This window comes from Musca autumnalis, unplaced genomic scaffold, assembly GCF_047663935.1.
Source record: "Musca autumnalis isolate F117 unplaced genomic scaffold, ASM4766393v1 scaffold_4, whole genome shotgun sequence".
Lineage (NCBI taxonomy): Eukaryota > Metazoa > Arthropoda > Insecta > Diptera > Muscidae > Musca > Musca autumnalis.
Genome location: NW_027411977.1, coordinates 46,573,265 through 46,645,353, shown reverse-complemented (window position 1 = coordinate 46,645,353; position 72,089 = coordinate 46,573,265). Strand labels below are relative to the sequence as shown.

The window sequence follows — 72,089 nt, the reverse complement described above, 5'->3', positions numbered from 1 at the left end:
AGGTGTGAACCACCTTGGAACTGGATCTAATTTTGTATGTCAGTCACTTTAATAGTTATGGAGTCAATCAGCCATTTTCGTTGGTCACCGTAGGAAAAAATTTATCGTTATAATCAGAATTACATTAAGGCGTATAATTCATATTACATAGAAAAATTATAATATGAATTATAAGCCTTGATGTTCGAACGTTAAAAAAATACAAAACAAGTAACAAGGGCATTAAGTTGTGCTGGGCCGAAATTTTATATCCTCCACCACGAAGTGTATAAAAGTACATAGGAACAATTAGTTTCCTTTAGTTTATAGAAGTACTGAGCTCTAATTCCACGTTTAGGCTTAAGGAGCAGAATATATTAAGTGATCGCTATATATGGATAGTTTTCTGCTTGGAGGTTTTCTACCCATTCAGAGTAAACAAGAAAGAAAAGCGTTAAGTTCGGCCCGGCCGAACTTTTTATACCCTCCACCACGAACTGTATTGAAGTGAATAGGAACAATTAATTTTATTTCGTTTATGAAAGTACTAAACTCTTCCTTTTATTGCAGGAGTAGGATATATATCTCAACTGATAATATACCCTTCAAAAATTGGGCAAAACCGACTAGACCTAAACCTGGATATTCTGGATTTGGATCGTTAACAACATCGAGAGCACCGTTCTACGGAGGCTGTATAAAACGTTAACCTGTATCTGATCTTTCTAAGGGGGTATATAAAAACATGGAACAATGCCGGAAAATTTCAGGTGGGAAGTTTTATAGCACCAACGGAGATTTAATATTAAATTTCATCCGTTTCGATGGGATATTGATGACACAACCTCAAAATCCCGAATATAGAGAAGTACGCTTCTATGGGGGTTATTTGAAGAAAAGGGCTGATAATTCTCTTCTGCAATATTTTATACACCCATGGCAATTTAAATACTAAATTTCAGTCATATTGGTGGTATATTGAGGCCACAACTTTCAAAATACCGTAAATCGGAAGGTACGATCCTATAGGGGTATTTGAGGACGTCGACCTATACTGGCCCATTTCGGCTGGAATGTTTCATACCTCTATCAAAAACTTAATACCAAATATCAGCTATTTTGGTGAAGAACGAGCTATATGTAGAAAATCGGGAGGTACCGTTTTATGGGGGCTATGTGAAGACATAAACCTATACCGAAAAATTTTAGGTGGAAAGTTGTATACCCTTAACGAAGACTATGTACCACCTTGCAGCATTTTCCGTGTTATAATGAGGCTAAAACCTTCAATATACCGAAATTTGGGATATACCGTTTTATGGGAGTACTCCTAAACCATGCACGTATACCGACAAATTTCTGAGGGAAATTTTTGTAGCCCAGAAAAAGACTAAATACCAAATTACAGCTACTTCGGTGAACTAATGAGGCTACAAAACTCAAAATACCGATAATTGGGAGGTACCGAGAAGAAATCTTTGTAGTCCGGAAAAAGACTAAATACCAAATTTCAGCCACTTCGGTGGAATAATAAGGGTAAAACCTTCAAAATACCGTAAATCGGGCGGTGCCGTTCTATGGGAGCTATATGAAGACGTTGACCTATACCGACTAATTTCAGGTGGAAAGTTTTATACCCACAACGAAGACTATTTACCAGCCATTTCGGTGTTATAATGAGGCTAAACCCTTCAAAAAACCGAAAATTGGGATATACCGTTCCATGGGGTGTACACTAAAGCGTTGACCGATACAGATAAATTTCTGGGAGAAAGTTTTGCATCCCAAAGGAGGACAAAATATCAAATTTCAGGCACTTTGGTAGTATAGTATAGCTAAAACCTTAAAAAATACCGAAAATTGGGAGATATCGTCCTATGGGGACTATATGAGGGCGTGTGACCCATACCGACAAATTTTATATGGAATGTTTTATACCCCAAATGAAGACTAACCACCAAATTTTAGCCATTTCGGTGGAATATTAAGGCCACAACCTTCAAAATATCGAAAATCGGGAGGTACCGTTCCATGGGGGCTATATGAAGGCGTATACCTATACCGACATATTTCATATGGACTGTTTTATACCCCAAATGAAGAATAACCACTGAATTTCAACCATTTCGGTGGAATATTGCGGCCACAGCCTTCAAAATACCGAAAATCGGGAGGTACCGTCCTATGGGGGCTATATCAAAGTGTGGACCTATACCTACAAATTTTCGGGGGAAAGTTTTATACCCCCAACGAAGACTAAATACCCTAATTTCGGGCATTTCGCTGCGATAATGAGGCTAAAACCTTCAAAATACCGAAAATCGGGAGCTATAGTCATATGAGGTCTATATCAAAACCTAGACCTATATAAACATTTTATGGTAGAAATATTTCTTAGCATGTAGAATTGCACGCTGATCAAGAATGTATATAGTTTATGGGGTCCACAATGATTATTTCGAGTAGTTACAAACGGATTGACAAACTTAATATACCCCCCCCCCCCCATCCTTTGGTGGAGGGTATAAAAATGGGAATTTTTGAATTGTGCATTAAAAATGATGCTCTTTATGTCATTATACCCTCAGCATATAAGCTAACGAGGGTATATACACTTTCATACGGGCAAAATGTGCCTAATCGAAATAATGGTGTTAGACCCCAAGTATGTTTGAACGAAATGTGTTTCAGACAATTTGGAGTTGATTTAGCCATGTCCGTCCGCCTGTCTGTTTGTCTGGCTGGCTGGTGCGCACGATAACTCTCGAGCGGATCAACTGATTCGGTCCAAAATTTGGCTTTAGTAATATTGTGCCCAAACTTAGTTTAAGTTCGAAGATGGGTCATATCGGTCCACTCCTTCCGGTACCTCCCCCACAAAAGTTCGGAAAATTTGTGCGCACGAAAACTCTTGAATGGAGTAACCGATTTGGCCCATACTTTGTACATCGTGAAATTTCTACCAGACTTAGATGAGGTTCCAATATGTACTCAATCGGTCCACTCCTTCGGGTACCTCCCACACATAATTTTGGCAAAAGTTCAGTTTAGGACCTGTTCTCGAATCGCTTTGATTTTTATTATAATAACTTGTAATCACTGTCCCCCATATGACGGTACAAGTTTCATCAGGGGCACGTCCATACCTCCTGAGCAAATAGCCTGAAAGTTGCAAAAAACCCCTATGACACCGTGTATAGTGGTTGGAGCGCAAGATAAATCTGCAAATACGGTCCAAAATTTGGTCTTCGTAATATTTTGTCCAAACATAGTTTAAGTTAGAAGATAAACCGTATCGGTCCGCTCCTTCAGGTACCTCCCTCACTAAAGTTCAAAAATGTTCGGAAAAATTGTGCACACGATAACTCTTGAAGGGAGTGGCCGTAATCCATAATCTGCACATACTAATATATCTACCAGATATAGATCAGGTTCGAATATGGACTAAATTTGTCTACTCCTTCTGGTACCTCTCACACAAAATTTCGGATAAGTTCACTTTAAGACCTGCTATCGAATCACTTGGATTTTTGTTGATGCGATTTGCATTCGCTACCTCCATTACGACGGTAAAAGTTTTTTCAGGGGCAAGTCCATATTTCTTGGAGAAACAGCCCGAAAGGTGTAAAAAACCCCTATGTCACCATATGTGGCGGCCACGATAACTCTCGAACTGTTCAACCGGTTTGGTCTTCGTTATATTTTATCCAAACTTAGTTTCATGGGGCAATACCGCTCCACAACTTCCGGTACTTCTCCCCTATATTTTAAAAATGTCACTAAAATGCTAGGACGATATCACTTGAATGGGGCAACCAATTTGGTCCAAACTTTAGTTCTCCTAATATTTTGTCAAAATGTGGTTTAACTTCTAAAATGGCCCACATCGGCGTCCCTGAAAAGTTCAACATTTGTGTCTTAGTGCAGTTAATTCCTAATCCACATTTTTATCGGCAAGTTCAAATGTTCAAAAAGGGCCACAAAATTCTGAAAAGACCCTAAATACATTCGATCCTACCGTAGATGAAAGTTTCACTTCACATTGGCTAAGATCCACTTCCGTAATGGACTATGTCGGTCCATTCTCTAATCCTAATCCACATTTTTGTCGGCACGTTCAAAAGTCCAAAAAGGGCCACAAAATTCTATGAACATAAAAGTTTCAATTCGCATAGGCTGAGGGTATATCTCTGTCGGCAAAGACAGAGATATTTTTTTACTTGTTTTATAATAAAATGGTATGAATGTTATTTTAGGCATTAATAGGTAAACGTTCATTCATCTTCACTACAGGAAATCATTTTTGAGAAAAAATTCCAAAAATCTATTCTGATTGGAATTTGTCTTTCGTGACGATCAGTCCATAAATACTGTCAATTTATAATGGATGGATGGACATTGTGGTGTGGGGTAAAGAAATATTTTATGTAGAATACATACAAATAAAAAACACTTTTGGTTGTCCTTCATTTGTGTTGTAATTGGGTGTGAATTTTCAAACTACCAAAGGTAAAAAGCTGACGCATGCTTATTATTTCACATTCCATTTTTGAATTGGCGCGTATTATAGTTGTGGGTGCAGCAAGTAATTGTGCCAATTACACCCTGCTGTCATCTGGATTAGTTTTTTATATGCCGATGAATTATTGTTCTGTTGTACAACAATGTCGAATATAATTAGGTGCATTTATTTACAGTAATAACTAAAAATGAACGTTGTCATGCTTTTGCTCAAGAACAATGGAAAATGTCTTTGGTATCTACAGGAACTGAGAACAATATACAATATGTTGCTGCAGTGCTAAATTTGGGCTTATACTCCTCATGTAAAAACCATTGGGATGTTATTCCTCCTCTTATTTAAAGTATATCAAATCTGGTTTTATTTTCATTACTTTAAAATAATGGAAGCAAATGATTTGTAAGGCATTGTTATTCATAATTGGTTTGTATGAACAAAAAAACCTTTTTTAAATTACATAATAAATAAGCAGAAATGTGCTTAATTACTTCCCCATCAGATGTTCATTTGTTTCTTCTTAAAATACAATATTTATTAAACAAGTTTTATTTTTTTATTATATTTTTTGTTCGCAATTTTTGTAAACATTTTTCTCATTCCAGCCATTTAAACTTTGATTTTTTTGCAATAAACAACTGATTGCATTTGTCCAATGGCTGTGATGGAAGAAAATGTCACATTCCGTGACATTCCGAGACTAGTTCTTGATGTTTCTTATCACAAGAATTTTACAATTATTTCTCGACCTCCTAGCAGTAAATATTTTCTCTATCCTAGGAAAAGAATGGTGATTTTCTTAGAAGAAAAAAAGGAAAAAGAAAATATTAAAGACTGAAGGCATTGAAAATAGGTAGTAAAGTAAGAAAAGTGATAGTGTTGTACATTATTACAGTACTTTGTATAAGAAAGAGAATAGATGTGATCATGGTGCAATAAGAAGGTGTTACATCAGTTGCTCAAATTTAGATGACACGTCAACATTTGTTTGCATTTATTTTGCTATTGTTTACATTTTGTATGTGATTTAATTCACAATAATGCATTTGACAGCTAGTATAATGATCACCGGTTTTTAATGTAACACCCTCTTATTGCACCATACTATTTGACTTACTACTTTCAGTAAGAAAAATAATAATTACTCGGAGGCGTATGGGAAAGATGCAATGCCTATTATAGTCATGAGTCATTAAAATAATATGCGATAATAATTTTGGAGTTTTTATTTATTAGCATCATGGTTTTATTTTCCAAGGAAAATAAAGAATTAAAATTTTCCGGAATATGTTTTACAAGTTATATGCGGATCAAATTTAGTTGGTTATTTAATGAGAGTGAATGAAGTTTGGCTACAAAATCTGCTCTTGACATGTTCAATGTTTAATTTTTCGTTGGCGTTGAAAAATACAAAAAAGGTCCTAAACGGCTTTGGGTACATTGACTTAAAAATAGAGATAAAATACACGTTAAATAATTCATACTTTGTAATGTGTTTGCTTAGTTATTTACATTGTAATGTAAATATGACTCTGTTCCATATCACCTTCCTTGGGATGCATGCAAAATATTTTTTCTCCACAAAAGAAGAAAGTACAATTTATTTACTTTCATATATTATTTGTTTATTTTAAGATTGTTGCATTTTTTGTTATTGTTATTTTTTAAATCAACATAAAATGTATTATTCATGTGTTAATAATTTATCCATACGGGAATGCACACAACAAAAACAAATAAATATACATATTTATATATGTATGTATATTTATATTGCGATAAAGATACGCCAAGGAATCCCAGAACAAATAATATGCAAAAAAAGTACAAAAAACACACACAAATCGAGAAACATGCATTTTGTGTCAGGCGGTTGACAGTAGGAAACGTGCCCAGCAGTTATAATTACTTGTTAATATTATTAATATTTATTAATTTCACCCACCCTGCATTATTAACAACATGAAAAATATAGTCGATTTTTTAGTTACGATCGCAACATTGGAATGCAATGCAAAAGTACAAACTATGTATGCCACACACAAACATCCATATACATATATTTTTTTCTTGCTTAACAATTTTCCAATTTGTTTCCAAGATTTTTAAGCCAACAAAATTTATTGCATTGACCCTTCAGTCAGTCAGTCTTAAATAAAAAGCGATATTAGTAAGTCATGTGGATATTGGGGTGTATAGGAATAATTTGCATTTTTAGGAAAATATAAATAAAATAAAGTAGTACCACTCATCTAGAGAAGCACCCTTTCTTTCAGAAAGGGACTATAGAAGCACCCTTTCTTTTAGAAAGGGACTATAGAAGCACCCTTTCTTTTAGAAAGGGACTATAGAAGCACCCTTTCTTTTAGAAAGGGACTATAGGAGCACCCTTTCTTTTAGAAAGGGATTATAGGAGCACCCTTTCTTTTAGAAAGGGATTCTAGGAGCACCCTTTCTTTTAGAAAGGGATTATAGGAGCACCCTTTCTTTTAGAAAGGGATTATAGGAGCACCCTTTCTTTTAGAAAGGGATTATAGGAGCACCCTTTCTTTTAGAAAGGGATTATAGGAGCACCCTTTCTTTTAGAAAGGGATTATAGGAGCACCCTTTCTTTTAGAAAGGGATTATAGGAGCACCCTTTCTTTTAGAAAGGGATTATAGGAGCACCCTTTCTTTTAGAAAGGGATTATAGGAGCACCCTTTCTTTTAGAAAGAGATTATAGGAGCACCCTTTCTTTTAGAAAGGGATTATAGGAGCACCCTTTCTTTTAGAAAGGGATTATAGGAGCACCCTTTCTTTTAGAAAGGGATTATAGGAGCACCCTTTCTTTTAGAAAGGGATTATAGGAGCACCCTTTCTTTTAGAAAGGGATTATAGGAGCACCCTTTCTTTTAGAAAGGGATTATAGGAGCACCCTTTCTTTTAGAAAGGGATTATAGGAGCACCCTTTCTTTTAGAAAGGGATTATAGGAGCACCCTTTCTTTTAGAAAGGGATTATAGGAGCACCCTTTCTTTTAGAAAGGGATTATAGGAGCACCCTTTCTTTTAGAAAGTGATTATAGGAGCACCCTTTCTTTTAGAAAGGGATTATAGGAGCACCCTTTCTTTTAGAAAGGGATTATAGGAGCACCCTTTCTTTTAGAAAGGGATTATAGGAGCACCCTTTCTTTTAGAAAGGGATTATAGGAGCACCCTTTCTTTTAGAAAGGGATTATAGGAGCACCCTTTCTTTTAGAAAGGGATTATAGGAGCACCCTTTCTTTTAGAAAGGGATTATAGGAGCACCCTTTCTTTTAGAAAGGGATTATAGGAGCACCCTTTCTTTTAGAAAGGGATTATAGGAGCACCCTTTCTTTTAGAAAGGGATTATAGGATCACCCTTTCTTTTAGAAAGGGATTATAGGAGCACCCTTTCTTTTAGAAAGGGATTATAGGAGCACCCTTTCTTTTAGAAAGGGATTATAGGAGCACCCTTTCTTTTAGAAAGGGATTATAGGAGCACCCTTTCTTTTAGAAAGGGATTATAGGAGCACCCTTTCTTTTAGAAAGGGATTATAGGAGCACCCTTTCTTTTAGAAAGGGATTATAGGAGCACCCTTTCTTTTAGAAAGGGATTATAGGAGCACCCTTTCTTTTAGAAAGGGATTATAGGAGCACCCTTTCTTTTAGAAAGGGATTATAGGAGCACCCTTTCTTTTAGAAAGGGATTATAGGAGCACCCTTTCTTTTAGAAAGGGATTATAGGAGCACCCTTTCTTTTAGAAAGGGATTATAGGAGCACCCTTTCTTTTAGAAAGGGATTATAGGAGCACCCTTTCTTTTAGAAAGGGATTATAGGAGCACCCTTTCTTTTAGAAAGGGATTATAGGAGCACCCTTTCTTTTAGAAAGGGATTATAGGAGCACCCTTTCTTTTAGAAAGGGATTATAGGAGCACCCTTTCTTTTAGAAAGGGATTATAGGAGCACCCTTTCTTTTAGAAAGGGATTATAGGAGCACCCTTTCTTTTAGAAAGGGATTATAGGAGCACCCTTTCTTTTAGAAAGGGATTATAGGAGCACCCTTTCTTTTAGAAAGGGATTATAGGAGCACCCTTTCTTTTAGAAAGGGATTACAGGAGCACCCTTTCTTTTAGAAAGGGATTATAGGAGCACCCTTTCTTTTAGAAAGGGATTATAGGAGCACCCTTTCTTTTAGAAAGGGATTATAGGAGCACCCTTTCTTTTAGAAAGGGATTATAGGAGCACCCTTTCTTTTAGAAAGGGATTATAGGAGCACCCTTTCTTTTAGAAAGGGATTATAGGAGCACCCTTTCTTTTAGAAAGGGATTATAGGAGCACCCTTTCTTTTAGAAAGGGATTATAGGAGCACCCTTTCTTTTAGAAAGGGATTATAGGAGCACCCTTTCTTTTAGAAAGGGATTATAGGAGCACCCTTTCTTTTAGAAAGGGATTATAGGAGCACCCTTTCTTTTAGAAAGGGATTATAGGAGCATCCTTTCTTTTAGAAAGGGATTATAGGAGCACCCTTTCTTTTAGAAAGGGATTATAGGAGCACCCTTTCCTTTAGAAAGGGATTATAGGAGCACCCTTTCTTTTAGAAAGGGATTATAGGAGCACCCTTTCTTTTAGAAAGGGATTATAGGAGCACCCTTTCTTTTAGAAAGGGATTATAGGAGCACCCTTTCTTTTAGAAAGGGATTATAGGAGCACCCTTTCTTTTAGAAAGGGATTATAGGAGCACCCTTTCTTTTAGAAAGGGATTATAGGAGCACCCTTTCTTTTAGAAAGGGATTATAGGAGCACCCTTTCTTTTAGAAAGGGATTATAGGAGCACCCTTTCTTTTAGAAAGGGATTATAGGAGCACCCTTTCTTTTAGAAAGGGATTATAGGAGCACCCTTTCATTTAGAAAGGGATTATAGGAGCACCCTTTCTTTTAGAAAGGGATTATAGGAGCACCCTTTCTTTTAGAAAGGGATTATAGGAGCACCCTTTCTTTTAGAAAGGGATTATAGGAGCACCCTTTCTTTTAGAAAGGGATTATAGGAGCACCCTTTCTTTTAGAAAGGGATTATAGGAGCACCCTTTCTTTTAGAAAGGGATTATAGGAGCACCCTTTCTTTTAGAAAGGGATTATAGGAGCACCCTTTCTTTTAGAAAGGGATTATAGGAGCACCCTTTCTTTTAGAAAGGGATTATAGGAGCACCCTTTCTTTTAGAAAGGGATTATAGGAGCACCCTTTCTTTTAGAAAGGGATTATAGGAGCACCCTTTCTTTTAGAAAGGGATTATAGGAGCACCCTTTCTTTTAGAAAGGGATTATAGGAGCACCCTTTCTTTTAGAAAGGGATTATAGGAGCACCCTTTCTTTTAGAAAGGGATTATAGGAGCACCCTTTCTTTTAGAAAGGGATTATAGGAGCACCCTTTCTTTTAGAAAGGGATTATAGGAGCACCCTTTCTTTTAGAAAGGGATTATAGGAGCACCCTTTCTTTTAGAAAGGGATTATAGGAGCACCCTTTCTTTTAGAAAGGGATTATAGGAGCACCCTTTCTTTTAGAAAGGGATTATAGGAGCACCCTTTCTTTTAGAAAGGGATTATAGGAGCACCCTTTCTTTTAGAAAGGGATTATAGGAGCACCCTTTCTTTTAGAAAGGGATTATAGGAGCACCCTTTCTTTTAGAAAGGGATTATAGGAGCACCCTTTCTTTTAGAAAGGGATTATAGGAGCACCCTTTCTTTTAGAAAGGGATTATAGGAGCACCCTTTCTTTTAGAAAGGGATTATAGGAGCACCCTTTCTTTTAGAAAGGGATTATAGGAGCACCCTTTCTTTTAGAAAGGGATTATAGGAGCACCCCTTCTTTTAGAAAGGGATTATAGGAGCACCCTTTCTTTTAGAAAGGGATTATAGGAGCACCCCTTCTTTTAGAAAGGGATTATAGGAGCACCCTTTCTGTTAGAAAGGGATTATAGGAGCACCCTTTCTGTTAGAAAGGGATTATAGGAGCACCCTTTCTGTTAGAAAGGGATTATAGGAGCACCCTTTCTTTTTGAAAGGGATTATAGGAGCACCCTTTCTTTTTGAATAGGATTATAGGAGCACCCTTTCTTTTAGAAAGGGATTATAGGAGCACCCTTTCCTTTAGAAAGGGATTATAGGAGCACCCTTTCTTTTAGAAAGGGATTATAGGAGCACCCTTTCTTTTAGAAAGGGATTATAGGAGCACCCTTTCTTTTAGAAAGGGATTATAGGAGCACCCTTTCTTTTAGAAAGGGATTATAGGAGCACCCTTTCTTTTAGAAAGGGATTATAGGAGCACCCTTTCTTTTAGAAAGGGATTATAGGAGCACTCTTTCTTTAGAAAGGGATTATAGGAGCACCCTTTCTTTTAGAAAGGGATTATAGGAGCACCCTTTCTTTTAGAAAGGGATTATAGGAGCACCCTTTCTTTTAGAAAGGGATTATAGGAGCACCCTTTCTTTAAGAAAGGGATTATAGGAGCACCCTTTCTTTTAGAAAGGGATTATAGGAGCACCCTTTCTTTTAGAAAGGGATTATAGGAGCACCCTTTCTTTTAGAAAGGGATTATAGGAGCACCCTTTCTTTTAGAAAGGGATTATAGGAGCACCCTTTCTTTTAGAAAGGGATTATAGGAGCACCCCTTCTTTTAGAAAGGGATTATAGGAGCACCCCTTCTTTTAGAAAGGGATTATAGGAGCACCCTTTCTTTTAGAAAGGGATTATAGGAGCACCCTTTCTGTTAGAAAGGGATTATAGGAGCACCCTTTCTGTTAGAAAGGGATTATAGGAGCACCCTTTCTGTTAGAAAGGGATTATAGGAGCACCCTTTCTTTTAGAAAGGGATTATAGGAGCACCCTTTCTTTTAGAAAGGGATTATAGGAGCACCCTTTCTGTTAGAAAGGGATTATAGGAGGACCCTTTCTTTTATAAAGGGATTATAGGAGCACCCCTTCTGTTAGAAAGGGATTATAGGAGGACCCTTTCTTTTACAAAGGGATTATAGGAGCACCCCATCTGTTAGAAAGGAATTATAGGAGGACCCTTTCTTTTAGAAAGGGATTATAGGAGCACCCTTTCTTTTAGAAAGGTATTATAGGAGCACCCTTTCTGTTAGAAAGGGATTACAGTAGCACCCTTTCTTTTAGAAAGGGATTATAGGAGCACCCTTTCTGTTAGAAAGGGATTATAGGAACACCCTTTCTTTTCAGAAAAGGGTCTACAGAAGCACTCTTTTTTTCAGAAAGGGATTATAGGAGCACCCTTTCTTTTTAGAAAGGGTCTACAGAAGCACTCTTTCTTCAGAAAGGGACTATAGAAGCACATTTTCTTTCAAAAAGAGTCTACAGAAGCACATTTTCTTTCAAAACGAGTCTATAGAAGCACATTTTCTTTCAAAACGAGTCTATAGAAGCACATTTTCTTTCAAAAAGAGTCTATAGAAATACCCTTTCTTTTAGAAAGGGTCTAAAGAAGCACCCTTTCTTTTAGAAAGAGTCTAAAGAAGCACCCTTTCTTTTAGAAAGGGTCTAAAGAAGCACCCTTTCTTTCAGAAAGGGTCTAAAGAAGCACCCTTTCTTTCAGAAGGGATCTATAGAAGCACAATTTCATTCAGAAAGGGATTATAGGAGTACCCTTTCTTTCAGAAAGGGACTATAGAAGCACCCTTTCTTTCAGAAAGGGACTATAGAAGTCGTCTTTATAGAGGATCGTTAAGTCGTCTTTACAGACGATTAAAATCGTCTTTTAGGCAACCTTAAAGTCGTATTTATACACGATCTTTAAGTCTTCTGTAGAGACGATCTTAAAATCGTCTTTATAGACAACCTTAAAGTCATTTTTATATACAATCTTAAAGTCGTATTTATAAACGGTCTTAAAGTCGTCCATATAGACGTTCTTAAAGTCGTCGTTGTAGACGTTCTTAAAGTCGTCGTTATAGACGATCTTAAAATCGTTCTATAGACTATCTTAAAGATGTCTTTATAGACGATCTTAAAGTCGTTCTATAACCTATCTTAATGATATCTTTATAGACGATATTAAAGCCGTCTTTATTGACTATATTAAAGTAGTCTTTATAGACGATCTTAAAGTTGTCTTTATAGATGATAGTAAATTCGTCTTTATAGACAATCTTAAAGTCGTCTTTATAGAGGATCGTAAAGTCGTCTTAATAGACAATCTTAAAATATTTATACACGATCTTAAATTCGTCTTTGTAGACGATCTTAAAGTCGTTTTTATACACAATCTTAAAGTCGTCTGTATAGACGATCTTAGAGTCGTCTTTATAGAGGATTGTAAAGTCGCCTTTATAGACGATTTTATAGTCGTCTTTATAGACAATCTTAAAGTCGTCTTTATAGACGATTTTATAGTTGTCTTTGTAGGCAATCTTAAAATATTTATACACGATCTTAAAATCGTCTTTATAGACGATCTTTAAGAGGTCCTTATAGACTGTCTTAAAGATATCTTTATAGACGATCTTAAAGTCGTTTTTATAGACGATTTTAAAGTCGTCTTTATAGACGATCTTAAAGTCGCATTTATAGACGATCCTAAAGTCGTTTTTATAGACGATCTTAAAGTCATATTTATAGACGATCTTAAAGTCGTCTTTATAGACGGTCTTAAAGTCGTCCTTGTAGACGATCTTAAAGTCGTTTTATAGACGGTCTTAAACTCGTCTTTATTGACGATCTTAAAGTCGTCTTTATATACGATCTTAAAGTCGTCCTTATAGACTATCTTAAAAATGTCTTTGTTGCCTTTATTTGATGACTTTAAAATCGTCTTCATATATGACCATAAAGTCGTCTTCACATATATATTATATATTCTAATAAAATATACACATGCCTCCAACATTTGGGGATGATCTTCAATACCAACAAAGTAGATTTTTGTTATCACATATCTCTTTTCGTTATTTTTGTAAGAGAAATTGCTGTGGCTTTCGAAGAGTTTGTACACTCCATTGACCCTGAGTATTGGCGGCTTCAATACTCACAATAGCGTATACAAAACGGTGGGGCTACACAATGTGTTGGGGCTAAGAGTATTTTTCATTTCAACAATGAATTTAGTTTCTGTTCCAATGCGAAACGATGTGGTAGCAACTAAAATGTGATCGCACAATGAAAGCATACGAAACGTAACATGTGAAGAAGAAGTAACGTGTGTGCCGGCGTAAATAATGCGGAAAATGCATCACTCTTGACGCGATCGTGAATGTGATATTAGATACCCCATGCATTGGGAAAATACTATATAACTGAAAATCAAGCGAAAAAAAAAACGAAAACAGAATACTCAAAATACGGAATATAATATTACTCTAGTTAATCATCAATAAAGAAAAAATAAGTACCTACGTACATATTTGAACTAACTTAGGTGTTCATTGTGCTTCCGTGATCTGTGGTATTAGGTATGTGTACGAGGTTTCAAATTCCAAGTTACGGTTATAATAGTTATTGTAATCGGTATTTTAAGCGTACAGCGTACAACTGCACATAAATAATTGCAATAATTAAATGCTCTGTTCCAGATTCTCTGTTTAAGATTCTAAAAATTTTGCCATTTTGACCATTCTTTTCAGTGTGAATTTTAAAAGTGTTACAATTTTTTTTTTGTGGATTTGATATTTTTGGAAATAGAAATTATTTGTTGTTATCTGATGAGAAAACCAAAACAAGAAGATAATAAATAAATCTAAAATGTTGTCATGACACCTCAAAAGATAAACGATATAACTAACAGTTCTGACGTAAAAAATGTATTCGCTGCTTATTTTTATAAAATGACTAAGGAAAGAGTGTGTTTTTTTAACTCCATTCATGGCTTCTTTATCGTGCAATTGATAAAGCAATCAAAGATAATAATAATTTTAACGCTTAACAACTTAACAAAATGTACACTCGGCAAAATATCGCGTACATATTGTACCTCATAGCTAATAATGTTCAGCTCATATTAATAATGTTATCAGCTTTAATATTTTAAATTTCCATATAAGTGAAAATACCCCCAAAAATCTATTATTATGATTTATTGTTAAAAATATAGTCAGAATAAAAATAATTTGAAAATACAGCGCAACATAAAGACCTTTTGTGATATTTTAAATCGAAGTGAAGATAAATATAAACAAGTAATACCCGTATTTTCTAGCCCTAGGTAACCGGGTAGGTAGCTACCTATTAGTTATCTTTACCTACGCGTTTGGTAATTTCTACGTGTCATTTACCGAGGCGGTGATTTTCATTCATGATTTCGTAAAAAACATTGCCACATATAAGTGTTTTACAGGCAAAATCCTTGGTGTAAGCAACACGGCCGTTTTCGACCCGGTAACGTTACCTATGGATTTAATTTATGAAATTTTGCTTACACGGGGGATATCTATGAACTCATGGATAACTACGCGTAGAAATTATGGGCATAAGGACGGCGTTAAGTTCACAAAGTCCACAAAGTAGCTAAAATCGTGTGGGTTTATAACAATTATACCAATTTTTCGTAGAGACATTTTCTGGCCTCTTGGAACTTTAAATCTCGTATTACAGCTATTGTTGCAAAAAAAATTCCTAAAATACTCAAAATCCTTGCTAACTTAAAAGCCGTATTTCTCGAAACATGATTTTTTGAGATGTGTCACTCTTTGAGTAAATGAGCGATACATTTCGTGGAGTTTAGTGATCACTGGGAACCTTAAATGTGAAATTATGTACATATAGTTTCTGGTCAGGAATTCCCGACCAGGGATTTCCCGGGAATTCTCGATTTTTTTCGGACGGGATTTCCCGGGTATTTGTATTTTTCATATATAAGTCTTATCTTATTTGTCTTATAGTTATTTAATGTTGAAAATATAGTGGAATAGCGATTATTCATTCCCCAATAATTCGTAATTCCCGATCATTTGTAACAAACTTAGGGTCCATAGTAAAAATTTCGTGTAAACTACATACATTTTGGTCCTCACAATAATTATTGTTTTTCTCTGGAAGTCGAACTCTGTATAAACTTACTTAAATCTAAACTTTTTGTTCTAGTCCATATTTTTATTAATGGCACCGTGGTAGAATTGTGAAGCTTTGTACACAAAAGGTCAACCTTGTAAAAATTCTTTATCAACGGATTTATTCTATGCCCTACGCCCTTCGAAATATAAAAAGAACGCCCCGTTTCATTGACCTAAAAAATAGAGTCGCACAGCAATCTTTGGTATGAAGGAAGCCTTTGCGAGGATGGTCGTGGGAAACAGCAATTTATATAATCTCCGCAAATTAGTCAGGAAGAATTGGTTGGCTTCACCAGCTGCCATATAAAATGTATTGGTATTTTCAAGATTTTGGCGCATCGTGGTTAACATTGTTCCAAAGAGATAACTAATGATACAACTAAAAATATAAGGAGTATTTATTTCCTTTATGTTTGCTCCCTGTCACGTCTATGCCCCACGAACTCGATTTCTCATAGTCCCGGGAATTCCCGGGTTCCCGTGAATGAGAATTTTTTATTCCCGATTTCCCGGGAATGGAAAAAAGTCGGGAATTTCCAAACTATATACAAAAGGTTTTTTATAATATCTTTCTATCACTAGTTCAGATTTCTACATGGACTCCAACTGCAATCCATTAAGAATTTCTTTTTCTTGAATTACTTTCAGTTTGTAAGTTTGTTATTTTATAATAAAATCTTTGGGAAGAAATAATGTAGGGATCTACAAACCGACTGCTTTTAGGGACCAACATTCAAAACTGACAGTCAACGTACTTTTACGACAATTTTCTGGCTAAAAATGTTTTGAATCCAATATGCAAGGTATTATTTACAGCTTAGGAAAAAACCTTGATATTAATGAAATAGACTTCGATGACTGTCAGTATTTTTGGTCAGTGTGTACTATGCTTAACATCCTAAAACAGGTAATGAAACTTTTATAATATCAAAGAGTGGAGTCCGATTATATTTTTAGCTCGACGTTTGAGGACTTCCTAGCCTATTATATATAATAAATAAAGGAAAATGGATAAGGTAGTGGCAGCGATATATTTGAATATACATTTCAAAAATGTTCTTTATGTTGTTGGGGGAAATTACAACAATAAAATCCCAGCAAAATTTTCGATGCCAAAGATGCCATTCAATCATGGGTGAACGTGATCTGGCATGTCATCTTTTTAGCATCTTCATCGATGAATTTTATATGAGCGTGGACCCCAAAAGATGCTATTCATTTTTGGATCCATAGCATGTCATTTACACCAATGCTTTGACATGTCATTTTCCCCAATGCTTTGGCATGTTATTTCCACCAATGCTTTGGCATATCATTTTCACCAACCCTTTGCAATGACATTGTCATTACGAAGAGAGTTTTAACAACGTTGGTTGTGATTTCTAGTCTCCGACAAATCAAGCCCGTTGTAAATAATTAATCGTATATATTTAGAAAAATCTGTATAAATAAAAACACAAAATTCATCTCTAGTGGATCGATGGAATGGGTTCAAATGCTAATGAAAAGATCGGATCTTTCACGACTTCCTTTGCATGGGTTCAAATGCTGATGAAAAGGTCGGATCTTTCACGACTTCATTTGCATTTGTTCAAATGCTAATGAAAAGATCGGATCTTCATTTGAACCAATGCAAAAGATCCAGTGAAATCATGGCATCTCAAGGAACCGATTCCATACAATTTTGCTGGGATAGCGATGTTGGGTAGAAAATGGCAAGAAAGAAAAAAATATTTGACCGAGGTCTGGAATTAGATTTTTTCAGGGAATACTTATTTTCTCAAAATACTTATTTGCATACAGTGAACATATTATACACATATTTATGTACATACATACGTATGTCTTTGGAGTTAGTTTGTCTAACCACAATTCCGTCACACTTTGTAACCACATTACAATATTAGATATCCATTAAGTCAGAGTACTTTAGATGTTTACCGACAAATACAATTCCTATACACGAATGAATGAATGGTTAATTGAAATTAGTCATTTCCTTGCAAAAAAAAAAAAAACATCGTATTGTCTAAATAGTATTTTTCCAATTATCGATTAAAGTGGAAGAAAACATCAAATGGAACGGATGTATAAATTTTACAAAATGTAATAATAACAAACACAACACACACCCGTTGACATAAGTGAGATGAACAAAAATAAACATCTGTTCTATATAATGTAATGTCTTTTCAGTATTTACATACATACATACATATGTGTAACTGGAAATTACTTTTTGTGGTATCGTAATTTATGGAAAAATTATATAAAGATTTACATAATTTTAAATATGATTATCGGTTGGTAACGCCTTTGTACCACAAAACTATGCTAATGAAAGTCAAACATAATACAGTATAATCTCGATAATCCGGACATCACATGTTAAAGCGGTGCACAGTGCGAAATTTGGGAAGTTTAGTGGAACTTTAAGGGATTTTCAAAGTATATGAAATCAATTAAACTGTTATTGAATTCGTTAGCTAAGTAATCCACTGCAAATGGTCCATATTCAGTTTGCCGATTTACTCCACGAAACGACTAAAAAATGCACTTAAAGTTACACTTTTGTTTAATAATTTTTTTTTTGTAAGAAATGTATTTTTGATTCATTAAAAAAATGGAGTGGCGCGGACAAAAGGCAAGTCAGTATGCCACGATTTATTTTTCTTAATATTTTACAAAACAATTATGATATTTTACACTTTAAAACAATGCAAAAAACCCTTATAGTTTTCGTGCAATTTTAGTCGGAAAGAAGTAATTTTTTTAAGGTTTTCAAAATTATAATTTTTTATTTTCCGTGGACATTTCAAAAGTGAGTTCCGTACATTCACGTGTTAAGATATATATAATCTGAAAGATTGGATTCTCCTCTGTTCGCAAAGCTATAAAACTGCTGCGGTATCGCGCGGTCTTTGGAGATATTCAAGATTTTCTAAAAAGACTTTGGGAATTTCATTCAGTTGCATTTTCCAAAAGTGGAAGGTAAACGCGACAATGAACGCCATTGTTGACTGTGTTTTGAAGAAATGGACTCACTAATTCTAAAAATGATAATTTCTGTAAAATTAAGAAACCTCTCGCAATTTTTCATAGTTTTGACCTCTAAATGTTGGTGATTTACATATGGTGCAACATTTTTAGATGCTGCGGTGCAAATACCAAAATACGTTAAAAATTTTAATGCAGTGCAGACCTGAACTTGATCTGAAAGACATTATTAACATAATTAATGGTACAGACCTGCTGAATTGACCAATAAACATTATAGATACAAATGAAAACAAAAAATATTGACATTTTAATAGATGTGTAGGGTTGTGGGGCTTCACCCAGAAGTGGACCTATGTTGACAGCTTATGTGTGAGGAGGTTTTTTTATTCGCTAACATCTTAAAATTTACATTTCCAACAAAATCGGCTGCAATTTTTGTCTTTAACCTTTAAAATACCCAATATGAGGGAACCCGGCATGTGGGGGCTATTTCAAAACGCGACCCTATATTGAAAATATTTTGTACATAAGTTTTCAATGCGCTGAAAACTCAATATACCAATTTGCATCAAAATCGATTGAAAAATGAATGTAAAACGTAAAAACGGCAGCCACCGTTACATGAGCGCTACAGGAAACCGCGAGTCTATGTGGCCCAATTTGAGCCCCACACTGTCCACTAATATAAGAAACATTTGTGCAAAATTTTAGGAATCTACACCTTTTCCTTTAAAAGTTATTAGTAAAGTTCCGCTAAAGTGCTCATATTTTGCACTGTGCGGTGCCCGAATTATCGAATTGTCAGGAATACCGGTTACGAAATACACAAATATCGAGAGTTAACATGATAACATGATATATGACTATACCAAAATGTGGACATATATTGATGAATTTTGGCAAAAATGTTTGATACAGATTATAAACTCGAAATGTCAAACTGCAGCACATTCAGTTTGAAAATATGGCCAAAATCGAGAAATTATAAAAAAAAACAAGTAAAAAAGTTTTAAGTTTGACCTGGTCGAACTTTTTATACCCTCCACCATCATATACATATGTATATAAAATCAAAATGGAGCAGTTTATTGATCAATGGGAAATGTATGGGTATGAAATGTAGCTAAAAACGTCAAAATAGCTGAAACCGGGCGGTACCGTTATATGGGGGATATACCAAAACGTGGACCTGTGTCCATAATTTTTGTTTGAAAAGTTTGTTGACCAATGGGAACCCTAAATGTCAAATTTTAGCTAATTCGGTCTGAAAATGTAGCTAAAAGCGTCAAAATAACTGAAATCGGGCAGTACCGTTATATGGGGGCTATACCAAAACGTGGACCTGTGTCCGTAATTTTTAGTGGAGAAGTTTTCTGATCAATGAGAACCCTTAATGTGAAATTATAGCTAATTCGGTCAGAAAATGTAGCTTACTTGATCTAAATTTAGACCCTAAACCTATGTGTACAAATTTTCAGCTCTCTATCCCAACTCATTCTGAAGATAGCGTGGTTACAACAGACGGACGGACGGACATGGCTAAATCGACTTAGAATTTTACACTGATCAAGAATATATATATTAATTATTACTTCGATGAGTTACAAACGGAATGACAAACTTAATATACCCTCCATATTATGATGGAGGGTATAAAAACAAGAGGTACGTCTATATGAGGGATATACCAAACCATGGAGCTCTATCAACCATGGACCTACGCAAGATGTTTAATACCACAAAAGAACACAAAATGTCAAATTACAGCAAATTCACTTTGAAAATATAGACAAAATCTTGAAATTAATAAAAAATGGAAGTACCGTTATCGGGGACTATACCTAAAGTGGACCAACCCTGGCGATTGTTGGGGAAAATTATCTACTAGTCACTACGAGTTTACGGTAAAATTTTCAGATCGATATCTTGATTAGAAATATTTATACCCCCAGCATCTATGCTAACGAGGGTATATACACTTTCAAAATGTGCCACATCGAAATAATGGTTTTAGACCCCATGTACCCTAGCGGTCATCTGAATAGGTTTGATTTTTTTTCTTTTTATATGTTAAGGTATCTTCTGATGTGTTCGTATTACAGATCCATACTATTTAGTTTTTGAGAGTCCTATACTATGCCTACATTCCCAAGAAAAAACTTGACGGTGTTGCCATATTTTCGGAAAATATCCCAATTATAATAAAAAATGTACAAAAAAGTGCCCAATTTTTGCGATCATCAGAATAGGTTTGAATAAAAAAAAAATTGAAAAATTGTACTTCCCAAGCAAATATTGCGCAGTTTTTTTGGTTTAGTTTAGTAAAATGGAACATTCTGATAAATCCTACAACAAATTTGACCCTCTTTATTTGGAACGTGGGTTCAATTCTCAACATGGAAAAGTTACCAAGAACATTCAGATAAAATCAAGAAATATTCAAACAAAAAGGTTTTATAAACTTGCTTTAAATGACTTTTTGATTTCGTTAGATCTCTTCTGAGCTTTGAAAATTGTCTGAAAGCAAATACCAAGTGTAGCCATATTATTAGGATCGATAAAGTAGAAAGTTCATTGAAAATAGTTGGTATTTTAGTTCAAGTTTCATTTTTTTAACTATCCTTGCAGTACAAATTTAAGTATTATCATGCTCAAAAATCCACCATAGTTGACGACATGTATCATAAATGTTCGGAAATTGGTCTGGAAGAATGTTTCATCGATATCACCGACTTTTATAGTGCTGTATAACCTCAGTAGTCCATTCTTTTGTACTTATTCGTGTTTGTTTTATGACTTGTGAACAGCACTATAAAAGTCGGTGATATCATGCCGCTTTGACTTAAATTTGAATTACAATTTTCTACTTTATTGTCTCGATGAAACATTCTTCCAGACCAATTTATGATACATGTCGTTAACTATGGTGGATTTTTGAGCATGATAATACCTAAATTTGTACTGCAAGGATAGTTAAAAAATGAAACTTGAACTAAAATACAAACTATTTTCAATGACCTTTCTAATTTATCGATCCTAATAATATGGCTACACTTTGTATTTGCTTTCAGACAATTTTCGAAGCTCAGAAGAGATCTAACGAAATCAAAAAGTCATTTAAAGCAAGTTTATAAAACCTTTTTGTTTGAATATTTCTTGATTTTATCTGAATGTTCTTGGTAACTTTTCCATGTTGAGAATTGAACCCACGTTCCAAATAAGGCGGGTCAAATTTGTTGTAGGATTTATCAGAATGTTCCATTTTACTAAACTAAACCAAAAAACTGCGCAATATTTGCTTGGGTAGTACAATTTTTCAATTTTTATTGATTCAAACCTATTCAGATGATCGCAAAAATTGGACACTTTTTTGTACAGTTTTTATTATAATTGGGATATTTTCCGAAAATATGGCAACACCGTCAAGTTTTTTCTTGGGAATGTTGGCATAGTATAGGACTCTCAAAAACTAAATAGTATGGATCTGTAATACGAACACATCAGAAGATACCTAAACATATAAAAAGAAAAAAAAATCAAACCTATTCTGATGACCGCTAGTGTATGTTTGGACGAAATGTGTTTCAAACAATTTGCAGTTGATTTAGCCATGTCCGTCCGTCTGGCTGGCTGGAGCGCACGAAGGGATAAACCGATTCGGTCCAAAATTTGGATTTCGTAATATTTGTCCAAACTTAGTTTAAGTCCGAAGAGTACCTCACCCACAAAAGTTCGGAAATGTTCGGAAAATGTGTGCGCACGATAACTCTTGAAGGAAGTAACCGATTAGGTCCATACTGTGCACATCATGAAATTTCTACCTGACTTAGATGAGGTTCCAATATGGACTCAAACGGTCCACTCCTTCGGATACCACCCACACAAAATTTCGGAAAAGTTCAGTTTAAGACCTCTCGAATCGCTTTGATTTTGTTGTAGCAACTTGTATTCACTGCACCTCATACGACGGTATAACTTCCAACAGGGCAAGTCCATACTTCCTGAGAAAATAGCCTGAAAGGTACAAAAAAACCCCTATGACACCGTGTGTAGTAGTTGGAGCGCAAGATAACTCTCAGACGGATTTGCCGATTCGGTCCAAAATGTAATATAATAATTGTTCCACAAACATCCCATAAGGGACAAGGGACACTTCTCTCATATCAATGAGTGCACCCCGATTCATATTAACTCAATGATATGGGACGTACAATTTATCGCCAAGTCCGAACGGCGTGTCTAAGACACCACTTTTGTAGAGAAGTTTTTCATGGCTAAAATACTCAGGAAATGTCGCCAACATTACTGAGGGGTATTTTGCCACCGTTGAAAAGTGTTTTGATGTTGCCTGGCCGGGGAATCGAACCCAGGACCTTATGTGTGCAAGGTGGGTGTGCATACCATTGCACCACGGTGGCACCCAAAATGTGGCCTTGGTAATATTTTGTTCAAATTTAGTTTAAGTTCGAAGATAAGCCATATCGGTCCACTGCTTCAGGTAACTCCCCCACGAAGTTCAAAAATTTTCGGACAAATGGTGCGCGCGATGGGAGTGACCTATTTGGTCCACACTTTACACATTCTGATATATCTTCCAGATATAGATCAGGTTCGAATATGGACTATATTTGTCCACTCCCTAGGGTACCTCCCATACAAAATTTTGGATAAATTCACTTTAAGACCTGCTCTCGAATCACTTTGATTTTTGTTGAAGCAACTTGCATTCGCTGCCTCACTACACAACAGCCCGAAAGCTGTAAAAACCCCTACGGCAACATATGTAGTGGCTGGAGAGTTCGAACCGAATACTGCGTTCGTCCACACTTTGGATATTGTAATATTTCTTCGAATATTAGATGAAATTCGAAGGTGGTGCTTATAGGTCCACTCCTTCCGGTACCTCCCCCACAAAAGTTCGATAATATTCTCTAAAATGGTACGCGCGATTTCTCATAGACGTAGCAACCGATTTGGTCCAAACTTTGGATCTCTAAATATTGTTGAAACTTAGTTTATGTTTAAATTTGGGCCCTAACTGTCCAATCCTTGTGATCAACCTTTTTGTGTGGTTCAAGGATCCTTTGGACATTTTTACCGAAGGTTTTCCTAGTGGCTCTGTTTACAGCGATATTATTTTTTTTCGTAGGCTAGTGTGAAAAATAAAAAAACAAAATACATGTTTTTTGGAAAAAAAAAAGTATTTCAATCCACACAGGCTGAGGTTATATCTCTGTCGGTAAAGCCGACTGATACTTTTTTACTTGTTTTGACGCTCTCTCCCATACAAGCTAAACCACAGAGCGCCGTGCCAAGCGTGAACGCATATGGTTTAGAGAGTAACTTGTTCCTTATCAATAGACAGCGGAATTTTATGCAACCCCTATTTTCGTTCGATTCATGTCGAATTTTGGTACTGGGCATATTTTTGGCTTCTGATTAAATTGCAATTGAAACATATGACATATACAACATGTATGCATTTTACATATATTCTTATGCAACAACTATGTCAATAAAAAGGTTTGTGTGTACAATTTTCCTGTTTAAAATTATCTTCAGTCAATAAAATAGAGAAATGTATAACCACAGCCATAACCTTCAAAATACCGAAAATCGGGAGGTATCGTTCTATGGGGGCTACGTGAAGGCATGTACCTAAACCGACAAATTTTAGGTGGAAAGTTTTTTACCCCCTAGGAATACTAAATACCAAATTTCAGCCATTTCGGAAGAATATTTAGGCCACAACCTTCAAAACACCGAAAACCGGGAGGTATCGTTCAATGGGGGCTATATTAAGGTGTGGATTTGTGCGACAAATGTCTCGCTGAAAGTTGTATACCCCCCAACGAATACAAAATACCAAATTTCAGTAATTTCGGTGGGATATTGAGGCCACAAATCCTCGCATAATATGTTTGGATCCAAACATATATTTGTTTGCAACCACCCCCAAATATAAATTTGTTTTGATCCAAATATATTTCTAACATATATTTTTCTGCGTGTATTAGTCAGTTCGGAGAGGTTATAACCTACTTTAATTAATGTTTAAATCATTACGAAGTAATTGATTTTATTTTTTATAATAATACTACTCTTATATTAATTCTACATCGTTTTTTTATATCACCTTCTTTTCCTCTTACAGTGTCAATAAATATGATGCATTTAAAACCCAATCTCCTCGTAATACTTGCCTGCTCTTTTTGTACACTTTGTGTCGTCTGTGCGGATATTCCAAATTGCCCATTTGAAGATACAGTTGATCTGACAAACAGCCAACGGCTAAGCAATGGTTCCTATTTATATGAAAATATTTTAATACCTCCCGATAAGATCGGAATCTATGATTATGAAGTTATATTTGAAGGTATTCGCCTGCCAATGGATCCACATCCACGAGGTTGTCTATGTCAGGGACGAAATTGTGTACGATTTTGTTGTCATCCCTCGAGAGAATTGATTGCCAATTTCAGTCGCAAATGTTCCAGTGATCAGTTGGAAAAAGAATTGGAATATGATCCATATGTTAATGTTACGCTGAGTAATGGTTCTACGGTGCTTAGACATGTAACAAAAGAATTTACTGTGGTCCAGGGTGTACCCTGTGTAGGTGCCTATTCGTTGGTGCCCCAAGATGATGAAGAAGATAGTTGGGAATTGTTTGAAGATGGCACTTTACTACGCCACTATGATATGGCCCATCTCAGTAAGAGAGATTATTGCCTAATGCCAATGGAATTGGATAGCGGGGAATGGGTACTGAATCCAATGAATTGTCCCATTTTAAAAGCTGCTTCCTTATCGTTACAAATTAACAACATAGGTAAGTTGTAAATGAATTAATAGGAGAAATATTTGAAATATTTTTATTACAGCCATGGCCGTATCGGTTCCATTTATCATTCTAACAATATTGGTCTACAGTTTCATACCGGAGCTTCGAAATCTCCATGGTAAATGTTTGATTTCATATCTTTGTCCACTGGCCATTGGTTATTCCATCTTAAGTACAATTTCATTGTCCGAAGTTGTATTCCAAAATGTGGTATGCAGTTGCATGGGTAAGTTTTTTTTTTCTTATATTTCCAAACAATTTATGCTCATATCTCTTCCTATCAATTGTTTCAGGTTATGTTGCTTACTATTGTTTTATGAGTGCCTTCTTTTGGCTTAGCGTCATTAGTTTCGATTTATGGCAAAATTTCCGCCTAACCGGTTCCATGCGATTTGGCCAGCGTAAACGTTTCTGTTTATACTCCATTTATGCCTGGGGCATTCCAGCATGCCTGACACTCATAGTGATAGCTTTACAAAATTCCAGTATTGATGATTTGTATAAACCGGGTATTGGAGATGATTACTGTTGGCTGAAAAGTGAGTAAATTATATTTTTTATCTATCTATTGTATTTCCATGAAGTAAATATGAACACAATTTCCAAAGATCAATTTCAACATTCAGAGAATGTGGCTCCTTCTTATCATTGATGTACTACGCAGACGAAAGTCCGATCCACTTTAACAAATACGAACTCCGGATAAATATTCGCCCTTCGTTCGTCTCAAGTGGGCAACCAACTCCACATGTTGTGACCAAAAACTAACCTTTAACACCTCCTAAGAAAATGAAAAGATACAAATTTTCTCAAAACTTTACCCACATGAACCCAACCTTTGAAAAAGATGTTAGATCTGGGATGCTTTGACTTTGCAAAGACACTGTCTCGAGCACGCACACATTTATATTTTGCTGTTGATTATTGCTACTGCAATAATTTGGGCAGTACTGCTTTAGTTTTACAACACTATTTCCAATGGTAATTCTTTGAAAAGCATCTAATTTCGTTTTTTGAGCTTTCGGGTTATTATATCAAAAAGCATGAACTGGCCTACAAAAAATGAGATCATGAATATATCCCTCTGAATTTTTCCGCATGGAAAATAATTTTAATTTTTAATTTTAATAATTTTATTCCCCGAATCGACAAAAACATTCCCTTTTTAGACATAAATATGGAAATAAAAAATTTTGCAATTGCACTATGGGTCCAATGAGAGGTTTTTGAGGCAACAAGTCACTGGAAGTTGCTGGACCTTTGAAATTTAGCCCCGATGTTTATAATGAGCATAAAAATACATCTGCAATACATTTGGAAGGAATCGGTTCTGATATAGGTATAGCGTTCATACATATGTTTCAACCGACTAAGGTCACAATTTGCATCCGATCGCTTTAAAATTAGATATCTTAAATCCTGTTCAATTTAATATCACGTCCGGAAATTTTGGTTCTGATCGGTTCAGGTATATATATCTAGATATCTGCCATGATGTACGAAATGTAAATCCTCTGAAATGGCTGGAGCGAATTTGATAAAACTTATCTTTAGGTCTTAGAATTGATCGTAAGGTAGTTTTAATAGCGAACATGATGTACGCTAGAAAGAAATATTTCAATCGTGTTTTCGGATCAGATTTTTTGAGCTTTTGGACCATTATGTCTGTCTAGAACCCATTATCTCAGGTAGTATGGACTTGCCCCCGAAAACAATTATACCTTGGTAATAGGGACCGGTAGGGCAACCTGCTTAAAAACTTCACTACGATTAGAGGCATGTCCTTATACCAATATTATCCACATTCGAACCTAATCTATGTCTGAAAGAAATATTATGATACCCAAAGTTTGGCCCAACCTTCAGTTACACCCTTCGAGAACATACTCACCGCTATTCCATACCAAAAATCGATCGGTAGCTTTCTACAGGGGCTGCATCAAAGCGTGAACCTATTCCCACAATACTTTGCAAAAATATTTATAGCTCCAACGTAGACTAAACTTCTACTTTTAGCCATTTCGATTAAATAATGTGATTAAAATCCTTAAAATACCAACAATCGCACAGTGGATGCGACTAAAGACACAAATCAAAAATTCATGTCGTCGTTTTAAAAATTTAAAGATGCAAATCGTTTGAAAACATTCCAAATTTTTCGAAACTCAACTTATTTTCTCCATTTCTCGCTGTTCTTAAGGAGAACAAGTAAAAAGGCGTTAAGTTCGCCCGGGCCGAACCTTTTATACCCTCCACCATAAAATGGTCTTAATTAAAATGGAATAAATAGGGTCCTTTTACAATTTTAGGTGGAACAACTTTTCGACAATGGATAGACTCCTACTACCTCCAACTATTGCTTGAATTACACTGTGAACATAAATGTTGGGGCAGAGATAATTCCTTTTGTAAGCCATCATCAATTAGCATTATATCTTTGTTTGTTGTTTTTGTAGAGCACTTAAGCAACAGTGAACAAAGATATAACGCTAATTCATGATGACTCACAGGGTCTCTAACAAAAATTTCATCACGCCATAACGCGGAAGTTCGACTCACGACGGATCTGTCCTTCGGGGTTCATAATATGCCCACCAAGGCCTTTCTTCCCCAAGAGAAATTTTCCGTGCCCCAGACTTTCACCTCCATTTTGTTGCACAGTGTTATCTTACCTAAAAAAATGTGTTCAGCGAGGTGAAAGGTACCACATACGGGGATCTATCAAAGAGTCAACCTATTTTTAAAGTTTTTGGAGGAAAAGTTTTATAGCTGCAGGGAACTTCAAGGGTCAAATGGACCTAGACCCTCAAAAATGGACCCATGTTGTCGAATTTTAGTGAAGAACTTTCGTGACAACTGAAAATTCCCGAAAATCGGGAGGTACAGTTATATGGGGGGGATATACCAAAACATGGACCTATGTTGACGATGTTTCGTTGGAGATGTTTTATGACTACTGAGAACTTCAAATGTCAAATTACAGCTATTTCGGTTAAAAACTGTATCTAAAATTCTCAAAATACCGAAAATTGGGAGGTACCGTTATATGGGGGCTATACCAAAACATGGACCTATGTTGACGATGTTTGGTGGGGATGTTTAATGACCACTGAGAACCTCAAATGGCAAATTACAGCTAGTTCGGTTAAAAATTGTAGCTAAAATTCTCAAAATACCGAAAATCGGGAGTTACCGTTATATGGGGGCTATACCAAAACATGGACCTATGTTGACGATGTTTGGTGGAGATGTTTCATGACCACTGAGAACCTCAAATGTCAAATTGCAGATAGTTCGGTTACAAATGGTGGCTAAAATTCTCAAAATACCGAAAATCGGGAGGTACCGTAATATGGGGGCTATACCAAAACATGGACCTATGTTGACGATGCTTGGTGGAGATGTTTCATGACCACTGAGAACTTCAAATGGCAAATTACAGCTAGTTCGGTTAAAAATTGTAGCTAAAATTCTCAAAATACCGAAAATCGGGAGGTACCGATATATGGGGGCTATACCAAAACATGGTCCTATGTCGACGATGTTTCGTGGAGATGTTTAACGACCACTGAGAACCTCAAATCTCAAATTGCAGATAGTTTGGTTAAAAATTGTAACTAAAATTCTCAAAATACCGAAAATCGGGAGGTACCGTTATATGGGGACTATACCAAAACATGGACCTATGCCCATATCCTTTGGGATATAAGTTTTTTGATCACTAGGAACCCTAAGTGCCAAATCGGTCTGCAAATGTGGCGAAGAACGCCAAAATACCTCAAATCCGGAGGTACCGTTATATGGGAGCTATTCCAAAGAGTGGACCGATATAGTCCATCTTCGAACTTGACCTGCCTATGGAAAAAAGATCCTCGGGTGCAAAATTTCAGCACTCTATCTCAATTATTGCGGACGCTAGAGTGATTACAACAGACGGACAGACAGACGGACAGACGGACATGGCTAGATAGTCTTAGAATTTTATCCTGATCAAGAATATATATACTTTATAGGGTCGCAAATGATTAGATCGATGAGTTACAAACGGTGGAGGGTAAAAAAAGCCTCACAAACATGACTAATTTGGAAGAATAAAATGTATTTAAAAACAAGTAAAAAAGTATCAGTCGGCTTTGCCGACAGAGAAATACCCTCAGCCTGTTCATATTGAAACATTTTTTCACAAAAAAAAACTTATGTATTTAGAGGGTTTCAAAATTTTGGTCGTATGAACCGACAAAAATGTTGATTAGGATAAAAGTTCAAAAACTTTGCGGAAAAGGTACTTAAAGGAATGGGCCGACATAGACCATGGGGGTGCCATAGGGGGTTTTTACACCCTTCGGGCTGTTTTCTCAAGAAGTATGGACTTGCCCCTGAAACAACTTTTTCCATCGTAATTGAGGCAGCGAATGTAAGTTGCTTCAACAAAAATCAAAGTGATTCAATAGCAGGTCTTAAAGTGAACTTATCTAAAATTTTGTGTGGGAGGTACGGGGTGGAGAGGACAAATATAGTTCATATTCGAACCTGATCTATATCTGGTAGATATTATGAGAATGTGTAAAGTATGGACCAAACCGGTCACTCCCATCAAGAGTTATCGTGCGCACAATTTTTCCGAATATTTTTGAACTTTTGTGGGGTAGGTACCTGAAGGAGTGGACCGATATGGCTTATCTACGAACTTAAACTAAGTTTGGAAACAAGATTACGAAGGTCAAATTTTGGCCGAAATCGGCATTTCCGTTCGAGAATTATATTGCGCTTCCACCCATAAACATGGTGTCATAGGGTTTGTTTTTCAACTTTCAGGCTATTTTTTCAGGAAGTATGGACTTGCCCCTTGAGGAAACTTGTACCTTCATATAGGGGACAGTGAATACAATATGCTACAACAAAAACCAAGGCGATTCGAGAGCAGGTCCTAAACTGAACTTTTCCAAAATTTGGTGTGGGAGGTACTTGAAGGAGTTTACCGATTGAGTCCATATTGCAACCTCATCTAAGTCTGGTAGAAATTTCATAATGTGCAAAGTATGGACCAAATCGGTTACTCCCTTCGCACAAGTTTTGCGACAATTTTTGAACATTTGTGGGGGAGGTACCTGAAGGAGTGGACCGATATAATCCATCTTTGAACTTAAACTAAGTTTGGATAAAATATTACGAAAGCCAAATTTTGGACCGAATCGGCAGATCCGTTCGGGAGTTATCTTGCGCTCCAACCACTACACACGGTGTCATAGGGTTTTTTGTAACTTTCAGGTTATTTTCTCCGGAAGTATGGACTTGCCCCTAATGAAAATTACAGCGTCGTATAGAGGACAGCGAATACAACTTGCGTAAACAAAAATCAAAGCGCTTCGAGACCAGGTCCCAAACTGAACGTTTCCGAAATTTTGTGTGGGAGGTACCCGAAGGAGTGGACCGATTGAGTCCATATTGGAACCTCATCTTAGTTTGGTAGAAATTACACGATGTGCAAAGTATGGACCATATCGGTTATTCCCTACAAGAGTTATCGTGCGCACAAGTTTTGCGACATTTTTGAACATTTGTGGGGGAGGTACCTGAAGGAGTGGACCTATATGGCCCATCTTCGAACTTAAATCGAATCTGAACAAAATATTTCGATACCCAAAATTTGAACCAAATCGATTGATCCGTTCGAGAGTTATCGTGCGCACCAGCCAGCCAGACAGATCGACAGACAGACGGACGGACATTGCTAGATCTACTCAAAATTGTCTGAAACGGATATCGTACAAACATACTTGGGGTCTAAAACCATTATTTCGATGAGGCACATTTTTGGTCGTGTCAAAGTGTAAATACCCTCTTAGCCTAAAGGCTGAGGGTATAAAAATGACGGTTTTGGAGATATAGTGCGAAATAGATATAAATTATGGAAATTTTCGATATTTTATAAAATTTGAGGCAATAAATGTATGTAGTTTTTATTACAGTGTTTTTACAGTGTTTTATTTAACTTGCTTTGGTGTCCGTGTAGTTCAAATCTGGTAACTCATTTTTAACACAGTTGCAGTTGACCAATCGAACTGAAACTGTGCACACTTTTCAGATTTGGATGACAATACATGAATATGAAATCAAAACCAATATTGGTCCATTTTTACCATTTTTACAGTGTTTTAACGGTGTTTTATTTAACTTGCATTTCAAAACTGGTAACTCATTTTCCACACAGTTGCTGTTGACCAATCGAACTAAAACTTTGCACACTTTTCAAATTTGGATGACAAAACATGAATATGGGCCCATTTTTTCCTACAACTCCCATATAGCGGTACCACCCAATTTCAGGTATTTTGAGGATTTTATCTTCATTTTGGTACAGCTCGACCTCGAAAACCCTGCCGGCACATACTACAATGACTATTGTGCAAGATAACTCTAAAACATTTTCAAAAAATTCTTTCAAACATTGTTTTTGGGAACCAAACTTCTTCATAAACTACTCGAAATATTAAATTACGTTTAATTTTTCGAGTAGTTTATGAAGAAGTTTGGTTACCAAAAATGTTTGGTATATGTCAGTGATTTGGTATAGCCCCACATTACGGTACCTACAGATTTTAAAGCACACTCATGATTCAAAATCGATATATTTTATATACGGCATAATTTTTGTGTTTGGTTTGGTTTTTTTAGTCAGCGGCTGAGGGTATATCTCCGTCAGCACAGTTGACTGATACTTTCTTACGTGTTTTTAATAGACAGGTCAAGATCAAATATGGGCTATATCGGCCTACGTTTTGCTGTAGCCTCCATATAACTTTACCTCCCGATTTTCGGCATTTTAAAGGATATAGCTACATTTTAGAACTTTGCGGCGGATATCTTTTTATTATTGCTCAGATGGAAGAACTGAACGGAACAGCGTGACATGATTGACGGTATCGAAGACTTGCGTTAAATCAAGAGCCACCATAACTGTACGGCCGCACTGCTCGTTCTGGTTCAGTTCTTGACTGATGTTTGCGTAATGCTTTTGTGGTACGGTGTATTTTCCGGAATCCATCTTGATGTTGGAAACAGCTTCGCGTCAGGAGGAGGAGTGCCTCTAGCGCCTTCGCTACCGGCGACATGAGGGAAATCGACATGTACCATTCGTCTCTGTTGTCATACTTGCCTGTATTCAGTAGCTGGACCACCCTGTCAATTTTCCATCCGTCTGGTACAATATGGATGGATGGGATACTCACCCCGGCTTCATCCATTGCTATTCCGTGTGGGCCCAACTCTGTGGATGATTTCGCGTTTCGGATTACGTCCGCAATATCGCCCATCGTAAATTGTGGTGGTACCTCATCGGCTGGGAGGGCTCTTCTTATACGGTATAGCACACTCCTCTTCGCTCTATCACTCTCGGTGTGCCTATAAATTGACAGTTAAAATAACCCACGTGCTTCTACGAATCACAATCTTTCTTTCCGGATTCGAAATTGATGTAACCGTTTTCTCCAGTGGTTTAGCCACTTCTTCCGCTTATGTTCGCCTACTAGCCTGTTGACTTCAGTAAATTCTCTAACTCTTGGGTCTTCCGGCTTCGTACGAGGAAGCTCATCATGCTCATTTGTTAGTCACACCGCCTCTACTGGGAAATTTGGTATTATTTTGGGTGTTGGACATGCAGGTATGTAACGAGCGGTTAAGGCAGTGATGGTGTCCCTGAAAGTCAATCAGCTTTCCCATTGTTCCCAAAAATACGGCGTTCAGAGGTTATGAAGTCAGGTGGTCTGTTAACGGGGAAAGTGGGTATGGGTAACTTCCTGAAGCGGTGTTTTGTAAATTCTCTGAATAATTGCCAATTAGCTTTTCCATGGTTAAGAAAATTAAGTTGGTAAGAGGTTATAAGGGCAGGATGTTTGTTAATGGGGGCGATGATAGGAAAGGAGAGTGGTCTGAGTCAAACGAAATGACGGGTTGCAAAGATACTTCATTGATCAGATCGCATGTCACAATGGTAATGTCTGGCGATCTGTGGCGTTCTGATCTTATTCTCTTAGGAGCGTCCCTAACACCATACGGTCAATACTCTCCAAAAGCGAACTAATATCGGGCATATTACGCAAGGTACAGCTATTCATCAGCTACAGTGGCTCCAAGCGAAAGTCGTACACCTAATGAAATTTTTTTAATTGACTTATATCACCGACACGGAAAGGTATATGAAGAAAGTATTTACGCAGTCTTTTAGTGCATTTAGTCGACAAATTAGAAACACGATATAATTAAATAATAATACTAAGAATTTTAGCACCAAGCGAAAGATTAAATGGGAAAGAGGCGTAAAAATGAAATAAAAATAGTTTTTATGAAACCACATGAGAAAATGATTTATTCAACTTTACAAAAACATTTTTTTCGATTCAGCAGGTATCGAAAATTAAAACTGCAAAGCTATTCAATACTTTGATGTCTACTATAAGAAAAAAAACACATATGAAATATTTAAAATAACTCAAACATTAAATAAATAATATTTTCTTGTGGATAGTTTAATACACGAAGTGCAAAATGAGTTGATTTTTAGTGTCCCGACACTCTAATCGATTGAAAAAATATTTGGAAGCTTATTTTTCCAATGTGCAGTCAAATTTTTACAACCTAAATACCTTGTCAATTGGTGATAAAAAAGGCGTAAAAAGGCTATACATAAATTTGTCCAAGAACGATGTTTAGAATATCAAAACAATAGCGATAAATGCTTAAATTTTCTTAAAAGAGTGTAATTTTGATAGATGCAACAAGTTCTGTGCGAAACCTGACATTACATTGTTAGTCCGGTCAAAATAGACATTGAAATAGCAAAAATTCCCACTGGGCTGAATTTTGGTGGAGAGCTGGGGTTTGCCATTAGAAGCAACGTCCTAAAAGTCCCCATCGATCCCATGTGTGCAAAAAAGTTATTCGGGGTCAAAGGTCAAATTTTAATGGTTTTTAGGTTTTCGGATTTATTTTTTGAAAACGGTTGATCTAATCAAGAAGTGACTAAAGTAAATATTGTAGACAGAAAAATTATCTACAAGTTTGCTCTTTATAATTTTTTCCCTAGATGGAACCATTCTTGAGATATAGCTGTTCTAAAAAACACATGATTTTTATGCACTTATAGGGGAAATATGCACATATTCATACGAACCGGCTAAAATAAGCGAAGTAACCGGGTCTGTCCCCCAAAAATATATATTTTCTTGAAGAGCGAAATTATAGCTATATTTTAAAAAAATTCCAACAAAATCGGAGCGTGTTTAGTAGAGTGATTCAATGTTAGAGTCATTTTATGCAAAAATAGCCCTTTTAACCCACATGTGTAATTAATTGTAAGCCCAACGGGAACGACCCCAACGAAAACTCTCCGATTTTTTCAAGTTTTGTCAGAAGGTAGGGTTTGTTGCGCTGATTACGGAAATGTATAATTTTCAACGGTTGCGGATCCGGTTCGCCGGCTATTCGACCCGAAAGGTCAAATTTAAAAACCGGGATAGACCCGGTTCTACTGAACCGATTACTGCAAAGTGGATATCGTTTGAAAGCTTATGAAAGTATCTAACACATAGTGGCATTACTTTAACCGGTTCGCCTCATAATGTACTTACGAGGCTAATTTTTTATTTGACCTTTAGATCACGATATCTCGAAAATTTTTTAAAAAACATAAAGGCCACTCTTGTAGACAATTATTAAATCTACAACTTTTATTTTAGCCGGCTTTTGCTAAGTCTTACCGTTTTTGAGAAAAATTAAAAAAAAACTGAATAATGCCTCCAAAAATGACCTTTGACCCCGAATAACTTGTTTTGCACACATGGGATCGATGGGGACTTTTAGGACGTTGCTTCTAATGGCCAACCCTAGCTCTCCACCAAAATTCAGCTTTGTGGGAATTTTTGCTATTTCCCCCTTATACGCATGTCTATTTTGACCGGACTATGTGAAAAATCCCACAAATTGCTTCATGTCTAATACACGAATAATAGAACATAACGAATCAGTGTATCTGCGAGTGTGTGGGGCTTATCTTTCAGATTTGAGTCGTTGTTTTATAATTTTTTTGAAGTCATTGGGATTCGAACTATGAGATTTTATAATTAAAATGAGTTCTTACTGCCTGGCGAATAATGTATTGGCCAAGGTAAGCGTTGTTCTTTCTGCAAAAACTCTGACTTCAAACATAAAAGCTTATTATTTGCGACCACTGGTATTAAATAATTGCTTCAATAACATGGGTTGGCTAGACTGTAGTCCAAGCTTGAACAATAAATCGCCTATTGTGGTTCTATAAATGGAAAATGTCTCCAGACGACTTATTCTTCCAGACATCCTTATAGGAGAGATTTTCAAAACAAGCGGTGACATATTTTACACTACAGTTGTACAGAACTGACCAAAAATATTCTAAATCGATTGCAGAATTCAACTGAAACCAGAAATATGCGGAAGGATTATTTATATTATAAAATATTTTCTCTTTATAATTGCTGTACGACTTTCGCTTGGTGCTAAAATTCTTAGTATTTTAAATATTTTAATTTTATAAAAATGTAAACGGGTTGATTATTTTATTATATCGTGTTTCTAAATTGTCGACTAAATGCACTATAAAGCTGCGTAAATACTTTCTTCATATCCCTTTTTGTGTCGGAGATATAAGTAAATTAAAAAAGTTTCATTAGGTGTACGACTTTCGCTTGGAGCGACTGTATATGTACATATTGAGCAACTCAACCTTGGCAGTCCCAAAGTTCACTGAATGTATGGCTATGTATGTATGGGTCTCTAGAGTCAAGATAAAGCGAGACTGATCTGTACTGTTCAGACTGGTGATGTATAAGTAAATCCTCCACCTCCACTTCTAGTACGATCTTTTCGCAAACGTTGTAACCATCGCAACGTTAGAAGCTGCAGATGACGCGGCTACCATGACGTTTTTACGACTCAAGTCTACAATTTCGCTGGCTTTATTGCGGAAACCGTCGAAATTGATTTGCAGGAATGATGCATTTTCGGGCCGCTGTACAACATGTGGTGTTAGATACAGCGTTTGTTGTTGGGATACTGTGGGGGTGTCTCGAATTCGGACGTTGAATCTTACGACGATGTTGGAGACACTCTGGAAGATGATCTGGAGCAGCAAGCAGTAACACAATTCCAATTGCAGTAGTCCTAGAGGCGGTTAAGACCAGAACAGCCTCGTAAGTGCTCCTCCTACCTACATTCCATTACATCTCACCAAACTGATCCATGGCCCGTGGTTCTTTGCTATCCCGTCACGGATCAAAAAAGCAGGCATTCCCTGATATATTACACGGTGCCCTTGAATCAAATTTAAATGGAAGGTCCTTACACCTGGGAAGTTTTTGCGGATTCTGAAACTACAATGTTCATAGATGAGAAAAATCAAAAAACTAAAAAAATCGCCGGAGCGCTTTTTAAATAAATCGCGATTCAAGTTGACATTTTTAGGGGTTGTTTAGGTTTTTGCGATTTTGGTTGGGAAACGCAAGTCCTATCAAAATGGGAATAAAGAAAATTTTGTAGCTATCAAAATTCTCTACAAGATTGACCTTAATGATATTTTCGTAGGTTTTACAACTTTTGAGATATAGAAGTTGAAATTGGGGCAACTAAAATTCAATTCAATTATGTATCGTCTCCTTATAAAACAATGTCAAGATTGCAATTTCCCAATTTAAACTTATATATCTAAAAAAAATGGTACAACCTAGGAAAAATTACATAAGCCAGTCTTGTAGGGAATTTTCACAGCTATAAGATTTTCTTAGGTCCCATGCCGATAAGACTTGCCGTATTCAAGCAAAATCGCGAAAACCTAACAAAAAAACCTAAAAATGTAAACTGAGCTTCTTTATCTCAAAAATGGTACAGCCTGAGAACAAATCATTAACATCAATCCTGTAGAGAATTTTCACAGCTACAACATTTTCTTTAGCTCCATTTCGATTGGACTTGCGGTTTCCAACCAAAATCGTAAAAGCCTAAAAAACACCTAAAAATGTGAATTTTGACCGCGATTTATTTAAAAATCCCTACAGCGATTTTTTCTTGTTTTTGGATTTTTCTCATCTATGAACATTGCTGTTTCAGAATTCACGAAAACTTCCCATGTGTAAGCGGTTTTCATTAAAAGTTAGTTAAGGCGCACCCTTCATGACATTGTTTTATAAGGGGGCGATACAGTCAGTGCATTGTCCCAATTTGAACTTCAATATCTCAAAAATGGTAAAATCTACGAAAATACCGTAAAGGTCAATCTTGTAGAGAATTTTCAAAGCTACAACATTTTCTTCAATCTCATTTTGATAGGACTTGCGGTTTCGAACCAAAATCGTGAAAACCTAAACAACCCATAAAAATGTCATCTTGAATCGCGATTTAATTAAAAAGCGCTCCGGCGATTTTTTTAGTTTTTTGATTTTTCTCATCTATGAACATTGTAGTTTCAGAATCCGCAAAAACTTCCCAGGTGTAAGCACCTTCCATTTAAATTTGATTCAAGAGCACCGTGATTACTGTTCTCATGCTGAAATATACTAATACAAACACATAATTGTTGAGCTGTTGGTCCCTGGTCGAAGATTCCTCCGAGTCAATCCGGTGCATAGAACCAGCCGCCGCACAATGTCGCGAGTTCATATTAACTGTGGCCAAAAATAGAAGGAGTTGTCGTAGGTTCATCAATTTTGGTACGCGTACCTATTATTGACTTGCAATCTTTAGGAAAAACATTGGGTTGGTCGGTCCACGTTTTGATATAGCCCCCATAGAACCGTACCTCCCGATTTTCGGTATTTTGAATGTTTTAGACACAATGACCAACCGAAAGTATTCGTATTTTGTTGTTAGTCTTCGGCAGAGGTATCAAACATTCCAAGAGAGAATTGTGGGCTTAGGACCACGTTTTGATATAGCCCCCGCACAACGATACCTCCCGATTATCGGTATTTTGAAGATTTTAGCCTCATTATTACACCGAAATTGCTGAAATTTGGTATTTAGTCTTCGTAGGGGGCATTATACTTTCACCTTGAAATTTGTCTGCATAGGTCCACGCCTTCATGTAGCCCCCATAGGACGGTACCTCCCGATGTTCGGTATTTTGGAGATTTTAGCCTGATTATCACACTGAAATGTCTGAAAATTGGTATTAAGTCTCCGTTGGGGGACTTATAACCTTCCACCAGAAATATGTCGGTATAGGTCCTCGTCTTCATATAGCCCCCATAGAACCGTGCCTCCTCTTTTTCGGTATTTTGAGTGTTGTGGCCTCAATATCCACCCGATATGACTGAAATTTGGTGTTTAGTGCTCGTATTGTTTGTGACCATATTGAATATATCAAACTCATGTCTTTATATATGAGAAATTTCCTTTAAATATTTTTTCGACCAATTACGAGTAGTGGTAATAAAAACGGTCAATTTTTTGTAAAAAATCGAATTTTGATTTTCGCTGTTCATAATTTTTTTAAAAATTGATATTTTTAAAATTCTCTCGTTTTAAAGCAAGATTATTAGGTACACAAAAATATATGATGATCGGTTCATTCAAGTTCGCGCTAAAGCCAACACCGCAAAACGATTTGTTAAAAAAGGGGGTTCCTCTCAGTGAGGTGGTCGCTGAAAAAGAAAAACGACATATTTGTCTGCAAACCTCTGCAGCTGGGACCTTTATATATTTGAAGTACTCACTTTTTACTACTCATACAGCAAAAAAGTTTGTAACATCCCTTTTAAATTTTAAATATTAACGCATAATATAATTTATTAATTTTAGAAAAAAAACACAAAAATACATATTAACTAAAATTGTCGGATTTAAATCCTCATATAGCAAAAAGTACTTCACGTATCAGTACCCAACTTCAGATTCTTCTTAATTAATATGTTTTCTATCACTCCCCATCAATAAATTTGTTCAACGAAGTATTTAGTTTTTACCATTTTTGGCCACTGTCGTGACACTGTGCGCCGTGGGTTTATGGATGTTGTGGTGTAGGGTATCATATGGTCGGCTCCTTTAGAAAATAGTATTTTTTACTTGTTTCACATTATCTACATTTCCAACAATTAACCTAAACTATTATATTTCTTCAATTTTTTTTTAGCAAATGATTGGTCGGCAATGATGTATTTCTTTGGAATAAATCTGATAATTGTACTTATTGATATAATCTTCTTCTCCATGACGTATTACAAAATTACTGTTATGCAGAGAGACATCGATAAAATCATAAGAAACGATACGAATGAGGGAAGACATCAGCTGAGGACGCACAAGAACAAGTAACAAAACAAAAATCGACATTACAAATTCAAAAGCCTAACTACTCTTAACTTGTTTTTTTTACAGCTTTGGCCTATTTTTACGTTTATTCCTCATCATGGGGGTCTCTTGGTTACTGGACATTGTTTCTTATATTGAGACCATTGTTAATCCTGGTGTCATAAATCCCATTTATTATGTATCGGATTTTATGAATGCCATATTGGGTCTATCGATATTTGTTTGTTTCGTTTTGAAACCGAAAGTTTTGTCACTCATCAAAAAGAGGTAAGTTCGAAATTGAATTGTATTTTTTTCGATGCTTTTTATTGCAGCCAAAAACAATTGTTTATATGACTCTTTTATTGTTGCTTTAATCTGTCTACAAAACAAAATATGTATTCTATTTGCATTCGCATACAAAACAAAAAAATAAAGACTATTCGGTAAGCAAGATGAAACTGACAACACCACCCATTCTGATTGCGAGGAAGAGGAAATCTCTTTGAACGGTATTGGCTCAGGTACAGAATTTGTTAATTTCGAAATTTGCTTTCTTACTTTTGCCTTTGTTTTGGCTTTTTTGCATGTAAATAATTAATTTGGTTGTATGTGTGTGTTGTTTTTGTTTGCAATTATTTTCCTCTGTTTTCTTTATTTTTGTGGGTGTCGGTCGGTCAGTGACACTGTGAAGTTAAGTGAACTTACTTAAGCTGTCTTGATTGAGAATTTTGCACAGTCTTATAATATTATTTAATGGTCGTAGTGATAACTATAAACTAATTTTATTTGCTAAATATCTACTAATATGATCAAGAAGGAAGAACATTTTTGGCCATTTTTAATAACAACACAAAAAATTCTAAAACTGCAAAATTTTAATATTTCGAATCGGCCTTAATTAACATTGGTGGTGTCATAAATTATTATAGTTATTTTTTTTAATTTTATTCAATCAACATGGAAGATTTTGAATAGCATGAAAATGTTTATGTTTATTGCACTTTAATACCAAAATATTTGGGAAAGAATTTACTAATTTTTCAAATAAAAATCGGCCACAACATCTAACATTAGTTTATTTTTTCTTCCAGATGTCAGCAAACAAAGGGAGGCGCTCACATGAGACCAATGGTAAAGAGAACAACCACATCGCAGTTGAGCTTATCGAAAATTCAAATGAGTCCAATAGCATCACGCTGATTCTCCAGATCTACCAGGCTGAATTTATTTATGTATATCCCTAATATACTTACATGTACATATGGACGAATCCTTATTTTATGTTTGTAATGTAATTTAATAACATTAATGTTTAAGTAAAATGATGCCAGCATATGATGAACTCTCTCATGGATTACTACCTTAAAGCGGTGAGGGAGTAAATCATCATCTAAATTAAGTGTAATCCAAATCCTACAACAAATTCCAAATGAGAATGTTATCAAAAGAAGTGGTAAAAGTATTATGACAGCTGTATATGTCTTTGTATGTAAATGTATGCGTGTATTGTTGTATTTAATTTATTTGTAATATAGTTTTATATATTTCGAAATTCAATAAAATACGCATTTTTTAATTTTATAATTATTACACTGTGCAACAAAATTTAATTTTTTTCAAAATGTTTGGAAAACCGTGTAGATTATGAAAGTAGAGCTAAAAATATAAGACACGTGTATCGGCGTTTTTAAAGTTTACACCGGAAAGTAACCAAAGTAGGCGGGGCAAGTTCCGCCCATTTCTAGTTTTTTTCGAAATATTCGAGTTAAGATATAATGGAACCCTTGCATTTTAGGTATATAGTGTCGTTGGCAACTTTACAGAAGAGGATGTGGGCACTATTTTAGTTAAACATTTTAACCCTCATGCGGTTCATCAAAGGGGGCTTTTTGGTCCTTTTTTGAAAATCTTTCAAAAACTACCTTAAAAAGTGATCACATCAAATCCAAATATTCTACAGAATTGTTCGCCATAAAATTTTACTATAGGTCTCAGAATACACCAAATCTGTAAATCTTACCAAATCCCCAGAAATCTAAAAAATAAAAAAACACGTTTTAGGATCAAAATCGGACTTCATCTGAGTTTCTTCAAAATTGTCCCACAAAACATAATTTTAGGGAGATGACGTCAAAGCTAAAAATATTCTTCGTCAAATTTCACTTTAGGTCGCCAATGAAATAAAATGTATATTTGCATTATATATCATAAAAATAACAGTATCAATTTTGCTGAAAAAACATAAAAAATTTTCCCAATTTTTTTGATGAAATGTGTTTCCTTCTTTTTCGAGTTTATACATGAAAGTAATATGAAACTTGGTTCTAGCTGAAAAATGTCAAAAGATGAAAAATTCTACACAAAATTTCACTATGAGTTTTAGAATAAATCATATATCTAGGTATACCATTTCCATAAGAAAATTAGATTACAAATTTATATATATTAGGGTGAAATTATGTGTTTTAATTTTGGACTGTTAATTTTACATAATTCCATACTGGATCAAATTCTAGCAAAATCCTTTACTTTTTGTTATTGTTATTGTTAAAGCAAGTAATGTTCCAAATGAAATTTCATTATTAGTCTCTGAATAAAAGAAATCTGTAACCATAACATATAGCATTCTTAGTGTAGCGAAACACAATTTATTAAAAAATAATTAAAATCATTTATTTGAAAGACGAACGTCGTCGATGAAAAATATTTTCAGAATGAAAAATGTATGTATACAAAATTCAAAATATCAATAGATAAAAGTCTAAGGCTTCTAAGTTTCAATTAAAAATACAAATTTAAATTTTCAAAGTGTGGCAAAACCCCTGCAACACAATTTGCTATAATTTATTCCATTCACCTTGATTTCTTCCACTCTTGAAAGAGAATCTTCTACTATGTTTTCTTTCCCAGCGATGTGATTTATATCAGTGGAAAACTGCGCTATATAATCTAGATGGCGGCATTGACGAGGTGAAGCCTTGTCCAAGTTTTGATGGAATGCATAAATGAGAGGCTTATGATCCGTGAATATTTTAAATGGTCTTCCTTCAAGGAAATGTCGAAAATACTTTATTGCGGAATATATAGCTAATAATTCTCGATCATAGGTACTATACATCTTTTGAGCTGCATTACATTTTTTTGAGAAAAATCCCAATGGTTGCCATGAATCGTTAACATTTTGTTCCAGCACAGCACCCATTCCAAAAGAACTCGCATCGACTTTAAGGCATATTGATGCGTTCGGCAAGAGAAAAGACAGAGTAGTTGCGTCAGCTAACTCCTGCTTACATTTTATGAAGGCTTCCCACGTTTCATCAGTCCATGGAACAGGACGCATATCATTCTTTTTAGCACCGATTAATAAATTATTCAGAGGTGCCTGAGTTTCGGCTCCTTTTGGTAAAAACTTTCGATAAAAATTGATAAGTGCCAAAAATTGACGAAGTGAATGAATTGTAGTTGGTTCATTATAACTCATAATTGCCTCAACTTTCTTCTTCATTGGACTGACGCCTTGAGATGATATAGTATGGCCTAAAAAATCAATTTTGTTCACACCAAGTTCACATTTACCGGCATTAATTATGATGTAAGAAGTAAAACGACTCAGCAGTTGTTTAATATGTTCCAAGTGTTCTTCTTCAGATTTCGAGAAAACAAGCACATCGTCTAGATATACTACGACGAAATCCAAGCCTCTAACAACATCATCCATAAAACGCTGGAAAGTCTGTGCCGCGTTACATAACCCGAATGGCATTCTTAGAAATTCGAATAGACCAAACGGAGTTATAATCAAATTTTGAAAATACCTTGGAACCAGATAATGACATGGAAAAATCGTTGAGGTATGGTATAGGGTAGCTATCCGGAACAGTCAATTTGTTGAGTGCCCTATAGTCCCCACATGGACCCCAAGAACCATCCGATTTGCGCACCATATGTAAAGGGTTGGACCAATTGCTATCACTGGAACGAATAATACCTTTTTCCATAAGATATTGGAACTCTTCCTTTGTAGCCGCTAATTTCTCAGCATCTAACCTTCGAGGCCTTGCTTTTACTGGGTTTCCATTAGTAGTAATTCGATGTACCACTTGATGGTTGTTTTCTATTTTGCTAAGATTTTGCGAAAGTAATTCAGGATACTGTTTTAAGACGGCATGGTATTTTCTTTCATACTTAACCATTTTTATTTGAATTTTGGAACAAGTGGTGGTGGAAAGTGGCGAATTCAAAAAAGTGTTTCCATCGACTAAACATTTTCTTTGGAGATCTGGCAATAAATGAAAAAATTTTAAAAAATCTGCACCAATTATTGGTTTTGGTACATCGGCCAACATGAATACCCATTTAAATTCTCTTCTTAACCCCAAATCTAGAACAATAAGTTTCTCACCAAACGTTGAAATAGGAGTATTGTTAGCAGCGTATAAAACTAGCTTTGAAGGATTTTTTGAGAATTTACATGGAAAAATTGAAATGTCAGCTCCGGAATCAATCAAATATTGAATTTTAGTACGGCGTTCAGTAATAAATAAACGACTATTATCTGTACCATCGCTGAGAGACGCCGAACTATCACACGATGGCTGTACTAGTTTTTTGATGATTGAAACTTGCATGGTTGTACACATTTTGATGCTTTATCAGCAAAACGCCAATGATACCAACAGAAACCCGAATCCTTACGGCTTCTAGATTTAGAACGAGATCGTTGGACTTGTACATTGCGGTTCGGCTGGTGTTGACGAGAACGTCTTTCGAGTGCATCAATGCGTTGAATTATCTGGTCCAACTTACCAACTAAGCCCGATGAATCTTGATTAGTTTTATTATTTGAAGAAATTTCCGAAATTGTGGTTGAAGCTGAAAATTGCTCACAAATTTTGTCCGCTATACCAGCTAGATTATCTAAGTCTGCGGTATCAGTTACAGCAAGAATGCATTTAACATTTTCTGGAAGACGATCCATAAACAAAGTACGCATCATTTCATTGCTTACCCTGGTGCCAGCAAGAGATTTCATCCTATGTAAAAGATGTGACGGCTTTTGGTCGCCTAATTCCAAACCGCTCAGCAATTTCTTCAACTGCGACTCATCTGATTCAGCGAAATGCTTGATTATTCTTGCTTTCATCGCAGCATATCTTCCTGTTGCCGGTGGATTTACCACGATATCCTTCAATACAAACAAAATTGATGGATCCAGATTGCTAAGCAAATATTCATATTTGGTAGAATCTTGCGTAATTCCGTTTAAATTGAAGCTGGATTCCACTTGTAAAAACCAAATTTCTGGCTCCTCACGCCAAAATGGAGGCAGTTTTGCAATTCGTGCAGCAAACATTTGCGTTGAATTCGTGGCTGGAGCATTCTCACGATGTGAATCTCCAGCTAAATGTGTATCACCTCCTGATAGCGATGGGCGAACGTTTTCTTGCGTCATTTCAGTTATCGGGGTCACCAAATTGTAGCGAAACACAATTTATTAAAAAATAATTAAAATCATTTATTTGAAAGACGAACGTCGTCGATGAAAAATATTTTCAGAATAAAAGATGTATGTATACAAAATTCAAAATATCAATAGACAAAAGTCTAAGGCTTCTTAGTTTCAATAAAAAATACAAATTTAAATTTTCAAAGTGTGGGAAAACCCCTACACTTAGCAGCCCTTGTTTTCAATATATGCTTTAGGGCAATATTTTACAATTTTCATCCAGATTTTCGTTGTGATTGTAAACTATAAATATCTTATGATGCTTTTTCGTTATAAAATCATACAGAAGATGTTGTGAGCTCCATTTAAACAGCATTTGCAACATTTGAGGTGAATATATATTTGAAAATATATAGAAAACCCAGATCGAATCTGCTAAAAATGCGTATTTTTAGTACTTTTAATTTAAATTACGTAAATTCCGAATTTTTAGTACTTTTAACTTAAATTACGTACTTAGGATAGGCCACTGGTTGCTTATATAGTATGTGAAAACCTTCAAAGTTCCGAAAATTGTGAGAGACCGTTCTGTGGGGGATACATGACGATGTGGACCTATACCGACAAATGTCAGGAGAAACGTGTTATAACCCGTTTTATAACGAAGAATAAATACCAAATAATAGTCATTTCGTTTCAAAATTGCAGAAATCGGGAGGTTTTCTTCTATGGGGGTTATATGAAAACATGGACCTATTTTGACAATTTTCTCCTGGAATCTTTTATACCCCCTTTGAAGAGTATAGAAAATTTCATCCATTTCTGTTTGATAATGAAATCTTCAAAATTCCGAAAACCCACATGGACATATACCTACTAATTGCTGGTGAAAAGTTTTCCACCACCAACGAAGACTAAATACAAAATGTCAGACACTTCGATGGGATATAGAGGCCACAACCTCCAAAATATCGAAAATCGGGTAGTCCCGTATCTGGACCTATACAAAAAATTCACTTCTGAAATGTTTTATACCACTTCGATTATCAAATAAAAAAATGTCTGCCATTCCGGTGTGATATTGAGACCACAACTTTCAAAATACCGAAATCGGAAGAGACCGCTATAATGGGGCTATATGAAGACATAGCGACAAATGTGAAGTGGAACCTTTTATACCCCCAAAGACAAAGACTAAATTCCAAATATCAACTTTTTAGGTGGGATATTGAAGCTAAAGCCTTGAAATTATTGAAAATCGGGAGATATCGTTCTATCCCAGCAAAATGTTCGATGCCAAAGATGCCATTCGTTCATGGGGGCAAGTGATCTGGTATGTCATCTTTTTAGCATCTTCATCGATGAATTTTATATGAGCGTGGACCCCAAAAGATGCTATCCCAGCAAAATTTGAAGGAAGGGGTTCTTTGCGATGACGTGATTTCATGTCATCTTTTGCATTGGTTCAAAGGAAGTCGTGAAAGATCCGATCTTTTCATTAGGATTTGAACCAATGCAAAGGTAGTCGTGAAAGATCCGATCTTTTCATCAGCATTTGTACCCTTTCCATCGATCCAATAGAGATGATGTTTGTGTTTTTATTTACACATGATAAATATAAATATGTTGCCGCAGCATCCAACAGACAGTCACAGCTCATCTGTAAAAAAATTAAGAAAATACGAAGACGTCTTTACGCAATGAGTGGTTGTAAGTCACTGACTTATTTCAATAATATTTTGCTTAACTGTATCAATACAAAATATTTCTTAGGCTACTCTTTCATTACAATTCTTATCACTAAACTCTATGTTCCATAAAATCTTAAGTGCATGGCGCACACACAAACAACTATCGTTCCCAGCTACCACTGCATGTGAGCTCTCCAACTCTTATCTTAAAACACTTCCATTATCAAATCAATGGAAAATGTGAAAAATTATTTTCATTTTGGTATGTTCCAGTACTGCAAAAAATCTACTAATTATACCCTCAGCCTTTAGGCTAAGGAGGGTATATACTAGGGTTATGACTTTTTTACAACCTCATAACCCTGTATCACAGCGTGATGAGTTTTGCCATAAGATTACATAAAATCTTAATTATAAGGTGATTCGGTGAAAAAATCTCACGCACAAAATGATTTTAAAATTTGAATTTATCAAAATTATGGACAATTTTTTGAAGTCACTGAAAACAGATATATAATTGAAAAAAAAAAAAAATTTAAAGCCACATGAGATAATTAAAACGACATAAAATGTATTTCTCACTATTTTTCTTCAATTCTGAGAATAGTAAAAATGTCATTAACGCTTTTATTCAAAAATATAATTTTTTAACAAAAAACAAAAAATTTAAAATTTTTTCAAAATGACTTTTTCGCGACTTTTTTAATATTTGAATGTAATAAACGTTATTATAGCTATTAGTAGGCTTATATTTATTCATTCGTGCAACAAAAAATATTTTTTTGTAAATTTTGTTTTTTTCATTTCATATATTTTTTCAAAAAATTATTTTTTTAAAATCGATTTGTGCGTGAACTTTTTTATATTTCAATGGAATAAACGATGGCATAGTGATTAATAGGCAAAAGTTCATTCATCCTTGCTACAGGAAATCATTTTTGAGGGAAAATGTCAAAAAGTCATAACCCTAGTATATACACTTTGATACGACGAAAATGTGCCTCATCGAAATAATGGTTTTAGACCCCAAGTATGTTTGGACGAAATGTGTTTCAGACAATTTGGAGTCGATCTAGCAATGTCCGTCCGTCTGTCTGTCTGTCTGTCTGTCTGTCCTGCTGGCTGGAGCGCACGATAACTCTCGAACGGATGAACCGATTCGGTTCAAATTTTGGCTTTCGTAATATTTTGCCCAAACTTAGTTTAAGTTCGAAGATGAGCTACATCGGTCCACTCCTTCCGGTACCTCCCCCACAAAAGTTCGAAAATGTTCGGAAAGTTTGTGCGCACGATTACTCTTGAAGGGAGTGACCAATTTGGTCCATACTTTGTACAGCGTAAACTTTCTACCAGAGTAATATGTGGTTCCAATATGGTCTCAATAGGTCCACTCCGTCGGGTACCTGCCACACAAAATTTCGGAGAAGTTCAGTTTTGGGCCATCTCTCGAATCGATTTGATTTTTGTTTTAACAACTTGTATTCACTGCCCTCTATACGACGGTACAAGTTTCGTCAAGGGCAAGTCCATACTTCCTGAGAAAATAGCACGAAAGTTGCAAAAACCCCCTATGACACCGTGTGAGGTGGTTGGAGCGCAAGATAACTCTTGAACGGATCTGCCGATTCGGTCCAAAATATGGCCTTAGTAATATTTTGTCCAAACATAGTTTAAGTTTGAAGATAAGCCATATCGGTCCACTCCTTCAGGTACCTCCCCCACAAATGTTCGGAAAAATTGTTCGTACGGTAACTCTTGAAGGGAGTGGCCGAATTGGTCTACACTTTACACATCCTAATATATCTACCAGATATAGATCAGGTTCAAATATGGACTATATTTGTCAACTCCATCCGGTACCTCCCACACAAAATTTCGGGTAAGTTCACTTTAAGACCTGCTCTCGAATCACTTTGATTTTTGTTGAAGCAACTTGCATTCGCTGCCTCAATTACGATGGTAAAAGTTTTTTTAGGGGCAAGTCCATACTTCTTGAGAAAACGGCCCGAAGGGTGTAATAACCCCCTATGGCACCATATGTTGTGGCTGGAGATCCACTTCCATAACGGTCAATGTCGATCCATTCCTTTTAGTATATCCTCCGCAAAACTTTCGATCTTTAATCCTAATCAACATTTTTGTCTGTTCAAACGCCCAAAAGTTTTAAAACCACCTAAATACATACGTATTTTGGGAAAGAATAGTTTCAATATACACAGGCTGAGGGTATATCTCTGTCGGCAAAGCCGACTGATACTTTTTTACTTGTTTTTACTATTTTTTCCGATAACATAAAGGAAAAATTGTTATCGTAGTAAAAATTAGTAGATTCTTGCAGGTTCTGGAACAGACCAATATTGTTAGAACTGTCGTCGTGATGTTGTCTTACATTTCCTGCATATCAGACAACTAAAACTTCTAAACAATCGGTATTGTATGAAGCTCGAAATGTCTGCAATAAAAATGAAGTCCCAATCATCGAGCTAAAAATAGAATCGGACTGCACACATTGCTATTTTAAAAGTTCCCTTGTCTGTTCTAAATCTGACATAGAACGAAATCAATCAAATCTCGCTTCTTGGAATTTGAAAAAAAAGTCCGAAACGAAAAGGAACAAGAATCTGAAAATAAAGAAGAAACGACTTTTGGAAAGAAACAATTAAAAATAAATTAATTAAGCATAAATGGTATTTTCCAGAAAAAGTCTCTCCTCCCCGTTCGTTACATTATGTTCTTAGAGATCCCTAAAGCAAGCCGGGTTGTAGATTAGGGTTATGACTTTTTGACATTTTCCCTCAAAAATGATTTCCTGTAGCAAGGATGAATGAACTTTTGCCTATTAATCACTATGCCATCGTTTATTCCATTGAAATATAAAAAAAGTTCACGCACAAATCGATTTTAAAAAAATAATTTTTTGAAAAAATATATGAAATGAAAAAAACAAAATTTACAAAAAAATATTTTTTGTTGCACGAATGAATAAATATAAGCCTACTAATAGCTATAATAACGTTTATTACATTCAAATATTAAAAAAGTCGCGAAAAAGTCATTTTGAAAAAATTTTAAATTTTTTGTTTTTTGTTAAAAAATTATATTTTTGAATAAAAGCGTTAATGACATTTTTACTATTCTCAGAATTGAAGAAAAATAGTGAGAAATACATTTTATGTCGTTTTAATTATCTCATGTGGCTTTAAATTTTTTTTTTCAATTATATATCTGTTTTCAGTGACTTCAAAAAATTGTCCATAATTTTGATAAATTCAAATTTTAAAATCATTTTGTGCGTGAGATTTTTTCACCGAATCACCTTATAATTAAGATTTTATGTAATCTTATGGCAAAACTCATCACGCTGTGATACAGGGTTATGAGGTTGTAAAAAAGTCATAACCCTATTGTAGATCCCTACATATTTTCGTCACTAAACAAAAGAGTATAAATTTCCAAAATGTTGTTATAAAATAACAAAATTATAAAATAAAAGCCAGGCACATTTATACAAGGTAGTGTCAATCAGCTGTATTTTTACTTTTTTTGTAAATTTGGTTTTCAAAATGTAATAGGATCTACTCATGACATTTGAAACTCCGAAATTTGCTACCATCAAATACTTCTTTTCATCGTAAACGTGTAATAACACTGACCTACAATAGCTCTGAATGCATTATATTAACATTTTGATTCAAATTTGTTCTATTTCAGAGTATTTTCAAAATCACATTTTTAGAACGACCCCATTATTCAATTTTTTCTTTGACATTAAATGTTCTGTGACAACAATGTTGTTTTTGTAAAGTTGTTAGTTGTTGTAATTCATGCATTTACCTTGTATAAATATGTCTTGAATAAAATTAATTTACGAAATAAAAATACTTAAAGGAGTGCATTTGGAGTCCATGTCGAAATCTGAACTGGTGATGGGAAGATAATAGAAAAAAAACCATTTGTAAGATGAAAGAATATCAGTTGCGGAGAACGGAGGAAGTAATCTTTTGCGTTGCAGCGGTGGTGATTACATTGCAATTTTGGATGTAAACTTTTTGCTGATCAATTAATTGTAGTTATTTCGTGAATTCGTTTGAGTTAATAAAGAGTTTTGTTTGTCCATATTTCAATAGAGCATTTCCATTTTCCAAACAAGACATGAAAATGTCATCCCAAGGGATTGGTTAAAATGACATGTCAAAGAATGGGTGAAAATGACGTGTCAATGCATTGGTTAAAATGACATGCCAAAGCATTGGTGAAAATGATATGTCAATGCATTGGTTAAAATTACATGCTTAGGATCCAAAAAATAAAGTCATCTTTTGGGGGTCACGCTCATATAAAATTCATGAGTGAATATGACAAAAACATGACATGCCAGATCACTTGCACCCATGATTCAACTCATGATTTGTCATCGAAGATTTTACTGGGTATTCATTTTTGGATCCAAAGCATGTCATTTCCACCAATGCTTTGGCATGTCATTTTCACCAACCCTCTGCAATGACATTATCATTACGACGAGAGTTTTAACAACGTTGTTTGTGATTTCGAGTCTCCGACAACATTAAGCCATTTGTAAATAATTAATCTTATATATGGGGATGGAAGATACCAAGGAACGGTCCTGACCGGTTTTAACATGGCAAAGCCCAGGATTTATCTTGGTCCCTCTTTCATCCCAAGTGGACACTGACCTCCCCGTGGTGTCACCTGGGGAACTGCCTTTAACACCCGTTAAAGGTAGTGAGCTAACATGTGCCGCGCGTTCACCCATAAGAACGTTAAAAACTTGGGTTTGGGCGTCGGGTTAGTAACCCTCCCCTAGAAAAAACAGCCTACTATGAAAAAACGAAAGAAAAGAAAAACAAACCCCTCTAAAGTTGACGAACCCCGCAAACGTTTTAAGGACCATGATCTGCGAATCTGCACCTGGAATGTTCGCACTCTTTATAGAGAAGGTGCAGTCTTCGCATTGGCAGACGTACTTGAAAAGTACAAGACCGATATTACTGCCATACAGGAAATACGATGGATTGGGAAAGGCGTCACAACAACACCTAAAGGTGACGCACTGTATTATAGCTGCCATGACGTAAAGCATGAGTTTGGTTGTGGATTCGTAGTTAGTCGGAGACTAAAACATCTTGTATCCAGCTTCACTCCAGTGAATGAAAGACTTGCTGCAATTCGAATAAAAGCTAAATTCTTCAACATCAGCTTTATTTGCGCTCATGCTCCCACTGAAGAAAAGGACGAACAGACCAAAGATATATTTTACGAGTGCTTAGAAGAAACATATGACCGTTGCCCTGCCCATGACATTAAAATCATTCTAGGCGATTTTAATGCCAAAATTGGAAAGGAGAATATCTTTGGCCCAACAGTCGGGAAATTCAGTCTCCACAGTGAAACATCTGACAATGGTATGAGACTGATAGACTTTGCAGCTGCAAAAAACATGGTAGTTAGCAGTACCAGATTTAATCATCTCGATATTCATAAGGGCACCTGGCTGTCTCCAGATCAGAAAACAAGAAACCAAATTGATCATGTTGTGATAGATGGAAGACATTCATCGAGCGTGTTGGATGTACGATCGTTCCGAGGCGCAAACATTGATTCGGACCACTACCTTGTTGCAGCAAAGGTACGCACCCGCTTAAACGTAGCAAACAAAGTACGAGCAGACACAACACGAAAGTTAGACATCGGTAAGCTGCAATCACAACAGATAGCCACAGCATATTCCACTCAACTAGCCCAATTGCTTAATCAAAGCCCTCCTCATCCCGATAACATATCAGCGCAATGGCAAAGCATTGCCCACTCCATGCAAACAGCCGCAAAATCCATACTTGGATACCAGAGACCTCCACCAAGGAATCCATGGTATGATGAGGAGTGTCGTGCTGCCACCGAAGAGAAAAATGCGGCATATAAGGCTACTCTACAATCCGTAGCAACGCGTAGCGCACGAGAGAGATACAGGGAGAAAAGGAGAGAGGAGAAACGTCTTTTCCGCAGGAAAAAGAGAGAGATGGAAAAGCGGGAGTGTGAAAAAATCGAGATGTACAGGAGCCAGAATGAAGTCCGAAAATTCTACCAAAGAGTCAAGCATCAAACTGATGGCTTTGGTACAGGCACATCCTCCTGTAGAGACCAGCAAGGTAATTTGGTAACTGATACAGATAGTATACTCAGGATATGGAAAGAACATTTTTCAAATCTGTTGGTATCCAATAGCAGCGAAGAAGACGAAGATACCACAGTCCCAATCCCAGAAGATGGTATTGAATGTATACTGCCCAGCCAAGATGAGGTAAAGACAGCAATAAATCGGCTGAAGAATAATAAGGCAGCAGGGGCCGATGGCTTACCAGCCGAGCTGTTCAAAACCGGAGGCGACACGCTGATAAGGTGTATTCATCAGCTAGTTAGCACCATCTGGCAGGAAGAACGAGTACCCGACGATTGGAACCTGAGTATCCTGTGCCCCGTCCACAAGAAGGGAGATAAGACTGTATGCTCTAACTATAGGGGCATAAGTCTACTCCCTATTGCCTACAAGATCGTGTCAGGGATATTGTGCGAACGACTAAAGCCAATGGTCAACGAGATTATTGGACCATACCAATGCGGCTTTAGACCTGGCAAGTCCACCATTGACCAGATATTTACCCTGCGGCAAATCCTGGAGAAGACCCAAGAGATGCAGATCGACACCTACCACCTTTTTGTCGATTATAAAGCAGCCTTCGACAGTCCGCTGCGCTCAAAGGTATTCCAAGCCATGTCTGAATTTGGTATTCCCGCAAAGCTCATCCGGCTTTGTAAAATGACTTTAACTGACACAAGGTCCTCAGTTAAAATAGGAAAGAACCTCTCCGAAGAGTTTGGTACCAAAAGAGGTTTCAGACAAGGAGACAGCCTTTCGTGTGACCTCTTCAACATCCTGCTAGAAAAGGTTATACGAGAGGCAAACGTCAAAAGAAGTGGCACAATCTACACCAATAGTCACATGTTACTTGCTTATGCTGATGATATAGACATCATGGGTCGATCAGTAAAAGAAGTAACTGATACCTTTATAAAGGTCGAAGGAGAATCTGCTAAAGTGGGTCTGGCGGTAAACGGTGAGAAGACCAAGTTGATGGTGTCGACGCGCAATGCGTCCATTGAGCTCGGACCGACTGTGGAAGTTGGTTCCTATAATATTGAGGTAGTAAAAGACTTCGTCTACCTCGGCACCTCCGTCAACACAACAAACGACATCAGTTGTGAAATAAAAAGAAGAATTGTATTGGCCAACAGATGCTACTTTGGATTAAGTAAGCAGTTTAAAAACAAAGCCACATCTCGTCAAACAAAAATAACGCTCTACAAAACACTGATACTACCCGTGCTGATGTATGGCTCCGAAGCCTGGGTACTTGCGCAAGCAGACATGGCAGTGCTTGGTGTGTTTGAGAGAAAAATTCTTCGAAAGATCTACGGACCAATCTGCGTTGACGGTGAATATCGACGTCGCATGAACCACGAGCTGTATCTGCTATACAACGACATGAATATTGTTAAACGTATCGAGATGCAGCGATTGCGTTGGCTAGGCCATATCATAAGAATGAGCGATGATGAACCCGCTAAAAAGGCGTATGAATACATGCCACATGGCGGTGCACGCAGAATTGGCAGGCCAAGGAATAGATGGCGCAAACAAGTGGATGTTGAGATGAAAAGGCGCGGTATTCCAGAGAGCAAAGCAACAAATAGAGAGGAATGGAGATCTCTTCTTAGTTCGGCCTATAGAACAAATGTTCTGTAATGGGCCAGCTAAGTAAGTAAGTAAGTATATTAAAAAAAAATTATAGATAAAAACACAAAATTCATTTCTATTGGATCGATGGAATGGGTTCAAATGTTAATGAAAAGATCGGATCGTTCACGACTTCCTTTGCATGGGTTCAAATGCTGATGAAAATATAGGATCTTTCACGACTTCGTTTGAACCAATGCAAAAGATGCCATGAAATCACGTCATCGCATGGAACCCATTCCTTAAAATTTTGCTGGAATGGGGGCTATATGAAGACGTGGACATATACCTACAATTTGCATCTGGAATGTATTATACCCCCATCGATGATTAAATACAAAATGTCAGCCATTTCAGAGTGACATTGAGGCCACAACCTTCAAACTATCGATAGTCGCACCATTCGCTAGTTTTGATATTTCCTATAAAAATATCGATAGCATCGATACTATCGTCAATTTTCCATCGCCTGTATTTGAAATCAAAATAGTAGGTTTTAAATGTCAATTACATAGCGTATATGTCAAATCAAATGCAATGGATTTATTTGCTAAGACTCATTTGCAGTATACGCAATGGAAGTGAAAATTAAAATCCACTGGATTTCCTAAATCTAAAACGCCATACACATTAAGACCTGGGTACATAAGCTGCCTCGCCTGGTTGCCTTGCTTTCCTGCATCTTTGACCACATTTACATTAGGCAATTTTTCTTGCCGCAATTGTCAGTTTGTAGGTGAGAGAGGGTGTTTAGAGGCAAAGTGTTAACATATGGCTCACCTCTCTCTCTCCTTCAAACCGACAATTGCTGCAAGGAAAATTGCCTAATGTAAATATGGACTTTTTTGACATATCAAAAATAAGTGCGCAAAGGACATAGTCGGGACGGGGCCGACCATATGATATCCTACACCACTAACACTGTGCATAAGCTTCTCAATGGTAAACATTTCTTTTAGGGAATATACCCAGCCAACAATTTTTGCCGATGGCTCTGATATCAGATTTTTTTCCGAGATTTCGTAACCTTTCTTTCCGATTATTTTCCGAGTGCTCTGCACAATCTCGGAAGGGAAATTTTGATTTGTTTTCTTTCCGACTAGTTTCCGAGTACTCTGCACATAATCTGAAAGAATTTTTGATCTGTGTATTTTCTTGGGAGCAAAAATCCCACTCTGGTTGAGAGTTGATTGTATACAAACAACGCCAGCGGCAAGGGAAATTTCTTTGCTTTGTTTGCATGCTGTACCTTGTTTTTTAGTTACTTCGCAGCAGTTAAGACGTAGCGGAACAAATTATTGTGTGTTTTAAAACAAATTAAAATTGGAAGTTTGCATACACATTTTGTAAAAAGCTGTTTATAATAACAAATATTGTTAATTCTATTTTAGATACGCCAAATAAAGAACAACATCGTGATGACACATGGAAACTTTATTAGGAAAAGTTGTGTTTTATAATTTTGCAAACACACAATATCAGCGGGCAGCAGCAATGAATACTATTAAATCCAACTTGTGAAGATGATGAAATAAAGAATAAAAAAATTCGCATTAAACATCCGAACATTTTCCGAAATATAAATCACCGGAATTTTTTCCGATTTTCGGATAAAACCTTACGAAAATATTCAGATTTTTTTTCCATATATCGGATAATAATCTTCCGATTTTTTTCTGAATATCGGATCAAACATCCGATAATCTTCCGATTTTTATCCGAATATCGGATCAAACATCCGATAATCTTCCGCTTTTTTACCGAATATCGGATCAAACATCCGATAATTTTCCTATTTTTTTCCGAATATCGGATCAAACATCCGATAATCTTCCGATTTTTTTCCGATTTTCGAATGTTCCTTCCGAGTTTTTCCGAAATTGTGCAGATAATCGAAAATTCCCTTAAAATTTCCCTTTTTTGATTCGAGTTTTTTTGCGAATTCGTTCAGAATTCGGAAAGAAACTCTAACATTCCTTCCGATTTTTTTCCGATAAAACTTTCCGAATTCGTGGGCACCTTCACACAATTTTGTTCCGATTTCTGAACGAATTCGACATCAGAATCGCATACTTGTGCAGAGTTTCGTTCCGAATTCGGAAAAAAAATCGGAAAAAATTGTTAGCTGGGTAATCCCACTACCACCAAACATAAGATGCCTCTTTCTCTCTGCTACCCCCATTGCAAAAAAAATTGAAGAATTGGAACGACTATTGCGGTGTCTCCCTTGTTTGATCACCTTCGGCAACCTACTATACACCAGTGTAAAGGTAATATTTTTTTTCCTACGTCAAATGAAAATTTAGTCTGAAATCCACTGGATTTCATTTTACTTTTAAGCAGTGGAATTTCTAATTGAAATTCACTCGATTTCTTCTTTATGAGGATTAATTTGATGTGTACGCAATGGAATTGACTGAAAGTTTTTTAAGTTTAAAGTGAAAAGCGCCAACATTTGATCCTTGAGAGCTGAAACGGGCTATTATTTTACGAATTAAATGAACAATTAATTTTACTGGTGGAATTCTGTCGATAATATCGATAGAAAAAATAAATATCGATATTATCCCAAAAAATAAAATATCGATAGTATCGATGGTGCTATTGCTCTATGGAGTACACGATAACACTTGAGCGGATCAGGGGATTCTGTAGAAAATTAGGCTGTCGTAATATTTTGTCCAAACTTAGTTAAAGTTCAACAATGGGTCATATCGATCCACTTCTTCGGGTATCACCCCCATAAAAGTTCAAAACTTTTAGATAAAATGGTGTGCACGATCACTCTCAAAGGCAGTGACCGATTAGGTATATTCCTTGCACAACGTAATATTTCTGCTAAATATATTTCTGGTACCTTCAACACAGTTTAAGAGCAGTTTAACCCTCCGTTGGAAACCAGAGTCTGGCCAGGCCTTTTTCATTTTATTTTGCATTTTAAACTGGGTTACGATAAAGCTATGAACCTGAGATTCCAGGTAGCTTCATGAAATGTTCTTACCTTTCAAATGAAGGAAACATGAAGTCAATAGGATCACCAGAAAAGGAGCTACAAGGATTTTTTGACATACATATCACATTCGTAACAAATGAGTCTGGTCAGACCCCACCCATTTTTTATCCGAAATTTTTCTTAAAATTTGATTTTTCCTACAATATTTGACAAAATGAATACCATTTTATGAAACTTGTCGCATTTCACCCTACCATGTCTTCAAAATTGCACATAAAAAGATCGCAAAAGCAGGATATGTGTTTGAAATCAGTGAATGTACCACAACCTAACAAAATCCCTTGCAAATAGGGTTGCACTTGTATTCTAGACAATTATACACATAACTGGACTAATAAAACCCATTACTTAGCTTTTCTGCTCTTTTTATGGGGTGGATTGGTCCAAATATAGAATTCTCCACATGAATTATAAGAAAATCCTTAGGAAATTTGCCTTTATTTACCTCTTGATATCATCGTTATTGCACTACAATAAGCTGTAAAGTTATAAAATAGACACTCTTCATTCTGAATAATAGGCCAAAACTAAAATATAGTGCTTCAAAATGAAATATAAATAGGATTTTGGAGCATAGAGACAAGAAAACTACGATTTTTTTACTTCGTAAGCATATGTCCTGTTTTACCTACTTGATAATATCATTTAAATTTATAGTTTTTCGGCATGTTTTTTGACAAATAAGGATTATTTATTAAAGATTAGGGTCCTTTAAACATATTCTACAACTTTTTATATGAAAATGTTAATTAAGTTTACTAAACAATTATACATAATTATATGGGTCTGGCCAGACTCATGTGTTACGAATATGACAAACAATATTGGTGTCCAACGAAGGGTTAAGAGATACTCACAAATCTCTTTGATTTGTTGTTGTTGTTGTTGTGGTGCAATGTGTAGTGGCTGGAACGCACGATAACTCTAGAACGGATCAGCCGATTCGGTCCAATATTTGGGCTTCGTAATATTTTGTCTAAATGTAGTTTAACTTCGAAAATTGACCCTATCGGTCGTCTCCTTAGGGCACCTCCCCCACAAAAGTTCAACATTTTTATTTAAGTACAGTTTAGGATCTTTTCGAAGATCCTTTCGAAAATTATACCAATGCTACTCCTTGTGGTCCTGGTTACAGCGATATTATGTTTTTCGTGGGCAACCCATGCTTCCTGACATTCTGGTCGAAAACTACTAAAGCGGAGTACACACGATCAGTTTTGACTGTCGATTATTCGGAATTATTGATAACTGTCCAACCGTCCAGCAACCACAAAATATTTTGTGGTTGCCTGATGACTGACAAAAGTAAGCGGCCACACTGGCAAGCAACCGATTTTTTCAGCAAAACTGACAGTCAAAACTGATCGTATGTACCCCGCTTAAGTTATACGGCGACCAACTGACTCTAAATTAAGATCCACTTCCAAAATGAAGTATGTCGATCCCTTCCTCCTCGGCATTACATACGACCTTTAATCCAAATATATGTTTTTGTCTGAAAGTTCATGCGCCCAAAAGGGGCCACAATGTATATAAATAAATTCGATTCTATATCGTCTTTTTTACACTTTTCGGGCTGAACAAACTTTTACCATCGTAATTGGGGCAGCGAATGCAAGTTGCTTCAACAAAAGTCAAAGTGATTCGAGAACAGGTCTTAAAACTTATCCGAAATTTTGTGTGGAAGGTACCCGAAGGCGTGGACAAAATAGTCCATATTCGAACCTGATATATATCTGGTAGATATATTAGGATGTGTAAAGTATAAACCAAATCGGTAAATTTTTCCGAACATTTTTTAACATTTGTGGGAGAGGTATCTGAAGAAGTGGACCGATATGGCATACCTTCGAACTCAAACTAAGTTTGGACAAAATACTATGAAGGCCAAATATTGCACCGAATCGGCAGATCCGTTCGAGAGTTATCTTGCACTCCAACCATTACACACGGTTTCATAGGGGCTCTTTACACATTTCAGGCTATTTTCTCAGGAAGTATGGACTTGCCCCTGATGCAACTTGTATGTGGGGCAGTGAGTACAAGTTGTTACAACAAAAATTAAAGCGAGAGCTGATGCAAAACTGAACTTATCCGAAACTTTTTCGAACATTTTCGAACTTTTGTGGGGGAGGTACCGGAAGGAATGGACCGATGTAACACATCTTCGAACTTAAACAATATTCAAAATATTACGAAAGCCAAACTTTGGACCGAATCCGTTGATCCGTTCGAAAATTATCGTGCGGTCAAGCCAGACAGACAGACTGACGAACGGACCTGGCTACATCAACTCCAAATTGTCTGAAACGAATTTCGTCCAAACATACTTGGGATCTGAAACCATTATTTCGATGAGGCACATTTTGCCCGTATGAAAGTGTATATACCCTGTTTAGCATAAATGGTATAAAAAGTACAAGACCGTATCTCAATTCTCCTTGCTTTTGAGATCAACATGAAAAAGGTTTCAAACTTTTGAACGAGACGGACGTGTTTTTTGTCAAAAAATAAAATATAAAAATTTAATTTTTTCATTTAATTTCTGTTCTGAGCAAATTTTCATTGGGATTTGGAAATGAACATTTACCCTTTGGGCAAGGACGCTCGCGTTCTTGCAGAGAATATTCCTCCCGATAAAGTTAGCCAAAAAGCGAAATCTAAGACGGCAACGATGTAAAACCCACTACTCTTGTTACCAATATTGAAGAATTGCCTTCCATTGACGTAATCAATCTAATGAATGTTAATTCGGAGCAATCATCAGCAGAAACTATGAGCAATATGGATCAGGAGGAATATCTCCCAACTGAAAATGAAGATTTCCAACTTGTGCAAAAGAAACGTAAAATTGCAACTAGTTCCAGAAAAGCTAAGGTAGATATGTCCAATTTTGGTCTTCATGTTCCAAAAAATGCATCCGATCAGTCGGTGCCGTCAAGCAACAGATTTGCGATATTAGGAGATTTGGATATTAAATCCGATAAAGCGTATAATAGGCCTGCTCCTTTGAAAGAAGTTGTAGATGTAAATAAACCTGATAGAAATACAAAATCTTTCTGTCCCCCAATTTTTCTTTTTGGTGTGGACTTACATAGTTTGATAAATGATTTAAAGACTAGGAACATCGAATTTAAGATTGTTAACAAAAGCAGACACAAAAGTAAACTTATTTACAAGATCCAAATGTACACACCGAATTAATGAGCCTTCTTCGAGCAAAAAAGTTGGACTCGTATTCTTATACTCCAAAAGAGTTGAAAAGACAAACCATAGTTCTGCGTGGACTTCTTCATGATACTCCAACTGACGATATTAAATCAGATCTAGATATGTTAGTTCCCGATACTGTACAAAGCGTCTCTAAATTCACCACCTCTTACTCTAGAAAAAACAATACTGACACAGGACTTTATCTTGCAACTCTACAATCTGGTAAATCACTAACAGAATTGAAATCAATGAGGTATGTGTTGAAGCAAAGAGCCTATTGGGAATTGCCGAGGAGAAACTTGGGAGATGTCCAATGCTGGAGATACCAGAAATGGGGCCATATGTCGCAAAATTGCAATAGGGAGCCTGTTTGTGTCAAATGTGGTGAGAACCACGCCAAAGGTGAATGTAAAATCGTTCAAGGTGAGGGAATTCTACCCTACTGTATTAACTGCGGAAATCGTGGTCATCCCGCAAGTTTTAGGGGTTGTCCTGAATATAAAAAATATGTTGAACTGAAGAAAAGAGCTAAGGCAGTTGCGTTGGAAAGAAAATCGAAAGTTAATAATAACGTTTTTACTGCTGTATCCTCTATTTTACAACCAAATGTTTCCTATTCAGATGCATCCCGTAAGTGTGCCACTGGCCTATCTTCAGTCTCTTCTCAGAAACCTAGAATTATTGAAGATTTTTTAAAAATAGCTAAAGAAATTTGTCCTCCAAAAACGATTTCATTAGAAGATAAAATTGCAAATTTCTTAAGAGATTTTAAATTCATGTCAAAGGAAGAGGCGTTACAACAGTGTGTCAGCCTCTTACGCGAAGTAAATCAAACTTATGGTCCGTAATATGTTAAATCTTATCACATTCAATGTTCGGTCACTTATCGAATATGGCCGTAGATTCGAATTGTTCAGTTTAGTCAAGACCCATGATATTGACGTTGCATTCATTCAAGAAACACACTTGCGATCTGGTGTGAATATAAATTTTGAAGGTTGTCAGTTTCTTAGGGACAATAGCTCGCAAGGTGTAGCCATTCTCCGAAGAAAAAATTACAAATTCAAAAAAGAAGTTATCTCGGGTTTTAGTTTCCCTAGTTTGTTTATCTCTATTACTGTTTTTATTAACGGCATACGTAGAAAAATATTGCTTGGCTCTGTTTATTTGCCGGGAAATTCAGACCGATCGCAAATTTCAAGTTCTCTGATTTGTTTAGGTAACTATTCCAGGAATTTTGATTTTACCTTTGTTGGTGGCGACTTCAATGCCAGACATGTTTCATGGGGGGATTCCATGAACAACATAAATGGGAACTGTTTTTATGATCATCTTCAACAACATCCACATTTCTTCACCAGAATATCTTCATCTTGTCCTACTTTTCCTAATGGTTCATCTTATTTGGATCATTTTCTTTTCAGTTCTAATGCCGTAGACTTGCCTAATCCAATTTATTCAACTTCATGCTTGCCCAGTTTTTCTGATCACTTTCCTCTTAAACTTAACGTCACTCTTCCAAGTGTCGAAATTATTTTAAAGCCACTACCTAGTTTTGTTAGTTACGAAAATACGAATTGGATTGATTTCAAATATGACGTGACCCAAGGTATTTTGAACCATTATCCGACTACTGATCAAAATTTGACAAACAACGAAATCGATCAATATATAGATAATTTTACATCCGTGGTAAATTCTGTCTCTGAATTTCATTCAGAAAATATTGAATTGGGGAAAAAGCAATTTTTAGTATCTGAAAGAATAAAAAAACTATACAAAATTAAATACAATTGGCAAAAAGAACTTAAACGGATTTATCGTATCTCCAACAACAGACGCAGTCCGGAATATCTGGGATTGTCGAAACAGATACAGTTATTGAGTATAATGATTAAAAAACAGGCTGAACTAGAGCAAATCACGATCTTCAAAGATAAGCTTAAAAAAATTAAGCCGGGACCAAAGGCACATAGGGAAGTTTTTAAAATTATTGGTCATCGGAAGTCCCAACCAATAGATAATTTAGTTGAAGATGGCGCTGCAATAGGTGATGATTCTGAATGTCTAACACGTTTGAAATCTTTTTTTTCCAACATATATAATAGTACTCCTTCCCTTCCTTCCGTGAGTGAAGATTTTGTAAACGGATTCATTGAAAATGTCCCTCAACATTTTTACACATTTTCAAGTGATTCAGATGCAAGAAATCTAGGAAGTTGTGAAAATCTAACAAATTTAAATGAAGTTCTAGCTGCTGCCACAACTATTAAAAACAAAAAATCGTCCGGTCTTGACTCAATTTGTAATTTCATAATTCGTAAGCTTCCAACAAAGGCTTTTGAATTTTTAACCATTATTTTTAATAACTGCATTTCTAATGGCTATTTCCCAACATCTTGGAAAGTCTCGAAAAGTTTTCCCATAAAGAAAAAATCTAATAGTGATGATATATCTAATTTGAGACCTATATCTTTGTTATCAAATCTTGGTAAACTTTTTGAAATGATTGTTCGCATTAAAATGGATGTAGGAGTCAATGTACCCTACATACCAAATTTACAGTTTGGTTTTCAAAAAGGACATTCCACAGTTGATGCAATGACAAAATTCACTAATGACATTGTGTTGAACCTTAGAGAAAAGAAGTGTACAGTTGCAGTATCCCTAGACGCAGAGAAAGCATTTGATCATGCCTCCCACTATGGGATATTGACCAAAATGATAAGAATTGGATTCAGCCCTCAGGTTATTAAGCTATTTAAGAGCTTTTTAACAAACAGAAAATTTTGCGTTCTATATAAAAACCAGATGTCTGAGCTTTCAAATGTTAACCCTGGTGTCCCTCAGGGATCTGTGTTAGCGCCACATTTATATAATATGTTAATGTATGATTTTCCTCATAGCTCAGAAAACGCTTCGGGTATTTTGTACGCAGACGACTCCCTTTTGTACTCGCATCATGAGTCACCAGTTTGTGCTTCAAATAACATCTCACAATACCTACATAATGTTAAACAATTTTACGATAAATGGGGTATCAAAATAAACACTTCTAAGAGCGAAGCCATTTGCATTAGAAATGCATCAGGAAAGTGTAAACGTTCTGTAGTTCCTGAAAGTAAGGATTTCAAACTAGTTCTAGATGGCATTGAAATTCCGTTTAAAGATAAAATTACGTACTTGGGAGTGGAGTTCAACAAACTTTTTAAATTTAATTCTCATGCTAGAAAGGCGCTAAAAAAAGCTCAGGGGATTTTTATTTTATTTTTAAAAATTCTGAACAACAAGGTTTTACCAGCAAGTACAAAATTGATGTTATACAAGACATGTATAAGACCTGTTATTTTATATGCCTTTCCTATTTGGTTCAGTATATCAACCACTGTTGTGAAAGAACTAGAGGTATTTGAAAGGAAAATTTTGAGACTTTGTATCGGGAAAAATTTTATGTGTACCAATAAGAGGTATTCAAATAATTTTATTTATGCAAATTCCAAGATAAAGCGGATGTCCAACTACATTTGTACGATCTTAGATAAGTTCAATGCAAGGTTAGAGTTTCATGAAAATGTGCATATGGTTGAAGCACTTAACAGTCAAGCAAACATTGGTTGGTATAACTCAAACTATTTATCACCCATGGGGTATAAAAACGAGTCTGAAGCGGGTATTACCGCCTTTTATGAGAAGGCACTGGTCGGTACACACCGTGGTTAGTTACTGATTTACCCACTTTTTTGTCTGTTTTTATTTTTTTTTTTTTATTTATTTCTTTTCTTTTTCGTTTTGGTGTTATTTAGTTTTAAGTTCATAAACTCTGGATACTCTATCCCTTTTTATTGTATTAGTCTCGGGAGCAAGGACGTATGTAACTTCAAATTGTGTATATCCACATTTAATTTCACTTTTTATGTAAAAGCTAGGTGCTGAAACTTCTGTCATGTCATTACGATAATACATTATAGTCATAAGTTTTTCATATTATGTATCTAATTCATTTATGTTCATTGTCATAAAAAAGACTCAATAAATATAAACTTAAACTTGAGATCAACATAATTTGACAAATTAAAGCATATTTTCAGGCTCTACATTAAAATTTTAAAAATTAATATGTTTGTTGCCTTAGTCCCGGTCCACACTAGAGTGATTTCAATGAAATAATTTCATGAAATTAGGCGTTCTTAGATCGAGTTCCCCACTACAGCAATTTCATAAATTACTTTAGTGTGGAACACGATCTAAGAAAGCATAATTTCATGAAATGTTTTCAATGAAATCGCTCCAGTGTGGACCGGGACTTTCATAAAAACTTGTAAAAGTTTTCAAATTTATAAATGAACAAAATTCTTCTTGCAACATCTTGTGGGTAAACAGACACACATATGCTCTGTTCCAGAACCTGCAAGAATGTAAAATTTTTTATGACGATTACATTTTTTTCTTTGATAATATCGAAAAAAATGGTAAAAATTAGTAGATTCTTGCAGTTCTGAAACATACCAATAATTATTTTGCGTGCACAAACACATGTGTATTTTGTTGCTGTTAAATGAACACAGCAAATGTGCTTCTGCAAAGTCAATGTCAGATGAAACCCATAAGGATTAAGCCACTGGATCTATAAAATCTTGAATAATGTAAACATGTTGTTCGAAACGAAATAAACAACAACCAAATTTTAAATTTAACGGTCATGTGTCACTACGTTCTACTTAAAGATACAAATGAAAGTCGTCGACAAATGTTATCGATAATTTTTAGCCACAAAAGTGTTTAATCCTACAAGCATACATACATATGTATATGTTTTGCGATTGTGACACATCTTTATCAACACACCAGGCAATGTACATTATAGTTATACCCTCCACCATATTATGGAGAAATATTCGTCGGAGTTCATATAAAGTACATACAGTTAGTCAACTTAATTATTGTAAAACCAAAATTATTACAAAATTTAAAATAAAACATCATATTATTGGTATAAATAAATATAATTTTTGTTAACAGTATAATTCTTACAGATGTTTATTAATATACAAAAATAAAAAGTAGCTAAATTTCACTAAACATTTTCTTAAAATTAACAAAAATGAGAACTACTCATTATTTGTATTGTCAACTAAAGAATTGCAAAATTCACAACTTTTCAGTCTTTCACGGTATGTTTCGAAAAGTTGGTTCTAATAGTTCGTATGCCCAACATTGACATCAAAAACAGCTTCTAAACGTATCTGTATTTCATAAATAATTTTCGGAATATCATATTCCAATGGCATTTTTTCCATTCTTCTTTATTGCATTTTATTTAGCCCCCCAGGTTAGTGGGCGTCCTACTCCCAACTTGTTCCTTCAGGTGTACCCATGAATTGTCGATGGGGTTAATCTCTAGACATTGGAACGGGGTGTAAATGACTTTGGTACAATTGTATAACAACAAAGTCTTACATAAATTAGATTTATGTTTAGGGGCGTTGTCTTTGAAGTACTTTTATTGCAATTTGTTTGAATTTTCAGGACCAACAGGCCTAAATTTCTTGACGCTTTTAGTTACATCATGTTTTGAAACATATAAATAAACTTCCTCTTTCATTATTTCCTCCTAAATCTGGATGTTACCAACGTCACTGCTTGGTATACAAACCCATACCATAAATGACAGTTTTCAGAAATTTACGGCATGTATTAAATTCTGGTTTTCCATGGATGTAAGGGGTTTTCGCAACACTTTTTGAGACCCATCGTGATAGTACAGCATAATTTTAGTCCCATCAGAAAATATATCGCCATGCCGATACTAAAGATGGCGTTAAAAGTTGTCTGTAACAAGTCTGAATAGTTTCTATATATTGTGCTGTGGGAGGGCAATGGTTTTTATCTAGTCACTCGAGATGAGTGCTTGTTATTATGTAGCACTTTTCTGAATCCTCCATGTAACACACTTACTCCAAAATCATTTTTAATTAAAAAATGCAAATTTCTGGTGCTGCTTTGGGCTCTTTCGTCAATTTCTTTAATCATTCTCCTGTCAATTCGTGTGGTTACTATTTTGATCCAGCCATGCAACGCCTTCAGTTTGAGCCTGGCTTCTTTTTCGGTGCGGTATATTATGTTGTATACACTTCCCAGCTTACGAGAGGTGACTTTAAGGATTTCTCTTTTGGATTTACCATTATTACAATTGGAATAGACCAAATGTAGCAAACTCTCCGAAACCGTTTAGCTGACTTTCTCTTTTTCTGATTATAGGTGTGTACGATAACTTTCCCAGCAAAAATTACTCAGTCAATTCCAGCAACCTCTCTCAGTGAATTTTACTCTCTCAAGCAAGAAAAATTGCAGAAAGTTATCGAACAACAATTTGTAAAAACTTGCAAGGAATCAACTGTTTTGAAAAAGAAGAAGAAGAAGAAAAGTTTTTGCATCAATTTGATGTTCTTGTTTTCCATGATTTTTTTATATTTTTCAGCTTTTGATGTTTAATTTTTTGATATTTCAATGTTTAATTTTGTTTTCGTCAAACAAGAATAAAAAATAAAACAAAACAAATGTTTTCAAATCAGCTGATCAGACTTGAAAATTTTTGCGGGACAAATTTTCCCAGCAAAAATTTGCAAGTTCTCAGTCACAAAACTCTCCAAAAATCTCTCCAAACTCGCTCTCTTTTGCTGGATAATTTTGTTATCGAACAGCATTCAGCAATAATTTGTACGAATTTGTACAAATTATTGGGTTATCGAACACACCTTATACTGTCTATGTTACACACACAAAAATTCATATATGATCAAAAATTATCGATCTACATACCATAAAAATCATAAAAATGTTTAACTGGAAAAAATCGCGCGAAAAATTCCACGATTTTATTGCAAATTCATTCATTTTGCAATTATTTAGTTGACACCGCAAAAACTAGGTACCTATCCTTTTTGCCCGTTGTTTTTGTTATTTCCGACCGATTTCTGAATTTGTTTGCTTGATGTTGTCATTAACAAGTAAATAAACAGATATTTACAAAAAGCCCAACATTATTGAAAAAATTTCTTGTAGTAATTCCTAATTAAACATCTAATTTTTTAAAAATTCATCGTTTGCAATAATATAGTTGACTAACTGTACATATATTGTTGATCTGCATAAAATTCTAAGTCATATAAACATGTTCCTGATCGAAATAATGGTTTTAGACCCCAAGTATGTTTGTACGATATCCGTTTCAGACAATTTTGAGTAGATCTAGCAATGTCCGTTCGTCTGTCTGTTTGTCTGGAGCGCACGATAACTCTCCAACGGATCAATCGATTTGGTTCAAATTTTGTATATCGAAATATTTTGTTCAGATTTCATTTAAGTTCGAAGATGGGTCATATAGGTCCACTCCTTCAGGTACATCCCACACAAAATTTTAAATAAGTGCAGTTTAGTGACACCTCACGAATCGTTATGAAATTTGTTGTAACATGATGTTCGTGCGGCCCCATAGTCTCAAAAAAAAAAACGCTGGACTATGTCGCGAGTTCGATTAAACGGTGGCCAAATATAAAAGGGAGTTGGCGTTGTCAGATGCATTTTGGTATAAATATTAATAGCTCAGTGACAATGTCGAGAGCAACAAATTTGGAAGGTCAGTCCACGTTTTGGTATAGTCCCCATGCAAGGGTACTTCTTAATGTTTCGGTATTTTGAATATTTTAGCTAAACTTGGTTGAATTTTTAAAATTTTGGTTGAATTTTGAGATGCGGGGTTTTCACTTTACAAAACACTTTTCCGATAAAAATTATGGACAAAGGTCCACGTTTTGATATAGACCCCATATAACGGTACCTCCCGATTTTCGGAATTTTGAAGATTTTACATATGTTTCACGTCCAAATACGCCGCTGCATTGAGGGTTCCCAATGGACCAAAAAACTTTTCTGTTAAAAATTCTGGACATAGGTCCACGTTTTGATATAGACCCCATAAAACGGTACCGCCCGATTTTCGGTATTTTCAAGGTTTTAGCCACATTAAACAACCAATGTAGCTGATATTTGGTATTTAGTCTTCTCCAGGTCTTGCGAAATATTTTTACAGAGAATTGTTGGTATTGGTTCACGATTTGATATAACCCCGGTGGAACGGTACCGCCCAATTTTCGTGTTTTTAAGGTTTTAGCCACATTATCCGCCCAAAATTACAGAAATTTGGTGTTCAGTCTTCATATATTTTTGTGAGTTTATTGAATACATCAACATTTTGTCTTCAAATAAGAGAATTTTCCTTAAATTTTGTTGAACGATTAATGGTCAATAAATGGCACATTTTTTGTTAAAAATCGAAATTTTGACTCAGTATTCTTTTCCTTGACGGTGTATTCTTTTTCGGGGACAAGTCCATACTTTTTGAGGCTGGTGCGCACGATAACTCTCGAACGGATAAACCGATTCGGTTCAAATTTTGACTTTCGTAATATGTTGCCCAAACTTAGTTTAAGTTCGAAGATGGGCTATATCGGTCCAGTCCTTCCGGTACCTCCCCAACAAAAGTTCGAAAATGTTCGGAAAATTTGTGCGAACGATAACTCTTGAAGGGAGTATCCGGTTTGGTCCATACCTTGCCCATCGTAAAATGTGTAGCAGACTTAGATACACTTTCAATATGGACTCAATCGGTCCACTCCTTCGGGTACCTTCCACACAAAATTTCGGAAAAGTTCAGTTTAGGGCCATCTCTCGAATCGCTTTGATTTTTATTTTAGCAACTTTTATTCACTGCCCCCCAGGTGACGGTATAAGTTTCATCAGGGGCAAGTCCTTACTTCATGAGAAAATATTTTGAAAGTTGCAAAAACCGCCAAGATAACTCTCGAACGGATCTGCTGATTCGGTCCAAAATTTGGCCTTAGTAATATTTTGTCCAAACATAGTTTAAGTTCGAAGATAAGTCATATAGGTCCACTCCTTCAGGTACCTTCCCCTAAAAAAGTTCAAAAATGTTCGGAAAATTTGTTCGTACGGTAACTCTTGAAGGGAGTTGCCGAATTGGTCCATACTTTACTCATCCAAATATATTTACTAGATATAGATCAGGTTCAAATATGGACTATATCTGTCCACTCCATCCGGTACCTCCCACACAAAATTTCGTATAAGTTCACTTTAAGACCTGCTTTCGAATCACTTTGAGTTTTGTTGAAGCAACTTGCATTCGCTGCATCAATTACGATGGTAAACGTTTTTTCAGGTGCAAATCCACACTTCTTGCGCAAACAGCCCGAAGGGTGGAAAACCCGCTATGGCACCATATGTAGTGGCTGGAGATCCACATCCATAATGGTCAATGTAGATGCATTCCTTTCAGCATCTCCTCCGCAAAACTTTGAATTTTATGCTAATTAGGAATATATAAACGTTATAGTGTCTCCGACGAATGTGCCCATGTGCTACAAACGGAATTTTTCTGTGTAATGAAGGTTCCCGGTTAATCGGTTCGCGGACAATTGAGGCTCGACTGTATGAATAAGCCAATTCCATTCAGTTGCAAATTGAATTAAGCCCAGATATGCTCACTAGCTAACTGTAGGGTTAGTAAATGCAAACAAACAGTTGTGCATATAGAACAATGGTGGGCAAATTGCGAGAGACTCATGTATTTTTTACACTTTTATGTGTGAGGCAGAGCATTTCTGCCCATCAGTGATATAGAATGATGTATATGTATAAGTATGTATGTGTACGTATTATTCACAACCATTTATTTTTGCATCGGTTTAGTTAGTAAAAAATACAAGAGTCTCTCGCAATTTGCCCATCAGTGGGTTTAGTGCATCAAAGATGTTCAACGCAGTCAAAGCTGCTTTGTAAAATCAAGCAAAAGTTTCACAAAGAAAATTTAAAAGTGCCTTAAAAGTAAGATAATAAATACATATGTAAATAGTGTAGAGAATATTCAATGAATATCAATAAGATAGAGGAATTAATGGTGTACATAAATTCAGACATATGGATGTCATTGTATACATCGCAAATACTACAATTAGTAGAAATCGATTTTTTGCAATGAAATAAAAATATAAAGAAAACATAATAGAAATAAGAGCAGTATCATATTGTAAAAATGTTTCCTTTTTTGTTAAAATAATGCTTCTTGAAGGGCTTTTTTTACAATGCTTTATAGCCAAGTGTAGCATTTAGTTTATATTATGTTGAGATTAAAAGTGTGAAATTTGCTTCGATGTAGACCAACCCGTATTATGGGTATTTGTTTTCTTATATTAGTTAGTTTTTACAACAAATAATCAGTTGTAGTTTTTAATAAAATGTTTTTTAACAAACTGTGTAAAATGTACAGTCACAACTTTTCTTAAAAGTTTCCATGAATGCAAACATGAGTAACCATTGCGTTACGTGTGGGATTTTACACTAAACAGTGTTTCGCCACAATATTTAAGTGGAATTATTAAAATAGCTTTAATGTAGCGTCGGGGCTAAACAAAGTATGAAGCTGTGTTGGTAAGTGTTGCAAAAAAAAGTGTCAACTCAGTGAGAATTTAAAATTGTAATGAAGAAAATTAGTACTTTTTTACAGTTCATATAAGTAGTTTTTAACCCAGATAAAGCCACTGGTCGTTTAAACGCCACAAAAAATGGTTGCAAAAATTGACGTAAAACTCCGGTTTTTTCGAATATTTTTGTGGGGTTTTCTGCATTTTGTTATAGTATTGTGTGTTATCTGTAAGTTCACGCTGATAACGCTTCATTTGACCTACGCATTTCCACGTAATTGGCCAAAAACCCAAGCTATTAAAAAAATCGACTTTTTTGTAATTTACGAATTTGATGAAAAATTTAAATATGCGATAAAAATTTAATCAAACATTTTAGAATCATATAAAGTCAGGGATTTGTTAGGAATATAGTAAGAGTATTTCCTCAATAAAAAACCAAGGGATTGGCATGTATGGATACACCTATATCACCCTCCAAAGTTTTTGGAACTTTTAAAATGGAACTTTTAATTCGAATCATTTTAGTTGTAATTCGTAACATTTCATTTGTAATTCGATTATTCTATTTGTAATTCGTAACATTTTATTTGTAATTCGAGAATTCCAGTTGTAATTCGAATTATTCTATTTGTAATTCGTATTATTATATTTGTAATTCGAATTATTCCATTTGAAATTCGAATTATTCCATTT

The 72,089-nt window shown here is 35.7% G+C and overlaps 3 protein-coding genes across 7 annotated transcripts in view; 2 read left to right on the top strand and 1 right to left on the bottom strand.

The window, feature by feature from the left end:
- Positions 1-13,610: 13,610 nt before the first annotated feature.
- On the top strand, positions 13,611-41,299 carry LOC141403877 (G-protein coupled receptor Mth2-like). 2 transcript variants are annotated; one of them, XM_073986938.1, is made up of 8 exons: positions 13,614-13,959; positions 24,710-25,387; positions 25,440-25,625; positions 25,693-25,938; positions 39,555-39,732; positions 39,800-40,000; positions 40,151-40,236; positions 40,807-41,299. In XM_073986938.1, exons 2-8 carry the CDS (start codon positions 24,721-24,723, stop codon positions 40,836-40,838), a joined length of 1,596 nt encoding a protein of 531 aa, XP_073843039.1. In that variant the 5' UTR covers positions 13,614-13,959; positions 24,710-24,720; the 3' UTR covers positions 40,839-41,299. The 2 variants fall into 2 exon arrangements, with proteins under 2 accessions (XP_073843040.1, XP_073843039.1); XM_073986939.1 differs by lacking the exon at positions 40,151-40,236 and having other exon boundaries at positions 13,611-13,959.
- Positions 41,300-44,315: 3,016 nt separating this feature from the next.
- Positions 44,316-45,167, bottom strand: LOC141402926 (uncharacterized). The gene has a single exon (XM_073985052.1). The coding sequence runs from the start codon at positions 45,165-45,167 to the stop codon at positions 44,316-44,318; it is 852 nt and encodes a 283-aa protein (XP_073841153.1).
- A 25,454-nt stretch (positions 45,168-70,621) lies between these two features.
- Positions 70,622-72,089, top strand: part of LOC141403880 (G-protein coupled receptor Mth2-like) — a 536,210-nt gene continuing 534,742 nt past the window's right edge. For 2 of the 4 annotated variants that reach the window (XR_012412913.1, XM_073986944.1), the window contains exon 1: positions 70,622-70,797. The gene's annotated coding sequence lies outside the window, so the exon portion shown is untranslated. Of the gene's footprint in view, positions 71,401-72,089 lie in introns of all 4 variants that reach the window. The other 2 variants (XR_012412912.1, XM_073986943.1) reach the window with 1 other exon arrangement.

Coding starts and splice junctions, on each gene's coding strand:
- LOC141403877 (XM_073986938.1), top strand. CDS start 24,721: ATGATGCATTTAAAACCCAATCTCCTCGTAATACTTGCCTGCTCTTTT. Junction 40,001..40,150: donor TTGTCACTCATCAAAAAGAG/GTAAGTTCGAAA, acceptor AAAAAAATAAAG/ACTATTCGGTAAGCAAGATG. Junction 40,237..40,806: donor TTTGAACGGTATTGGCTCAG/GTACAGAATTTG, acceptor TTTTTCTTCCAG/ATGTCAGCAAACAAAGGGAG.
- LOC141402926 (XM_073985052.1), bottom strand. CDS start 45,167: ATGACGCAAGAAAACGTTCGCCCATCGCTATCAGGAGGTGATACACAT.